Source organism: Lupinus angustifolius, chromosome LG07 (assembly GCF_001865875.1).
Source record: "Lupinus angustifolius cultivar Tanjil chromosome LG07, LupAngTanjil_v1.0, whole genome shotgun sequence".
NCBI classification, from domain to species: domain Eukaryota; kingdom Viridiplantae; phylum Streptophyta; class Magnoliopsida; order Fabales; family Fabaceae; genus Lupinus; species Lupinus angustifolius.
The window spans coordinates 5,013,368-5,077,207 of NC_032015.1; the positions used below are offsets into that span (position 1 = coordinate 5,013,368).

The following is a 63,840-nucleotide window of genomic DNA, read 5'->3' on the forward strand; positions in this document are numbered from 1 at the left end:
TAGATAATCGTTTATGAGAACAATTGATGAGTTTGGTTATATTACTCATGTGGATTGGATAATTGTTTATGAGAACAATTAATGAGTTTGGTTATATTACTCATGTGGATTAGATAATTGCTTATGAGAACAATTGATGAGTTTGGTTATATTACTCATGTGGATTGGATAATTGTTTACGAGAACAACTGATGAGTTATAATGTGAATATATATATATATATGAACTGCTTTTCATATCTGAGTGTAATATCCTGAGTAAGTCCACGTTGTCAATGAAGTATATTCATTAGATGTCTTACTCTCTCTATTTCTCTTCTTTTCTATTGCTTGCTTTTCGGACTTATGCTCGTCCGATGGACAACTTTACTCGGATTTGGAGCTACCCGTCCATGATGTTCCAAGAGGGGGCATGCAGAATTGAGGAGAGATAGTATCCTAGCTTTGGAGTTAGCCACTAGGAGTTTGCTTATCTTTTTGTGACTTTTGAAACACTGACGACTTCAGCTTGTTCATGTCTTTGTTTAGTGTCTGTTGATGATGATTAATATTTCCGCTCTTTCTTGTGGGATATGTATACTAAGTACTTGTGATCTTTTATATCTATGAAGATGTATATTCAAGAAATGTTACATTTCAGTAACCGTTAGGTAACCGGTTTTGATTTCCGCGTTATATGTTACTTAAAGTGATGTCCCGGAAAAGAATTTTTTTTTAAAAGGAAACAATTTTATATCACCAATTCAAAAAACAATTTACTCACTTTTCCACGTAATAAATAAAGAGTATTTTTCGGGGCGTTACATCTTCATCCATACAATTTTTAAACAAGAATATTTTAATGACGTGCCTAAATGATACTAATTAAGATCGTTTTAAGATTTATTTAAATATGTAATTACTACATATTCTTATTTTTTATATTCCATAATTACTAATAATATGGAAAACGTTCAAAGCATGTAATAATTACATATTTAAAGTATTCCTCAAATGTGTAATTGATAATGATTTATTTAAATGTGTAATTACTATATAATCTTAAATAATATTAGTTAAGAAGTTTAAAGTTTTAAAAGATATCCATATTATTAAATTATATTAATTGAGAATGATGTATTTAAATGTGTAATTACAATGTATTCAAAATTTTAAGGGATAATAGACATTGATATAATAAGGAATAATATGTTGTGTAATTACTACATATCCTTATATATTCATTAATTATTGTTACGAATATTCCTTATATATTCCATAATTATTCCGATAATTTTTTATATTCCTAATAAAAAGATTCCTTATATATTTCTTATCTTAAGATTTGATAACATATGAAGAAATAAAATAGGTATATCTGTCAAATTATGTTAATTATAAATTTGTTTTTATATTTAACGCATGATTTATGTTATATTACATTATAATTTATAATTTAGTTGTTCTTTCATGTAAGTTTTGATTTATATTGTTAATTGATTCTTTCCAATTTGTAATTGATCCACAATTTATATTATATTTATGTAACTCATACAAAAAATTCAAATTATTCTATTTTTTCATTAGTTTTAAATTAAATGTTATATTATTTATGGTGTTCAAACAAAATAAAATATAAATGAAATTAATTATTAATATTCCACAAATTTATTAGTTATAATTCTACAAATTTATCTTCATAATGAACATTGCCTAAAATTTGAAAATCGTAAATAATTTAAACAAAATATAAATGAAATCAATTGGTTATCACACTCAAAATTTATTAGTTATAATTTTGCAAATTTATATCTAGGAGGATTGCCTAAAATTTGGAGATAGTAAATAATTTAAACAAAATATAAATCAAATAAAAATAAAGACATTATTCTTCTCTATATGAGAATTCTAAAAATCCAGAAACAACGAATAAATACGTTATATTATGTTGTTGACTACCCAAACAATACAAATATCTAAGCAAACAATAAATTAAGGTAATAAAGTTTAAATAAAATTTCCAAAAGAACATAGCCAAAATGAGTGTGTTAAATAACATATATATTAAAATCAACGAATAGAGAAAATAAAATATAAAACTCATAAATGAGTGAGTAACTAAACATAAAACAAAAAATAAAGGTACCAATAACTAACCATGGTCTTTTCCTTATTTCAAAGGAAAATACAACGTCTATCATTTTTTAAGATATATTTAAATAATTAATATTAAAAATTGTTATTTTTATGAATAATTCAGTGTTTATCATTTTAAGCTAGACAGATTAACAACATATTTCCTTGTTAATGATAATATGATAGCTCATTCTTTCTATTAATAATAATAAGATTAGATTCATACTATTTAAGATTTAAAAATGATTAAATGATATTAATTGAGAATATTTTAAGAACGATTTAAATATGTAATTACTGCATATTTTATTTACTATTTTTAAAATATTTTTTCGTATTTCCTTGTTAATGGTAATATGATAGCTCATTCTTTCTATTAATAATAATAAGATTATATTCATACTATTTAAGATTTAAAAAACGATTAAATAATATTAATTGAGAATATTTAAGATCGATTTAAATTTTTAATTACTGCATATTTTATTTATTATTTTTAAAATATTTTTTCAAAGTTTAATAACAACTTTAGAAATAAGTTTAAAGTAGAAACAAAATCATCCTTATTAATGCTCCAAATTCTGTAAGCACTTGAGAACTATCTACCTTTCTTGTATTTAGTATTAAAAATTGTTATTTTTATGAAATAAATTCATTGTCTATCATTTTTAAGTCACACATAATACCAACAAATTTCTTTATTAATTGCAATATCATAGCTCATTCTTTCTATTAATAATAAGTTATTCTTCTATTTAAGTTTTAAAAATAATTAAATAATATTAATTGAGAATATTTTAAGATATAGTAATATTTTATTATTCATTAATATTTTTGGTTTATCTCTCTTTTAACAAATAAATATGTTAACCTACAATTAATTTATTTCATTTTTTATTTTTGGATAAAGGTTAAGTTCTACCCACAACATGATAAACAATAACTAATATATATTCAAAACTTGTTATGGTTTTTAATCTTCTTAATCTATTATTTTTAATATGTTGTTTATGTTATATTTCCTATTGTTATTATTTTAATATTACAATAATAAAATATAATTATAACTTCCTTATATGTTCATTAATTATTTTATATATTCCATAATTGTTATGGAAATTCCTTATATGTTTCGTAATTGTTCTGTTAATTTATTGTTATTATTTTTAATCATATTAATCTACTATATTTAATATTTTGTTTATTTTATATTTCCTCTTTTTACTTTAATATTGTAACAGTAAAATATAATTATAAATTACTTATATATTCATTAATTACGTTATATTTATATATTTCATAATTGTTACGAAGATTTCTTATATATTGCATAATTGTTCTGATAATTTATTGTTATGGTTTTTAATCTTCTTAATCTATTATCTTTAATATTTTGTTTATTTTATATTGTTACTATTTTTATATTGCAACAATAAAATATAATTATTAATTCCTTATATATTCCTTAATTATGTTATAATACGAAGATTCCTTATATATTCGATAGTTGTTCTTATGATTTAAGTTCCTCCCACTACATGATAAATAATAACAAACACGTATTCAAAAACTGTTATGATTTTTAATCTTCTTAATCTACTATCTTTAATATTTTGTTTATGCTATATTTCATATGGTTACCATTTTAATATTGCAATAGTAAAATATATTATAAATTCCTTATATATTCCTTGATTATGTTATATATACCATAATTGTAATGAAGATTCTTTAGATATTCCATAATTGTTCTGGTATTTTTTATATTCCGAATAAAAGGTTTCCTTGTATATTCCTTATCTTAAGATTTGACAATGCTTGGAGAAACAAAATAGGGATACTCGTCAAATTATATTAATTATACATTTGTTTTTATATTTAATGCATAACGCATGATTTACGTTATATTACATTATGATTTATAATTTAGTTGTTCTTTATGGTAGATTTTTGTTTATGTTGTTAATTGATTCTTTCCGTGTTGTAATTGATCCACAAAATTATGTTATAGTTGTGTAAATGATACAAAAAAATTCAATTATTCTATTTCTTTATGAGTTTTAAATCATAAGTTATATTATTTATGGTATTCAAACAAAATAAAATATAAATGAGATTAATTATTAATATTCCACAAATTTATTAGTTATAATTCTACAAATTTATCTTCATAATGAGCCTTGCCTAAAATTCGAAAATCGTAAATAATTTAAAGAAAATATAAATCAAATCAATTGGTTATCACAAACAAAATTTATTAGTTATAATTTTGCAAATTAATATTCATAACGATGACTGCCTAAAATTTTGAAATCATAAACAATTTAAACAAAATATAAATCAAATAAAAATAAAGACATTATTATTTTCAATGTATGAGAATGACAAAAATCAAGAAACAAAGAAAAAAGACGTTATATTGTGTTGTTGACAATTCAAACAATAAAAATTTATAAGCAAACAATAATATAAGATATTGAGTTTAAGTAAAATTTCTAATAGGACAAATATTGAGTATATATTAAAATCAACAAATATAGAAAATAAAATACAAAACTCATAAGTGAGTGAATAACTAACTATAAGGGCAAAAAAGAAGTTACCAATAACTAACCATGATCCAAATGAGGATACACTCTAGGTCTTTATGAAACATGCAAAACAAGAAAATTAAAATAGTGGTTCTTTAAATAAAAAAGTATAAAGTAAAATAAAAGATGTCAGAAAGAGAAAATTAACCTAGAGAGATGCTTTAAGGAATAACCAAACTACAAATGAAGAGAGAAATAGAGAAAATGATAAGAACAAGATAAGATAAGGAGATAAACATATTAATAACAAAAATAAATAGACAAATAATGTAATATTGTAAGTGAATGTATATATAAATGGAGATTATGTACATCACATGGTTTTGAAGGTTTGATCTTCCTTTAGGAAGATACATTTGCTTATCAGACGTTAAAAAAGATAACTATTGGAAGAACAAATCTAAAAACAATGAAATCACTGGGAATATATTTACAAAATAAACAAAAAAATCAATGAAAAAATAAACAAAAAAATCAATGATAAAATAAGAACATATCTACAAAATAAACAAAAAAATCAATGGAAAGTGTACTTTAAATATCAGATCTAAAAAATAAGAATATATCTACGAAATAAATAAATACACTTTAAAGATGATGATTGGAAGAGAAAGAAAAAAATAATAATGAAAAGACATAATGAAATAAAATGAAACTGAAGAAAAAGAAGATTGGTGGGAGAGAAAGATTGTTGAAAGTGAAAGTCGACCTCAATAACAATTCAAATATAATTTAAGGTGTAGCCATGAGAAATACAATAATTTTTTATTAATTAAATTATTACTATAATCAAGAAATGACAAATATAGTGTGAGAATATACATATGATTACCATGAAACTATTTAGGAGGGAAAAAATGAAGGATTAAGTGATATGTGACAAGTAATAATGTGAAATGAGTTTATTTTGTGAAATAATTAATAAATTATGAGTCTAATATTAATATAAATAGATGTTAATATTATGTTTTTTGTATCAAAATAAAACACAATATCATCACATCATTATTCATACTTCTAAAATACAATTTACTATTTTATCGATCTTTTTTCTCCTTCCATATATGATCTCTATAATTTTAACAATAATCAATTGAGTGTAATGTAGCATTAGGCATTTATTTATTTGTATTACACTCATTTTAGAATCAATGTTGATTAAAGATTAATGATGCATTAGTAGTATAATATTTTTTTGTTATAGTGTTAGTGCTATATTTTTTCCTTTGATCAATTTTGGTTGGGATTTTCATTATCTATGTTTTAATACCTGCTCTTATCAATAATAAAATATTTTGTTGTGTATAAATAATATAATAATCAAATTTGTACGACATCATTTTTTAAAGGAAGAAAAAAAAGAGTCTCGTGCTCTCCTCTTCTCTCTAGAAAGATATTATTATACAAAATTGGTTTGACGGTAGAAAATAATATCTGTTGAGAAAAATAATATAGTTATCATTATTGAAGAAGTTTTCATATAAATTATTACTTTATATTTTCAATGACATGACATAATCCAAAGTAGACACACCCCACCCTACCCCACACGGTATTAGTTGTACATAATTTGATTGTCATTGATTTCATACTCATCTGACAAAACAACTTCACTTGGTTCCTCTTTAATTTTCAGTTTCAACCAAGGACTATAATTTGAAGGAGCTAACTTTTAAGAGCATTATAATTATTTTTTAATTATTTTTTTGTATAATTAATATTTAAAGTAAACTATGCCTAGTTATAGCAAAATTATTGACAACTTGTTATAGAAAAATATACAAGTACACTTTTATTAAAATTTATTTTTCTCATGGTCTTTTAGGTGAATAAGGCAACCAACTAAGGCTCCGAACTCGTCTAAGGTCCCTAATTGTTCTATATACTTCAATGAATTTATCTTTTATCAATTAAAAGTAATAGAATTTAAGTCTTAGTGTAATAGTTGCTTGCGTATTGCGTACTTATTTATCTAAAATGCTTTTTTATATCTTATATTATGTGATTAGTTTGTTTGTGTTTGCTTGCATCTTTATCATCTCATTCCACATTTTATAGGTGTAGGAGTTTGTGAGAAAATTTACTAGGTAGCTTAAATTTTATAACTTGTAAGCAAATCCATTGCTCCTATATTATTTTATTTATCATAATTAGTAATTATAAATTCTAACAATTTCATATATGAATATCCTCTAAGAAATGCGTGAGGGATATGCCATTTTGAAATTTAGAATATATAAGATAATTTTTGAATAAAATGTTGTAAATGAAATAAAATGACTCTTTGGAAAATAATCTATATATAAAGTGTTCAACAAAAACATTATAATCATTATTAGAAAATAAAGTAAAACGTTATATTATTATACACATATGATGATTATAATACTATCATCAAACATTATATATACACTTTTTTTCCAAAGTCATTATCTCATTCACAACCCTCACATCCTCTAAATTTCAAAGTGACATTTATTTACACATATATCCTTCTCCCTCATTATTTTAATTCCATTGCTAATAGTCGTAGCAACATATTAAAAAAGGTGTACATTTTATTTAGTGTAGATTGATCTAAACAATCAAATATGACGTATACTGAGATTATTATATTCAACCAACAAATTAATATTATAATTTGGTCCAATATATATTAAAAAGTACAAGTTGTGCATAAGCTTTATCCCATTAAAAAAAAGACCAAACAGCTCGACTCACGTAGCAATGAATCCATGCACCAGTCACGTTCAATGGTGTAATTTTCATATGATCTGTAATGTGAACAGAGAGATAATTACCATAAAACTTTAAATAGAAACCACTCATGGGGCTTTAAATATTGTTAAGAAAATGCCAAAGAGAAATATTTCTAAGAAGATATATTTATATATATATCCAATCACAAAAGAAGGCAAACCAGGATATGGAGGTATAAAATGAATTTTGAAATGAAACCTTTTATAATTAATCAAAATTAAGAATATTAATAATTTGTTCAATATAATGCATTCAAATAATAGCCTCTTAGGTAGGGAAGAACCATCTTCATATCTAATATACTATACAACTAATAATAGCATGCATTCATTTACTCGCATTTTCTACTACAAGTGGTGCATGCAAGTTCAATAAAATTAAAGAAATTGTCAAAAATACATAAGGGAGAAAATCGGATGCCTATCTTTAGGTACAAAATTGTATAAAGTCTTCAAGCCTGACATTTTTAATTGAGGTCTATTATATTCTCAAGTAGTAAAATAAAATAACATAAATTACACACTAAAGACTGTGGACTGCACATGCAGCCACCCGATTTCTAAAATTTTCTATCAGCTGAATATTTTTTATAGGGTGAGCATGGGGGAAGTGTCCTTACCCAGTCATGAATATAATTGAGTTAATTTTTTAATGTATATAATATTTATGTACTTTTAGTGTAAATATTTACATATAATTATTATATTATCTATAATTTATTTATATAATTTTTTCTTTTTTAAAGAGTCAATAATGACTGAATATAAATGATGAATGATACAATTATAATGTATAAAAAACTCATATACTTAGTGCACATATTTTTTCTTTTTTAAATTTGTATCTACCATTAAATTTAAAACTTATATGATCCTAAATATCAGTTGGACCAAATTTTGAATTTGACCTAAATTCGATTAAAAACAATGTATTTTATTTCTCTTTTTAGACAAAGTCTTATTTATATTATTTATTCTCATATATTTATAGTTTGATATATGAAATGATACATTTATAAATATTCGATAAAACTTTTAAATATGTGTTTATATGATGAAAAATTAGAAAATTAACAAAATAATATAAATATTATAGCTTTGAATCAGTTGCATAATAATATTCTAAATTATTAAGAAAAAACAATTAAAAACATTGTCAAAAATTAACATTTTATTGGTAGATAAGTTGCTGAAACCTAATACACTATTGCTAAAGTAATATCATTACTCCTTACAATTAAATAAATATTAATAAGCAAAAGTTAAGGGTTAGCAAAAAGTTGGGTTGAGAAAAATAAAAATTTTCCAGACCCTGAATATCGGTAAGTCTAATTTTTATTGGGCTGATACCCTCATCATTAATATTAATAGAGAGACAAACACCATAAAAAAGAGAATAACATTTTTCATATAATGGAAAAATATTTTTGTGTTACTTCTTCTAATTTTTAAACCCAACAACCATGAAAATATGCAAGACAGGAACAAAACGTCTTCTGTGCTTGTTGTTTCCATTATGAAGTATATTGAGTCACTTCCATGGTATTAATTAAATTTCCTCCATGTGAAGAGAGAGAAATCAACTTAACCAATCAGTAAAATCTCAAATTCCTCATACCCACTTCAGCAAAATCCATCTCCTGAAAAATGTTTCCATATTGCCATTATTGCACTATCTAATCTTCTTAAGTCCAACCTATAAAATATGACATTCTTCTCTCATCTCTTCTTCCTTTTGCTCTTCCATCCATTCTTGTTTGCATCTTTTTCCTATGGAGCCACTCTGCAAGACAATGAAGGTATTATTAATATGTAGTACTATATATGACAAGATCTTGTCTCCAATATTATTGTTTTGTTTCTAACATGTTGTTGTTAGCTTATGTTAATAGTAATAATAACTCAACATATGTTTTTTTTGTGCATATGTAATCAGTGGAAGCTTTAAAGGACATAGGTAAGACACTTGGGAAGAAGGAGTGGGACTTCAATGTAGATCCATGTAATTGGAGAACAAGTATTGAAGTAGGAGGGGCTCAAAATGCTGTAACTTGTAATTGCTCCTTTCAAGATAACACTGTCTGCCATGTTGTTAGCGTGTGAGTACATCTCTTTTTTTGTCTGCCTTTTCTAAACTGCCAAAGGAGAGAAAAAGTTTAGTCGACATTAAATGTATTTATGTTTTTTATTATACTAATATTTTATTAGTTGTTTTTAGTTTTTATATAGATATGTTTCTATAAAAGTCTTTTCTATAGGATAAGATAGTGATAATTAATTGGCCCATTAAGTAAGGTAGTTTTTTTTGTTGAAAAAATATATTAGAATTTAATGCAATGCATTAATTTTAATCAACTTTGCTGTTAATTTGCTAAAAATATAACTACTTAAATAATGTTCTCAACTCCCATTAATTTCCCCCATTACCCAAATCTTTCACCATTTTAACTGTGAACTTTTCTAAGACTCTCTTAACCTAGCCATGAGTATATGATAAACAATTAAAAGTGGTATTCTTGTGAATGGATTTGGTTTTTGAAGAATTGAAAATTCCAAATATTCCTCAAAGATTAAAAAAAAAAGGTAGTGGGATGCACAAGACTATCATCTAGTGTTGTCTTATGAGGTAGATGTCATTAACTTTTAGGTCACAAGTCAAGAAAGATACTATTTTCAAGACTTGGTCCATAACTTTTAGGTCACAAGTCAAGAAAGATTATGGTTATGCTGGGCTCACCCTCAAAGATTCTATATTAGGGTTAAATTAGTACCTTTCTTCGTCATTTTATGACAAATTAATCTGAAAAAACGACTAATTTGACAAGATATTTGATGCACCAAAATATTCACATCATTCATGACTATTTTCTTTGAAGTTTTAACAAGTTTCACTGTTCAATGGCCATAAAGTGTTTTAAAAGCACAAAATCTTTCAGGCACCCCTCCTCCTGAGTTTGTGAAGTTGCCTTTTCTCCAAGAAATGTATGTTAAACTCTTTTACTTACACTTTCATTGATTTATGGTTTCATTCACTTATGTCTCATTGATTCTCTCTCTTTAATTTGTTACAGTGACCTTACCCTCAACTACCTTAATGGTACAATCCCTAAAGAATGGGCCACCTTAAATCTTGTCAACATGTAATAGATATCTATCTCTCTATTCCTTTGGTTAACTTGCTAATCTTTCTTAATCATGCTTTCTGTTAAATTACAAAAGACATGATTCTGATAAATGAGAGTTCATTTTGTTATGTTTCTTGAAGTGTCTGTTTTCTATATGAGAATGACTTGGTCCGTTTGCGAGTTGAATTTTAGAGGGGAAATAAGGGAACTGAAAGACTTTGGAGCCATGAAATACACTTATCATATAGCTCTGAAGTCTTTCATTTCTTTCCATACCCCTGGAAAATCAAATTTGCAAATGGACTCTTAGGTTCTGTTTAATCAAAAAAGGAGTTATTGTACATAGAGAAATAATGAGTTTAATACATCTAGAACTGGGAACTTAGTTTACCAACATTAACTTATCCCCTTTATATTCCTTAACAAGTGCCAGTGTTAGCAACAACGCCCTTAGGTATGTTGAAAAGAGTGTGCCCATAGCATTGCTCATTTTCTTTTGTCATTTTACATTTTATCTTGTAATAATTTGTGAAACATGAATAAAATTGTACAAAATTTCTTTTGGTTAGTTCCTTTTATGGAAACCGTCTAACGGGACCAATCCCAAAGGAGCTTGGGAGCATCACCACTCTCAAAAGTTTGTAAGTTTCTGGTTTTATTCATTACAATTTGTACCATGCCAATTCTTGTGTCGATATTTTTAGAGGAATTTAGTTCTAAATGGAGCAGGGTGTTGGAGTTCAACCAACTCTCTGGGAGTCTTCCTCCAGAACTTGGAAATCTTCCCCAGATTGAAAGACTGTAAGCCCTTTATAACGCGACTTTGGAATTTACAGAGAATAGTCACTGTCTAATTTATGTTTTTTTCCTTTGGATTGGCATACTGATTTTTTAGGCTGAAACACTAATCTTTAGTGTTATTTGATTAAGGGTTTCTTAATGTGTGCCATGAATACATGTTTAAGAATCTGGAAAACACAAGTTTTAATAAATATAAAACTTTCTTCTTGAGGGTTCCTTAACATGTGCCAATGGGCACATAAAAGACAATCCCATTGATTAATTATTTCTGTCTTCCATTGATTATTGACTGTTATTTTAGGCTTCTTACATCCAACAATTTTACTGGAGAGCTACCTGCTACATTTGCTAGTCTCACTACTTTGAAGCATTTGTAAGCGTCATGCTTTTTATTTTTATTTTTATATTTTTTAAATTATAGTCTGCATTGTTGTTTAACTTCGAAATTGGTATTAACTTCTACTTTTTGCTTACCATCATATAATGCAGTCGGATTGGCAGCAATCAATTCTCCGGAACAATACCTAATTTTATACAAAGATGGACAAATCTTGAGATGCTGTTTGAATGTTTTCCCTTTTCTTTTGTAAATTTTAGTTTTTCTATTCACATATTGTCTGAAACAACTTTTTTAATAATAACTTCAATTTTCCCAGCGTGATGCAAGGGAGTGGTTTGAGTGGGCCTGTTCCTTCTGGAATTTCACTTCTGGAAAACCTCACTGACTTGTAAGTATGGTGTTTTCTTAATGCAACCAAGGTTTTAAAATTAACTTTCTTTTTTGTTTCATTTAGCCATGTTTAAAATATGATTTGCAGGACAATTAGTGATTTGAATGGATCTGATTCACCTTTTCCGCTACTTAATAATTTGACAAATTTGAAGAAACTGTGAGTTAAATGCCCCTATTAGATTTAATGCCTGAATAAAGCAATGGCTTATGGATAGAAAATAAAGAAGGGATTACTGCCACATATTTATACATGTCTGAAATGTTCCAGAGTATTGAGGAGTTGCAATATTGTTGGAGCAGTACCTGAGTATCTTGGGAATTTCACTAATCTGACAGTGATGTAAGTTCCTTTTCCTATTTTGTTTGGCTGATGCTAACTTTTAAACTATTCTGCTATCTATATAATCCATGCATTTATACTCATTGGTTTTGTTAAGTGTTTCAATAGGCTTATTTTGTTTCCCACATTACAGGGAACTATATTTTTTGTTGCATTTGTTAATAGTTTTTCTAATGTGTACCCAATGGCACATTTTAAGTTAACGAGAAAAGTGAGTTTATATTGGAACTGGATGCATTTATAAAATTTATATGCATAAGTAAATGTGTATTTACAATTCCCAATATAAACTTATTAAACTCTTTCTCTAACAATGAAATATTCTGGATATAATTTCTTTTTCAGAGACCTTAGCTACAACAAATTAACTGGACAAATCCCGATGAGCTTTGATGGTCTGAATAACTTGTACATGCTGTAAGAAAATTTCTGTATTTTCTGATTGGATTACATCAATTAATGACATAATTTCTTTGTACTGGATGTTACTATTCTAATTCATGAACAATCCAAATTATTTTGGATAGGGTTGACTAGCATTTTTCTGGTTCTTCTTTAATTCAAGTTCTATAATTGATTTCTTGATATTGACTTCACCAGAGTTTTATCTCGGAATCTTTTGTCTGGACCTTTGCCTAGCTGGATAGATAAACCAGACTTCGTGTAAGTCTTTCAATTGCTGCTTATATGATTTCTTGAATTAATTAAATGTGCAAGTTTTGTTTTTCACTCATTTATGAACTGTAGTTTTAGCTTCATATGTGTATCAGCTTATATCTCATTATATATACAACAATAAATACAATAAAGTAATTTCCAACTAGGTGGCTTGTCTATATTGATCAAACGACATCATTGTATTCTGTTAAAAATCGGGTCTCGTAAAAGTCATTTAAATATACATGTAGTTATTTTGTGCTTCTCCCTCTAATTATTGTTATATCGTCTCCATGACCTACTCTTTTTGCTAAGGCTTCTAATGGTCTTCTCCTCACATGGTCAAATCACCCAGGGTGAAATCCTATCATCCTTTTCTGAACATGTGGTATCCTTACATTCTCCCTAATGGATTCATTCTTAATCCTATTTTATTTTGCATGTCTACTCGTCCAATGCAACATCCTCATATTTGCAATGCTTAACTTATGCTTTGGAATTTTACAGCCAACATTCAGTATCATGAAACATCATGGTCTTGTAGTTCTGTTGTAACTTTTTCATATTAGTTTGATAGGCACTTTTCTATGACAAATAATGCATGAACACTTCTCTCTTTACCCACCTAGCTTTAATCTTATGATTTACACCTTTATCTATTTCTCCAACATCATGTTGTATGATAAAGCCCTGATACACGCATATGCTTGACTTTAGAAGGAGCTTAAAATTTTCTTATCTTTTCATTGAAATTTTTTCCACTTCTGTGTTAGAACCAAATAAACCTGTGGCTGTAAGTGTATTTTGATATTTTTACAAGCAAAAGGTTTTTAGAAACTTCAACAGTCAATGTGGTTTTATCTTTGCACAGTTATACTGCAGAGAAAGGAAAGTTAGCAAATAGAAACTTCTATTTCTTATGTGTTTACTGGAAATTATAATGTACAGCTCGGAATACATGATAAGAAATTACCTTATTCTAATCCTATTTTATTTATCTCAATATTCTCATTGTTGAGAATTGTTCATTTACTTCAACAATCCCATTATTTGAACACTGGGCATGACACTCAGTTTACACCTCTTTTACATCAATCGGCATAAGGTGCCCCTATATAGGTGTCATATTTAGGGTACAAAAATTATTTTGTATTTATAGTAAGAAAAGAGTTAAACAATAGGACACTGCAGCACAGCTACATAATTTAGCTGCTATTAATTATAATTTAGAATTCTCCACTTTTTGCTAACAATATCTTAGAATTCTCCCCAGCAGTCAAGTTGATTTGTTGCATTCAATGGCTGAGCAAGACATTTATATCAAGTGGGGCCATGCCACCATTAAAATATATAAAGAAATTAATTTACAGGTGTTAAACCAAACTGAGGGTGAGTCTCGGCGCAACGGTAAGGTTGCTTGCCTTTTGAACTGGACTACTGGAGGTCATGTATGCAAATCTTGAGAACAACTTCATTTGGGAGGGTAAGATTGTGTATATCTACCCTCCATACCCATTAGGTGGGAGTCTCGTGCATTGAACCTCCCTTTTAGATGTTAAACCAAACCAAGCATAAAGATATGCAATCAAATAATAATATAATTGGGGGAGAGCATACACCAATCCTGCTGCCATCTGCCCCTGGTTGAATCACCTCAGATTCTGAATAGGATTCTATGAACTTTATGCAGAGATCTCTCATATAACAACTTCAGCATAAAAAACATTGAGCAACAGCAGACTTGTCAACAAGGAAGCGTGTAAGAATCCTGCATATTTTACTGTTTCATTTTTTTTGTAAGTTTAAGACGCTATCCGAGCCTTAACCATTTCTCATATGGCGCAGGAACTTGTTTGCATCCTCTATGGATGGCAATAGCTTGTAAGTTTTTCTCTCAAGCTAAATTATTGAAGTACATATTTACATGTATTTAGGTTATTGTGTGTTAACTTGTTGTTTCCCTCTTTTTTATTTTCTCAGAGGAAACATTTCATGTTTGGCAAATTATCACTGTCCTAAAAGTAAGTTGAGTTATCATGGATTTCTTATAGACTTACTGTAACATTTGAACCTCTTGTTTTTTAATGTATTTATTGTATATTTTGAGTTTGAAATACAAGGAAAACGTAAGTTATATTTTTATAACATATTTTATAACAATTATTGATTCTTTTAGTTACTCACATAATCTATTTTTCCAGCCTTGTACTCTCTCTATATAAATTGTGGTGGAAAGCTTGTAATTTCTAATGGGAGCAAGACATATGATGATGATTCGAGTGAAATGGGACCAGCAAGATTTCGTCAAACCGGAATGAACTGGGCAGTTATCACTGCTGGTCACTTCTTCGATAGTGGTCGCTCAGACTACTATACATGGTCTAATACAACTAAGCTTCTTATGGACAATGCTGAACTGTACATGGATGCACGTGTTTCTCCCAATACTTTGACTTATTATGGATTTTGCCTGGGAAATGGAAACTACACAGTGAATCTCCATTTTGCAGAAATAATGTTCACTAATGATGAAACATATTATAGCCTGGGAAGGCGTGTGTTTGACATCTACATTCAGGTTCACGATTTTATCATATTCCCACCTTTGTCAACCACATGTTAAATATTTAGCAAATGCCTTTTGGCAAAGTGGCCACTAGTCTCTTTGGGGACATCGTGTTAGCAGATTCAAATCCTAGAGCAGATTGTTTGATGTAAACCAAAATATGTCCTAATCCAATGAAATAATGAACTTAATAATGCAAAACTGTGCGATACAATATTCTCATTTCTTCCTATACTTCGAAAGTTATAACTATCATGAACGATCTGTATCTGGATTTTAATATTGCAGAGAAAGTTGGTGGTAAAGGATTTCAACATTGCAAAGGAAGCAGGGGGTGTTGGTAAGCCAGTCATTAAGAAGTTCACTGTTGCTGTGACTAGTAATGCCTTGGAAATTCGTTTATATTGGGCTGGGAAAGGAACAACTACTATCCCATTTGGATCAGTATATGGTCCTCTTATATCAGCTATATCTGTTGATTCTGGTGGGTTGTACTTCTCTGTAGTTTCTTATTCTCTGCTATCACCATTATCATTTAATAATGTAAAACTCATAATAACACGCAGACTTTACACCCCAATCGGAAAGTGGTAGTAGCATATCGGCAGGGGTTGTGGTTGCAATTGTGGCTGCAGGAGCAATTTTTATCATCTTTGTATTTGGTATGCTGTGGTGGAAAGGTTGTCTAGGACTTAAAAGTTCAGTGGCAAAAGGTAAACACTGAGAAATTACTCCAATTATCCTGAATACCAATTTTTGATAAAAATTCAGAAATTTTTATGCACCAAAACCAGATTTTGCATGTCTTGTACATGAATTTGATTGTTGAGCTATCTAATTGCTTGGCCTTTCATCGTACTTAATCTTTTTGCTAACTTCTCGTGATGAAACTAACAACACAGGTGATGAATTGAATGATGCCATTTGTTTCCAAATGGATATATAGTTATCCTAATATTAGAGATCTCTGATTTTTGCTGGCTTCTACTGACAGATCTAAAGGGTTTAAGTTCACAAAGTGGCGTATTTACATTACGGCAAATCAAAGCTGCAACAAACAACTTTGATGAATCCTTTAAGATTGGAAAAGGAGGGTTTGGCCCTGTTTACAAGGTATGTTCTGAAAAACCCAACATGTTTGATCGACCATCATGACTTGTATGTTCTATCGTGGCAATCAAAAGCTGTATAACATCACCAAAATGCAGGGTATTCTGTCAGATGGCACAGTAGTAGCTGTTAAGCAGCTTTCATCAAAATCAAGGCAAGGAAACCGTGAATTTGTAAATGAGATAGGCATGATTTCTGCTTTGAAACACCCTAATCTTGTTAAACTCCACGGCTTTTGTGTGGAGGAGGATCAGTTGTTGCTGATATATGAATACATGGAAAACAATAGCCTTGCTCATACTTTATTTGGTAATTATTTCTGTGTTCAAGTTTATTGTTGCATCTTTATTATAGTTTACAAGTTTAAAAATGCAACATGTATTCTTGACTATGTGGTACTGTGTCCAATTTATATCAGTCACGAAAGAAGACCCAGGGAATCGTCATTTGAGATTAGATTGGAAAACAAGGCAGAGGATTTGTGTTGGTATTGCTAAAGGCTTGGCTTACCTTCATGAAGAGTCAAGACTGAAGATTGTTCATAGGGACATCAAGGCCACTAATGTATTGCTAGATCAAGATCTCAACCCAAAGATATCTGATTTTGGTTTGGCCAAGCTCAAAGAAGAGGACAGTACCCACATAGACACCAGAATAGCTGGCACTTAGTGAGTTCCCATATTTTGTATTATTCTGCATTGATTAATTTTTTAGAAGGTTCTGCATTGATTTTTTTGGTCTTTATATTTTGTTTAAATGATCACACCATGAAGAAAAAAATAATAAAGGTTATATAATGAAATATATTATCAAACTTTAAACTAGAAGGTGAGCTTCGGTGCAACAGTAAGGTTGGTTGTCTCATCACCTTGAGGTCATGAGTACAAATATTGGAAACAACCTCTTTGCTTGCAAGGATCAGGGCGTAGGGCTGAATACATCTACCATCTCTAGATTCCACTAGGTGGAAGTCTCATGATTTGGGCCGCCCTTTTTTACCTTATCAAACTTTAATTCTTCAACTTATGGATTTTAAAAAGGTTATATATGACTTAAATTCTTCAAGTTACTGTAATTGATTAATTTTCAACACTACACCTTTATCTATTTCTCCAACATCATGTTGTATGATAAAGCCCTGATACACGCATATGCTTGACTTTAGAAGGAGCTTAAAATTTTCTTATCTTTTCATTGAAATTTTTTCCACTTCTGTGTTAGAACCAAATAAACCTGTGGCTGTAAGTGTATTTTGATATTTTTACAAGCAAAAGGTTTTTAGAAACTTCAACAGTCAATGTGGTTTTATCTTTGCACAGTTATACTGCAGAGAAAGGAAAGTTAGCAAATAGAAACTTCTATTTCTTATGTGTTTACTGGAAATTATAATGTACAGCTCGGAATACATGATAAGAAATTACCTTATTCTAATCCTATTTTATTTATCTCAATATTCTCATTGTTGAGAATTGTTCATTTACTTCAACAATCCCATTATTTGAACACTGGGCATGACACTCAGTTTACACCTCTTTTACATCAATCGGCATAAGGTGCCCCTATATAGGTGTCATATTTAGGGTACAAAAATTATTTTGTATTTATAGTAAGAAAAGAGTTAAACAATAGGACACTGCAGCACAGCTACATAATTTAGCTGCTATTAATTATAATTTAGAATTCTCCACTTTTTGCTAACAATATCTTAGAATTCTCCCCAGCAGTCAAGTTGATTTGTTGCATTCAATGGCTGAGCAAGACATTTATATCAAGTGGGGCCATGCCACCATTAAAATATATAAAGAAATTAATTTACAGGTGTTAAACCAAACTGAGGGTGAGTCTCGGCGCAACGGTAAGGTTGCTTGCCTTTTGAACTGGACTACTGGAGGTCATGTATGCAAATCTTGAGAACAACTTCATTTGGGAGGGTAAGATTGTGTATATCTACCCTCCATACCCATTAGGTGGGAGTCTCGTGCATTGAACCTCCCTTTTAGATGTTAAACCAAACCAAGCATAAAGATATGCAATCAAATAATAATATAATTGGGGGAGAGCATACACCAATCCTGCTGCCATCTGCCCCTGGTTGAATCACCTCAGATTCTGAATAGGATTCTATGAACTTTATGCAGAGATCTCTCATATAACAACTTCAGCATAAAAAACATTGAGCAACAGCAGACTTGTCAACAAGGAAGCGTGTAAGAATCCTGCATATTTTACTGTTTCATTTTTTTTGTAAGTTTAAGACGCTATCCGAGCCTTAACCATTTCTCATATGGCGCAGGAACTTGTTTGCATCCTCTATGGATGGCAATAGCTTGTAAGTTTTTCTCTCAAGCTAAATTATTGAAGTACATATTTACATGTATTTAGGTTATTGTGTGTTAACTTGTTGTTTCCCTCTTTTTTATTTTCTCAGAGGAAACATTTCATGTTTGGCAAATTATCACTGTCCTAAAAGTAAGTTGAGTTATCATGGATTTCTTATAGACTTACTGTAACATTTGAACCTCTTGTTTTTTAATGTATTTATTGTATATTTTGAGTTTGAAATACAAGGAAAACGTAAGTTATATTTTTATAACATATTTTATAACAATTATTGATTCTTTTAGTTACTCACATAATCTATTTTTCCAGCCTTGTACTCTCTCTATATAAATTGTGGTGGAAAGCTTGTAATTTCTAATGGGAGCAAGACATATGATGATGATTCGAGTGAAATGGGACCAGCAAGATTTCGTCAAACCGGAATGAACTGGGCAGTTATCACTGCTGGTCACTTCTTCGATAGTGGTCGCTCAGACTACTATACATGGTCTAATACAACTAAGCTTCTTATGGACAATGCTGAACTGTACATGGATGCACGTGTTTCTCCCAATACTTTGACTTATTATGGATTTTGCCTGGGAAATGGAAACTACACAGTGAATCTCCATTTTGCAGAAATAATGTTCACTAATGATGAAACATATTATAGCCTGGGAAGGCGTGTGTTTGACATCTACATTCAGGTTCACGATTTTATCATATTCCCACCTTTGTCAACCACATGTTAAATATTTAGCAAATGCCTTTTGGCAAAGTGGCCACTAGTCTCTTTGGGGACATCGTGTTAGCAGATTCAAATCCTAGAGCAGATTGTTTGATGTAAACCAAAATATGTCCTAATCCAATGAAATAATGAACTTAATAATGCAAAACTGTGCGATACAATATTCTCATTTCTTCCTATACTTCGAAAGTTATAACTATCATGAACGATCTGTATCTGGATTTTAATATTGCAGAGAAAGTTGGTGGTAAAGGATTTCAACATTGCAAAGGAAGCAGGGGGTGTTGGTAAGCCAGTCATTAAGAAGTTCACTGTTGCTGTGACTAGTAATGCCTTGGAAATTCGTTTATATTGGGCTGGGAAAGGAACAACTACTATCCCATTTGGATCAGTATATGGTCCTCTTATATCAGCTATATCTGTTGATTCTGGTGGGTTGTACTTCTCTGTAGTTTCTTATTCTCTGCTATCACCATTATCATTTAATAATGTAAAACTCATAATAACACGCAGACTTTACACCCCAATCGGAAAGTGGTAGTAGCATATCGGCAGGGGTTGTGGTTGCAATTGTGGCTGCAGGAGCAATTTTTATCATCTTTGTATTTGGTATGCTGTGGTGGAAAGGTTGTCTAGGACTTAAAAGTTCAGTGGCAAAAGGTAAACACTGAGAAATTACTCCAATTATCCTGAATACCAATTTTTGATAAAAATTCAGAAATTTTTATGCACCAAAACCAGATTTTGCATGTCTTGTACATGAATTTGATTGTTGAGCTATCTAATTGCTTGGCCTTTCATCGTACTTAATCTTTTTGCTAACTTCTCGTGATGAAACTAACAACACAGGTGATGAATTGAATGATGCCATTTGTTTCCAAATGGATATATAGTTATCCTAATATTAGAGATCTCTGATTTTTGCTGGCTTCTACTGACAGATCTAAAGGGTTTAAGTTCACAAAGTGGCGTATTTACATTACGGCAAATCAAAGCTGCAACAAACAACTTTGATGAATCCTTTAAGATTGGAAAAGGAGGGTTTGGCCCTGTTTACAAGGTATGTTCTGAAAAACCCAACATGTTTGATCGACCATCATGACTTGTATGTTCTATCGTGGCAATCAAAAGCTGTATAACATCACCAAAATGCAGGGTATTCTGTCAGATGGCACAGTAGTAGCTGTTAAGCAGCTTTCATCAAAATCAAGGCAAGGAAACCGTGAATTTGTAAATGAGATAGGCATGATTTCTGCTTTGAAACACCCTAATCTTGTTAAACTCCACGGCTTTTGTGTGGAGGAGGATCAGTTGTTGCTGATATATGAATACATGGAAAACAATAGCCTTGCTCATACTTTATTTGGTAATTATTTCTGTGTTCAAGTTTATTGTTGCATCTTTATTATAGTTTACAAGTTTAAAAATGCAACATGTATTCTTGACTATGTGGTACTGTGTCCAATTTATATCAGTCACGAAAGAAGACCCAGGGAATCGTCATTTGAGATTAGATTGGAAAACAAGGCAGAGGATTTGTGTTGGTATTGCTAAAGGCTTGGCTTACCTTCATGAAGAGTCAAGACTGAAGATTGTTCATAGGGACATCAAGGCCACTAATGTATTGCTAGATCAAGATCTCAACCCAAAGATATCTGATTTTGGTTTGGCCAAGCTCAAAGAAGAGGACAGTACCCACATAGACACCAGAATAGCTGGCACTTAGTGAGTTCCCATATTTTGTATTATTCTGCATTGATTAATTTTTTAGAAGGTTCTGCATTGATTTTTTTGGTCTTTATATTTTGTTTAAATGATCACACCATGAAGAAAAAAATAATAAAGGTTATATAATGAAATATATTATCAAACTTTAAACTAGAAGGTGAGCTTCGGTGCAACAGTAAGGTTGGTTGTCTCATCACCTTGAGGTCATGAGTACAAATATTGGAAACAACCTCTTTGCTTGCAAGGATCAGGGCGTAGGGCTGAATACATCTACCATCTCTAGATTCCACTAGGTGGAAGTCTCATGATTTGGGCCGCCCTTTTTTACCTTATCAAACTTTAATTCTTCAACTTATGGATTTTAAAAAGGTTATATATGACTTAAATTCTTCAAGTTACTGTAATTGATTAATTTTCAACACTTGCAGTGGGTACATGGCTCCTGAGTATGCAATGCATGGTTATTTGACTGACAAAGCAGATGTTTATAGTTTTGGAATTGTTGCGTTGGAAATTGTTAGCGGAGCGAACAGTGCTGTTAGCCATCCTCAAGAAGAATGTTTCTCTCTTCTTGATTGGGTATCTTTCGCTCTCATGCTCTTCTTCATTCATGTGAATCTCATTGCCTTATATATAATTTCGTTCTATTTTCATATTTTGAAACAATTGAAGGGAGATGCAGTTTAAAGCTACCATTCAATTTATGTGTTTTGTGAAACTCTGTTGTTTTTCAGGCAAATATGAACTTCTTATTTGAAATTCTGCAAACTACAAGCATATATTGTTTTGAATTACTTCTTCCAAATATATCTGAACCTTAGATTTAATGCCTTGCTTGTTCATACTTTGAATCAATATTGGAATCAAATTGTTGTTTACATTTTACACTACCAGGCACTTGTTTTGAAAGAAAGAGATAATGTAATGGAGCTTGTTGATAAGAGGTTAGGTGAAGACTTCAATGAAAGGGAGGTGGTAGTGATGATCAAAGTGGCTCTTTTATGCACCAAATTCTCTCCGGCGCTCCGGCCTACAATGTCTTCAGTTGTAAGCATGCTTGAAGGAAGAAGGGTTCTTGAAGAGATAGTGTCAGACAGAAGTATGGTATTGGATGATAAGAAGTTCGAGGTGATGAAAAATTACTACCAACATAAAAGAGAGACTGATATAACTGGGGATCAGAGCCAAAATATCCCAACTGATGAATCTAATGCATTTATATCAACTGATATAGATTCTTCTTACCTTGAAACCAGAAATTAGGGAACATGTGTGTGTGGTTAATTGAGCTGTAAATCAAACTGAACAAAATTGGTTCTTTTTTCGTTTTACACTGTCAATAGTAATTAACAAATCAATGATGGATAATTGTTGTCAGTGTAAAAAACTATTATACTGTGTATACATATTAAATCCTTATTTTAAAGATGGAATGAGTTTTTGAAGTTGAGTAAAATTATCAATTGCAATTTGTTTTGATCACCCTTTAAATGAGGCTTATGATTGCTACAATCACTTCCAAAAAATTGTAATAAACAATTGATGGCCAAGGAAACTTTTCCAATGCTGATGGTGGAAACATAATGGATTAATAATTGGATCAGTGGGTTAGATGTTGACTAGGTTTCGGGTCCTAGCACTATGAATTTTGATTATTTGAATAGTGTAGAATGGCTTAATTTAAAGTTGTTCCAAAACCATATAAGATACAAAGAAATACTTCAGAATAAAATAAAAGAAGATAAACCTCAACATGACGGGAAGGTTGTTTCAGAAGCAGTAACAGTAGTTGAAAATGAAATACCTTCCTTTTCCATTCAAAGCAATCAAGAATAGCTGATATTACAGATGAATTAGTTTCTTTTATGTTTTGTAATTTTAAGAAGCTGCATGAGCCTTGATCGATTCTCATATACCACAGGAACTTGTTTGAATCCTCTTGGAATGGCTCTCATGGCCAATTATCTAAATACATATTTACATGTACATAACTTAGAATATATAGGTTAGCTGTTTTTTTGGGTACTACATTCATTAGACAATCAATTTCTATTTGAATGCATGACTATTTCTACTAATAAGTGTCAATCCGAGGTTAATTGAATTGTTCTTTCTCCTCTTCATTTTTTTTTTCTTAGCGGAAATGTATCATGTTTGTCAAACTATCAGTGTCCGGATTTTAGGAACAATTTTATCATCTTGATATTAGGTAAAAATTGAAACCTAAGCAACCCTTAAACTATATTTTTAAATGGAAGATGAACCAAACAAAAGATAGAGATAAAGATATAGCAGGCTAAAAAATTGAAGGTATTTACGGTAAACAAAAAGAATGATGAACCAACACATGCAGTGTGTGGGTATCTAGTTGACCAAAATTTGATTCGCTATTAAATGTGAGTCAACCTAATTCACTAAGCTCATTTTAGTGCTAATCCATGATTAGCCAAGCTAAGTAGCTCTACTTATAAAAATTCAATTTCTTAGGAGATGCAAAATGGGAAGATTTTAAGACAACATTTTTGTAATGAAAGAATAAGGAATTATTATTCAAACCATGTCTCACACTAGTCAAAATATGTCATCAATTCAAAAATTAAACATTTATAATTTTTTTATTTTTGCTTTTAACGCAGAACATACTTTAAACCAAGATATAATAATAAAGGAAAATGTTGAGGTTTCAACCAAAATCACTTCCATGTCATTAACTTTCCCCTGTTTTGGACTATTTTGGATAAGTGTGAATGAGAAGATAACTTTAATTTATTGGAAATGTGTAAAAAATTCATATACGAGTTACCTTTATCATGTTAAATGAAAGTAGCCCCTATTTTCACAAGGTTCTTTCTTTATAGTTTCCTCAATCTTACGTATTGAAATCATCTTACAAGCTAAAGTAATATTTACACCTAACACCTCCGTCTTTCTGATGTGATATTATTTGACCCCTTTTTATACTATATAATAATAATAAATACCAACCATAGAAAATTCTAAAGTAAGCACCACCCTCCTCTTGTGTACAAATTAGTCTCAATGATTTTCCATTTTCATATCATTTAGCCATAAAAGATAAATGGGTACCTTCTTCCCTTCATTTCCCTTTCTTTTGCTCCTCCTTCTTTGCCTCACATCATTCTCTTTTGGAGCCACTCTTCAACAAGATGAAGGTATATAGCTTATTCCCATCCTTGCTTTATTTATTCCATGTTATAATACTTTGGTTATTATTTCATGCAGTTCATTAATATTGAACAATGAACATATACATATATTAATTATTTGACTATAGTCTCTTATATATGTATGTGAATATATATAAAATGCAGTGGAAGCTTTGAAAGACATAGGTAACACACTTGGGAAGAAGGATTGGGACTTCAGTGTAGATCCATGTAGTGGACAGAGTAACTGGAAATCGGTTAATCAATCAAAAGGGTCAGAAAATAGTGTCACATGCAATTGCTCCTTTGCCAATAACACTGCTTGCCATGTAATTAGCATGTATGTGTAGTTATTCTCTCTTTAATCATTTGGTACTTTTTTTGAGAAGAAAGCTTTTTTTTAACATTAAAATGCATAGGATATTACGTTGTGTGTTTTAATTTATTTTCATTTATCTTTTTTACTACTTTAGTGTTTTTTTGTTTGGGTTTTGTTTATGTCTATTTCTAGAGCACATTGTGTGAGTTTTGTAGAGGAGGTTTAAAGGTTTATCCCTTCCTATCTGATGTATCATTTTAATTCTGGTCATTATTAAAATTTTACTTATAAAAAGTATAATACTAAATAAGCAAATGTCCAAGAAACAAAAAAGAAAAAAAATATATACTAATAATATAAGAGTTTTTACATTATCATTACATTATCTACTAATTATATTTAATTATTATTTATTTTTCAAAAAGTAATATAAATAAATAATAGATAATATATTGATTATGTATAAATCTTTATAATGCAAATATTACACTCAAAAAATAATATAATACTTTAGTTAGTTGAATATATGTCGGTAGAGAGTTACGGTCTTAGTTGGTTGAATATATGTAGGTAGAGAGGTCCGGTCAACAATGCTAAAAATATTATAAAAGCTATGTCAATAACATTCAAAGGTCTTGCCAAAAATATGTTCAGATTAAGGTAACTAGTAGATCATAGAATTTTCAAAGAGCAGTTTCATTCTAGTACATCTTCACATATTTAATTATATAAAAAAAAATCATTATTTTAAAACAATTTCTTGCCAAAAAATTCAAACAATGCATAGTTTTTTTCTGTCCAGAAGGAGATCCACAGGATGTCTTGCAGGAAGGGGATGAAAGAAAAGAATAGCAAAGAATTGAAGCCTATTGTGATGTTTTTAGTACATTTATAAGAAAGTGTGGAATATGTTGTATATTAAAAATAAAGAATTATAATATCATGTATCCTCAATATAAAAATTGTGATGTAATTCTCCAAAATGAAATACATAAAAATCAAGTACTCCATATATCATAAAATAAGAAAGTGGGTTGACATGTATGCTGTGATTTACCATAATATTACATAACATTACCTATTTTGCATTAAGCCATTAACAACTTTGATGGTTTTGAATTACCATACAGTGTTTTGAAATCACAAAATCTTTCTGGTACTCTGCCACCAGAGCTTGTGAGGTTGCCTTATCTACAAGAAATGTATGTAACACTCTAATTTACACTATCATTCCTATATTACTTTGTTTAATTCACTCATATGTGATTGAATTTTTGGTTTTGTTACAGTGACCTCACCCTCAACTACCTTAATGGTACAATTCCTATACAATGGGGTACCTTAAATCTTGTCAACATGTAATCTCTCTCTTTTGCCTAGTTTGTTATTTTGATACTTGTTGTACTCTACTCATTTATGAAAGATGAAGAATGAATCTAATTGTACAATGTTCTTTTATGTTAAGTTCATTTTTGGGAAACCGTGTAACTGGTCCTATCCCAAAGGAGCTTGGAAATATCACCACTCTCAAAAGTTTGTAAGTTTCTGGTTTTCCCATTACAACTTGTCTATTTTCTTTTGTGTTTTTTAGTATAATCAAGGGTATCTCATCACCCTTTGGATAATAAATTATTTCCTTTCGAGGATTGAGTGATGCTTTACACCACTAGACAACGTCTTGTTAGTTCTTTTCTCTTGTGTGAGTGTATGTGGATGTTTTTAGAGAAACCTAATTTTTAAATTGTTAGGGTATTGGAGTTCAATCAATTATATGGAGATCTTCCTCCAGAACTTGGGAATCTTACCCAGATTGAAAGACTGTAAGCCCTTCACTTGACTCTGACATTTTCAGATTAGTAGTTGTTTTGTATTACTTCTAATTTTGGATGATTGATACTAGCTTCTGAAATATTATTTGTTGCACATTCTATTCTATCAATTTCATTTGATTATTTAACTTCTCTGTAGGCTACTTACCTCCAACAATTTCACTGGAGAAATACCTGCAACATTTGCTAAGCTCACTACATTGAAGCATGTGTAAGCTTCTTGGTTGTATTTTTCTTTTATTAATCCAGACTATCATTATTATTTGTCAAGAAGCAAATTTCCTAAAAGCTTAAGCTGTTAGGTGAAGGCTTATGACTGGTTTTATGTCTCTTAACTTTGTTTAAAATTCATACTGAATATATACCCTCCTATCATGCAGAAGAATTGGTGACAATCAATTCTCTGGAGCAATACCAAATTTTATACAGAGCTGGATAAATCTTGAGATACTGTATGATTTCCCCACTTTTATTTCATGCACTTTAGTTGTTGTTTTACACAATGTCATTTCTCTGAAGCATTTTGTTTCTGTAAATATTTTCAGTGTGATCCAAGGGAGTGGTTTCAGTGGGCCAATTCCTTCTGGAATTTCACTTCTGAAAAACCTCACTGACTTGTAAGTATGGTGGTTTTTTAATGGTAAATAAAGTTTCAAAATTAACTTGTTCTTTTATTGTGTGAACCAAAGCTTAAAGTATTAGGGTATGCAGGAGAATTACTGACTTGAATGGATCTGATTCACCTTTTCCTCAACTTAATAATATGACAAATTTGGAAACACTGTGAGTTAGATAATTTGATTATGTTTATTATTTTCACTCTTAATTAATGCCTCAATAAGAAACTTTTTAGGGTAGAAATTGAAAGATGCTTATGTCTTATCACAAACTGATGTTATTGCCTGAATGGTTGCCAGAATATTGAGGAGTTGCAATATTACTGGAGCATTGCCTGAACATCTTGGAAACTTGATTAGTTTGCAACTATTGTAAGTTCTTTCTTCTCGTTTTTGCTTTTGTTTTGTTGATGATGATAACTTTTGAATTTTCTTGCAGTATTTTGTTATATTTAGAAATGTTTGTAGTTACACTCATTAGTTGGATTGAAGGAATTCAACATGCTTATTCTGTTCACCACATTATAGGAACTATATTTTTATGTTCCTTTTATATAATTTTCGTCTCAGACAGAACATATTCTGGTTATATTTTATTTTTCAGAGACCTAAGCTACAACAAATTAAGTGGGCAAATCCCAAGCAGTTTTGATAGTCTACAGAACATGAACATGCTGTAAGAACTTTTATACACTATTCATTTTCCTTTGATAGCTTCAATTTTTAGTTTGGAAATTGGAAAAATGTCAAACTAGCTGCTTCCCCTGGACATATAGTATTGTCATGTTGAAAATGGAAACTACCAATCTGTTTGTTCAATTCAACTCCTCTGGTTGGTCTTTATGTAAATTATATATATTATTTCATTTGAAACCTACAGTTATATCCATCATTTGGTTTTCCTTTAATGTTCAGACCATAAAGTTTATTCTTTTGAAGAAACATTTTCTCTACCAGAGAATTATCTTCCTATTTCTTTTTTAGGGGAAAATAGAAAATAAAGAAAAATGAAGAGGAAAGGTTATAAGAGTAGTTAAGGGGAGCAGACAGAAATATGGGGGACTTGAATTGTTGTCACTGATTTATGTTAGTGACTGAATCAAAGCATATTCGGTGTGGTCAAACCAGTTAATTAATAGAATATTCCTTTAAGAGTCTAGATCATTTGGATAGAGTTCACTAGCCTATTTACCATTTTGTTGGTTAATCAATAGTTTGATCTTATGAATTGACTTTTTGATATTGGTTTTACTAGATTTTTAGCTGGGAATAATCTCACTGGACCTCTGCCTCATTGGATTGATAAACCAGACTTTGTGTGAGTTACCTTTCAAATACTGCCTATGTGATCTGTTGATTTATATAATTTAGTGATGTGTTTGTATCTCTATAGAAAAATGCTAACCTCATCCATTATTGGTTCCTTTTCCGGTATTCATTTATGTCCTGACTCCTGACGCATTTAGTGATGTGTGTGTATATACATATAGAAATGCTAGCCTCCTCGTCCATACGAGGAGGTGAGAATCCTCAAATCTCTTCATTGGATAACATCACTTTCGTATGTATTAACCAAAAATTTTTTTTGAGTGTGTTCTGGCAAATTTTATAGAAAAAGAAATTCCGAGAAATGTGGATCGTTCATTATGGTTTGAGCTAGATAACCAAGCTGCAAAGGATCCATATTTTCATATCTAATATTCTTAGAACTCTCCTGAGAAATCAAGTTCTGTGAAGTCAATACTTTGGATTGTCACAGTTTCTGAATCACATTCTATGAACCTTACACAGAGATCTCTCATACAACAACTTCAGCATAGGAAACATAGAGCAGCAGACTTGTCAACAGGGAAGCGCGTAAGACTCTTTAACTATTGTGCTGTTCTTTCATTCTTCATTTTCATTTTTTTCTTCATTTGTTATTTTAAGAAGCTACCTGATCTTTGGCCATTTACCATATGCCATAGGAACTTCTTCTCATCCTCTTCAAATGGAAACAGCTTGTAAGTTTGATGTACATAGTGCTAAATTATTGGATTATATATTTACAAATATAGTACTGGTTATAATGTGTGCTGACTCCCCACTCCTTTTATTTTCTCAGAGGAAATGTTTCATGTTTGGCAAATGTTCAGTGTCCTAAAAGTAAGTTGAATTATCGTAGATTTTCTTATGGATTGTTAAGCATCATCTTAACATTTGAAACTGATGAGTTTTTATTTATTCATATATTTCACACACACATATATAGATGAGTTAAAATGATTTTATAGAAGTCAAGAAACGGAATATTGTCTTATTGAAGTGTCCAATGAAATGTCCCTGGCCAGGTTTCCAATAATCTCTATCATAAATCGCTCATGACCAAAAATCATACTTCATGGGATAGATGAGAATGTAAAAATTTAATTTAGTGAATATCTTTTCCTAATGGGTAATAATTCCTTAAATATTTGCAAACCAATTCCTTCTTGTTCCAGCAATGTACTCTCTGTATATAAATTGTGGTGGAAAGCTCATAACTTCTAATGGGAGTAAGTCATATGATGATGATTCCAGTGACATGGGAGCAGCTAGATTTCGTCAAACTGGAACAAACTGGGCAGTTATGACTGGTGGTCACTTCTTGGATAGTGGTCGCTCAGACTACTATAAATGGTCTAATACAACTAAGCTTGCTATGGACAATGCTGAACTATACATGGATGCACGTGTTTCTCCAAATTCTCTGACTTATTATGGATTTTGCATGGGAAATGGAAACTACACAGTGAATCTCCATTTTGCAGAAATAATGTTCACCGATGATAAAACATATAGCAGTCTCGGAAGGCGAGTATTTGACATCTACATTCAGGTATATGTTTTATATTTTCCTCCCTTGATTATTACATCAGTGTTTTAAATTTTGGTAGTGGTCATGGTCGTGGTTACATTTTGTCCAGCCAATACAGTTGCAACTGCCGTGGGACTCCCGAAACCACAATATTGTGGTTACAGTTGTAGTTTCAGAATGCAATTTAAAACATTGATTCACATGTTAAATACTGAACAAGTTGGGTGCTAGTATTTTGGGGCATCAGGATACTTAATTCAAATCCTTTAGAAGACTGTGTAATATAAATTAAATTCTATCATTAAGTCATAACTCATAACCAAAATTTATAATGAAATAATAGTGTAAAATTGTGTTCTAAATATTTTGAACATTTGTAGACTAAAAATTTATTAACTTGCAACCATTACAAGGATTTTTATGTGGATTTAAATTTTGCAGAGAAAGTTGGTAGTGAAGGATTTCAATATTGCAGAGGAAGCAGGGGGTTTTGATAAGGCAGTCATAAAAAAATTCACTGCTGCTGTCACTAGTAATGCCTTGGAGATCCGCTTATATTGGGCTGGCAAAGGGACATCTTCTATCCCATTTAGATCAGTATATGGCCCTCTTATATCAGCTATATCTGTTCATTCTGGTAGGTTGTACTTCTCTAAAGTTTCTTATTTTCCGCCATCACCTTTATTGTCTAATCTAATGTAAAACTCTTTCACAATAATCATGCAGACTTTACACCCCCATCGGAAAACAGTACTAGCATATCTGCAAGGGCTGTGGTTGCAATAGTGGCTGCAGGAGTAATTATAATCATCTTGGTATTTGGCATACTTTGGTGGAAGGGCTGTTTAGGACAGAAAAGATCAGTGGAAAGAGGTAATCAATGAGAACTTGCTTCTGTCATCCTGATGACCAACCTTTTGAATGAAACTCTTCAGTGGAAAATTGGGATTTTGCATGTGTGGGTTATTAATCTGTGTGTGTAACTTGTTGTTTAAGTATCTATTTAGTTGACTTTTCATTCTACTTATGAATTTTGCTAACTCCTCTTGAAGAAAGTAACAGCACTGAGATGGCGGATCCAGTGAGGCCATTGGTTTCAAATAATGACTATTATGCCAAAAGTGTTAATGATGTATAGTTTTCCTAATATATAAGAGATATCTGATTTTTGTTTGCTTTTGTTAACAGCTCTGGAGGGTTTAGATTCCAATAATGGCTTATTTTCCTTACGACAAATCAAAGCAGCAACAAATAACTTTGACAGAGCCTTCAAGATTGGAGAAGGGGGGTTTGGTCCTGTTTATAAGGTATACTCTGCACAACCAAACACTTCTACTTGATCATAAAAAATTATATTGTTGTTATTATGTTAAAGTTTATTGAATCTTCGCCGACCATTCAAAAACTATATTCCATTCCCTGAAATCCAGGGCATTCTTTCAGATGGTAGAATAGTAGCAGTTAAGCAGCTTTCTGCTAAATCAAGGCAAGGGAATCGTGAATTCATTAACGAGATAGGGCTGATTTCCGCTTTGCAACACCCCTGTCTAGTTAAGCTACATGGCTTCTGTATGGAGGAGGATCAATTGTTGCTGATATATGAATACATGGAAAATAATAGCCTAGCTCGTGCATTATTTGGTAATTGTTTTTCAAGTTTCATTGTTGTATCTATAATAAACTAATGATATACAATTTTGTACATCTAATTATACTCATATATATTACTTTTTTCTAATTTGCGTTACAGTCAGAAATGATGACCCAGAAAAATCTCCATTGAGATTGGACTGGGAAACAAGGCAGAGGATTTGTGTTGGTATTGCTAAAGGCCTGGCTTACCTTCATGAAGAGTCAAGACTGAAGATTGTTCATAGGGACATCAAGGCTACTAATGTATTGCTGGATAAAGATCTCAACCCAAAGATATCTGATTTTGGTTTAGCCAAGCTCAATGAAGAGGACAATACCCACATAAGCACCAGAATAGCCGGAACTTAGTAAGTTCCAATGTTTTATAGTTTTGCACTGATCTTTGCTGAGCAATATTTTGGATATGTTATCACACTCTAAAGAAAGAAGTCAATAGTAGAGTTCATATATTAAGATATATTATCCAATTTAATTCTTAAACTTATATTGAAATGTTACATGTCTCCATTCTCCACTTAATGTAACGATGAATTCTGAATACTGCAGTGGGTACATGGCTCCTGAGTATGCAATGCATGGTTATTTGACTGACAAAGCAGATGTTTATAGTTTTGGAATTGTCGCATTGGAAATTGTTAGTGGGATGAGCAACACCATTAGCCAGCTCACACAAGAGTGCTTCTCGTTTCTTGATTGGGTAAATAATCCTCTCATCTTCTCATGCATTCAAGCCAAACTGATTTCGAGAATATCTTGCATTGTTGTTTACACTGTAGAAACTAATACAAAAGTTTCATTCAATTTTCATCTCTTGACACCATTGAAGGGTAATTTATGTTGCTGTTAGTAACTTAATGTCCCAAATTTAAGATTACCAAGTATGCATAATAAATTTCGTCAATTCTGTGAAATTCTGGAGGCAAATATGATGATTTCTTTCTTTGCATAGAGACTATTGTTTTTATTTACTTATACCCTATTGTTTTTTAATTCTGGAGGCTTTAAATTGCAGTTAATCAATTTCTTATAGTTTTAAAATGCGGTCCATAACCAAAATTTTGTCTGCAATCTTTTTATGTCATGAGAGTCTCCCCAACGCCTTCAGTTAACCACAATTGCAATAAATACAACTTAACCACAGCTGCAATTTAATGTGAATATTTGAATTGAGTGTGGAATCAAAGGGATGCTTACACTTTACTATACCAGGTGCACGTGTTAAAAGAAAAAGGTAACCTAATGGAGCTTGTAGATAAAAGGTTGGGTGGAGAATTCAACAAAGAGGAGGCAATGTTGATCATAAAAGTGTCTCTTTTATGCACAAATTTTTCTCCAACGCTTAGGCCTGCCATGTCTTCAGTGGTAAACATGCTTGAAGGAAGAAGTGTTGTGCATGAGGTGTCAGACACAAGTGAGGCATTGGATGATGAGAAATTTGAGAAGATGAAACAATATTACCAATAGATGGGGAAGTAAGACAGGTGAGAGTCACAGCCAGCTTATACCAGTATTTTTCTCTCTACTCACCTTTTGGTAAAGAAATAATCCGTTTTGAACACCGACCTTTTCGTTATCCCGAGATCTAGTGGAAATTTATACTATTAGACCAACACCTTGTTGGTAGAAATTTAAATATTTAAATCTGATGAGTTTTTCTTATAGGGGAAATAGAAAATTAGAGAAACTGTAGAAATTTCATATGATATATTTGAATAATACATCTTCCAATGGTTTTATGCAGACTTATTGTTACGTCAGGAAAAGGTTAGAGTATCATAAGTTAGTTAGATTAGAGTACACTGAATATTCTTTTAGACTCTTCAGGTTCATTACACAACCATCATTCAAAATGTCAAAGTACACGCTCCTCATCAAGGATGAAGATCACCTATCTCAAACGGTGTCATATCTCATGTCCCAAATCAAAGAGAGTGCTCCATTCTTTTAAAATTTTATTCACGTGTTAATATATGATTGACTTGGAACAGGAAATGAGACACCATTGGAGACAGATGATCCACATCCCCTCATCAAGACATGTAAATTGAGTGTATAGTACTCACCAAAATGATTATCTCAGTGGGAGCTCCACACTAGTTAAATGAATTTGTGGAAAGTTGTTTCTGTGATAGACATTGTAGTTAATAAAGAACCACAATTGGAATGAATAATACAGGATGGATGAAGATTACAAGAAATTAAAGTAAATATTGTGGGATGAGGATTACAATAAAAATAATTTGCTCACCCGAGATTACAACATGAAAGATAATTTAAACAGGGTTTGGAGGAGATTTACAATGTAATAACTGAAATTTTGAAACTAGAGGTTATGATAATTCATAGAAAATCAATTCATAGGCATTAGGTTGATGTTCTTATATCATTGTAATCAGAATCCATGCATACTATGACTAGTGTCTTTTCACTCTTTATCTTTGCTTTATGATTCAAATTTTGTTATTTAGATCCTCCCACAACTAATCTCATCACTTCCTTTGACATATAGATGAGAAATATTCATCTACTTAAAAAAAAAAATAAAGTAACTAGTATTTCTTCGAAATTCGACTCGTTATTTAACTCGATAAACTTGGTTCATGAATCAAATTAGTCAAACTTAAGCTAGAAATTAAGTTCGTTAAATAAATAAACCGAACATGAACTGAATACAGTTCGACTCGTTAGGTTCATATATTGGTTAGATATATTTTATATATATATATATATATATAACTTTTTATGTTTATTGTTATCATATATATATATAAACAATGTTATATTTATATATGTAACCTTGTGTAGTTTTTAAAAAAATGAATTAAATATTTGAGTTATCCAAATGAACCATTCAAACTAAACTCGAGTTAAAAAATAATTTGTATTGAACTCAAGTCAAGTTTCGAGCTAAACTAAGCTGAGTTCTAATTCTACTCAATTAAACTTGTTTTCGGGTCATATTAACAACAATACTTGATAATGAAAAGCCTTCCTTTTTCCATATTACAGGTAGAATTAGTTTTTTTTAATATGTTGCTTTTATATTTTGTAATTTTAAGAAGTTGCGTGAGCGTTGACCATATAATTTGTAATTTCAAACAAAATCCCTTCCATGTCATTAACTTTCCCCTGTTTTGGACTATTTTGGATAGGTGTCGGTGAGAAGATAACTCATTGGAAATGTGTCAAAAAATGGAATCAGACGGTTCTTAGGTACTAGAGAATGATATTTTTTCTTTTAGTTTAGAGAGAAATATGTATACATTAGTAGTATAAGATTTTCTACATTATCATATTAGTATTCATCCTTTATTTTCAATCATTGATTCTTATATAAAAATACAAATGAATAATAAATGATATACAAATTATATATTAATATTTACATTATTAATGCATAAATATTATACTCTAAGTTTGAAGGATAAAGATGTATTCTCAGTAAATAAGGGATGCAAGTATTATTTCCTGTAGTTTTTTCTTTGTTATTTCATAGCATAAAAGGATTTACCAACAAAGCGTTGATCTAGTAGTATAAGGTCATACTAAATTATAGAATAACCATAAAGTTAATAATTCAATTCTTGTAAGTAACACTTTTTGAAAAAACAATCATATATCTGATTAATTCCTTATCTAAAATGTAAGAGAAAATTCTGGGCAGGACAAAAAAATAGCAGTTGATTTTAATTCCAAAATTTGATATCTGAGTTACCTCTATCTGGTTAAATGAAAGCAGACCCCATTTCCACAAGGTATTGTCTTATTGCATATTCAAATAGTCTTAAAAGCTATATTAATAATTATTCCTAACTCCTGTGTTTCTGATGTATTATTTGCCACGTACTACTTTTATACCATATGATAAATGATTATAATATTTATGCAAGTGTAAAAGTTTATATAGTTATTGATCTAGAATCTTTTTCATTACCGGAGAGAGAAATGTTATGTAAAATAAAGTAAAAATTAAAATGAAATGACAATTATGTTATTCTATTTACACTTGAAATGTTATTTTTATTCTTAAATTAAGTGTAAAAATAATATTTCTCTCTCCATTAAGGGAGAGCATCTCTACTCACAATTACTATATCATTTACTATTTCATTTGTATTATTTTCTTTAAAAAATCAATGACAATTAGATTAAATATCAATAATAGATAATACAATAATAATGCATAAAACTCATATACTATACATCTATTTTTCTCATGATAAATACGGATCAAAGAAAATTCTAATAATGTAAGCACCGCCCTCCTCATGAGTACGAACTAGTGTCAATGATTTTCCATTTTCATATCATTGAGCCATAAAAAAGATAGATGGGTACCTTCTCCCTTCCATTCCCCTTTCTTTTGCTCCTCCTTCTTTGCTTCGCATCATTCTCTTTTGGAGCCACTCTTCAACAAGATGAAGGTATAGCTTATTCCCATCCTTGCTTTATTTATTCCATGTTATAATACTTTGGTTATTATTTCATGCAGTTCATTAATATTGAACAATGAACATATATATTAATTATTTGACTATAGTCTCTTATATATGTATGTGAATATATATAATTTCAGTGGAAGCTCTTAAAGACATAGGTAACACACTTGGGAAGAAGGATTGGGACTTCAGTGTAGATCCATGTAGTGAACAGAGTAACTGGAAATCGGTTAATCAATCAAAAGGGTCAGAAAATAGTGTCACGTGCAATTGCTCTTTTGCCAATAACACTGCCTGCCATGTAATTAGCATGTATGTGTAATTATTTTCTCTTTAATTATTTTCTACTTTTTATAGAAAAGGAAAACCTTTTTTTAACATTAAAATAATATGATATTACATTCTGTTTTTTAATTTATTTTCATTTATCTTTAATAAGCAAATTTTTAAAAAGTAACTATAATATTAAATAAGCATCTGTCCCAAAAGAAATATTATGATACTTTGGTCGGTTGAATATATGTCGGTAGAGGATGAGATCCTCTTTAATATTAGATTGTCCAATATTAGATGAAGATTATGACACATGACACTTTTTTCAATGGGTATAATTTAAATTATTTTTCAATTCAAAAAATTAAATAAATTGTGTTTCTCCTCTTAATTCACAGGAGATGAGTTGTAGACTAGGCAGAGTTCTAATCAAATAATTAGGTTTTTATTGAAAAGTAAGAGGGAAAATGATTTTTATAATTTTCAATTTTGTTGTTGAAAATAGGTCAAAATCTTGACCCATAAATATTTATTTATATCATATGTCAAGATATCTACCGGTAGTTGTATCCTATGTTGAAAATGATCTAAGACCCAGGTCAACAATGATAAAAACATTATTGATAAAATATGACAATATTCTTAAAAATATTTTGAAGAATATTGTCATATTCCATCAATTATAAAACCAATGTGAATAACATTCAAAGGTGTTGCCAAAACTTGGTCCAGAGTAAGGTGACGAGTAGATCATAGAATATACAAAGGAGCAGTTTCATTCTTATACATCTTCACATATTTAATCATATAAAACAAAACCAACGTTTTTTAGGGACAAAAGACCATTATTTTAGAACAATTTCTTGCAAAATTCAAACAATGGATAGTTTTTTCACTCATAGAGATGCAAGGTCACTTATTCGACCAGATTGTAACTGGGGAACTTCTAATTACCAGAGAGTTTTATTGTACTGAGAGATGAGAAGAGTGAACAGCCACAAGTGAGATGTCACATTTTGAACCAAAATCTTACTATGAGTCTTTTTCCACTTATAAACTATTTCACTCATCCTCTCATATCCAATGTGAGACTTCACACTTGAATAAGCCTAACAAGGCAACAACCCCCTCAAGTGTGAATACTACACACTTACTGGTCCGCTCCCCCTTAAGTCCATAATGTCTCAATCGAACCTTCAGCTCTAATACTACTTGTTGGATCAGGCTCCGACCAGGGAGCCTCCAACCACCGGGAGTTCTATTGTTACTGAGATATGAGAAGAGTAGAGAGACACAAGTGAGACGCCACGTCTTAAATCAAAACCTTAAGGTATTAGTTCCATTACCATTTTCCACTTCTAAACTCTTTCACTTCTCACCTCATATCCAATGTGAGACAACTCAATAATTTAGTGGTGTAGTGGAAGCAATCATTGTGCAACATTGGTCACAAACAATCAAATAAAGTGTATAGAATAAATAGAAGAAAATAAATAACAGAATTTGGTAACAGAGTTCAGCCAATTACGCCTACATCCCTGGGAGCACTATATGACTACCAATATATTATTAGAGAATAAAAATTACAAGTTGTACCACACTCGTGGGCGTAAGTGTCCATGATGTGTTTCTATTTGGTATTTTTATCTGGTACACATAATAACAAGGAACTTGAGTCCAACATATAACATTGCTAATCTAGACAATGTGAGACTTCATATAATAACATATTTCAAATATCGCCAACAATCTCACCTTGATTGAAATAAATAAATATCTCACTCATTTGGAAATTTACACAAGAATCTTCACCTTAGCGAATATCCCGCTTTACCTTGCATAATACCTTATTCTCTTTAACAACTCCTCCATATGAGAGTCTACTCCCCTACAACGTAAACCTTCCAATTATCCTTGACGATGTTACCAAGAGCCTAGCTCTCTAAACTTGTAGTGCAGCTTCCCATACGACCAACTAATGTAACACGTCACCTATCCATATATTACTAGGAAGTCTTTTGATATATGAGACCTCTACACAAAAGTTCACCAACAACTGTCATCTTCAATACTTAGTCAAACTGAACCTTAGAGCTTCATTGAAAAGCCTCAACCATGATCACCATTGTCTAGTCTGATAATCATAGTTCAAAAGAACTATCTTACTCCATCATAAGGAGTATACCCATAGCACACACATTGTGTTAATGCTAACAATGCTCGTGCCACATCCTTGCATCCAAGTCAATATACATGTCGCATCCTGCATCTGTACCAATGTATGTGTTACGCCTTGCATCAAAATCAATGCTCATGTTACACCCTACATCAAAGTCAATCAACACTTATGTGATTTTGTGGATATGTTAATAATTAATATCCTTCACTATGACGCACAAACAAGTCATTAAGATATTTCATTTCTCATATCAAATGAAGTAATTCTCTAAACATCGAGAAATATATTGTCAGCATCTAACTCAACTGCCTCTATATCCATCTTGTTCTCAATCCAATACATGAATTTTTAGGGTTTTGGATCCAACACAACTCTGCTCCCCACAATGTTCATGCCATGTTCCCTTCTCTTTCATATCATATACTTTTCTTCCTCTTAACTTTGATAGACCTTGTCCAGCCAACATGCATTCATCATCTTTAGCCATAATTTGGCATCTGGCTTTGATACCAATTGCTGGTGCAGCGTAGTGATTGTTGCGCAACGTTGACCACAAACAATCAAATAAAGTGCATGAAATAAATAAAAGAGAATAAACAAAAGAACTTGGTACGGGGTTCGAACAATTGTATATACGTCACTCGGGAGCGTTGTGTAGCTACCAATATATTATTAATCATTGAAGTGTAGGAAGTGTAAGAGCTTGTTCCTTGTGGTTTGTGGTTTGAAAATGGTGGTGGTGGTGTGCCGCCACCCACGGTGGCTGTTTGGCCATGGGAGTCACCCACACCTCCTCACTTTTGTGCCCATTTACTTATAGTATTGGTGGCAGCCTCCATGTGCTCAGCCACGTCCATAGGGGACAGTGGCTTCGCCGCCGCGTTCTGTGGCAGCGCCGCCATCGCCGCCGCCGGCGCAGTTCCGGCCATGAAAGGGGTTGCCATGGTGGTCACCCCTAAACCCCAAATTGATTTTAACCTAAACCCCAAATTGATTTTTACTTAAACCCCAAATTGATTTTAACCTAAACCCTGAATTGATTTTAACCCTAACCCCCTAATTTCTTCTCATTTCTTCTTCCGTCGCCACTCTACGTATATGTTTTGCTATTTTATTAATTATTTGTTTTATAAGTATTTGTTTATTCAATAGTAAAGCATATACATATATATAAAATACAAAGGAAACTTATATAAATCAATAAGAGATAGTGCACTATGACACCAGTTCTCTGTCGCATATTTTCTAAACTAAATCAATAAGGGATAGTGCACTATGGGACTAGTTCCGTTGGAAACAAAGCCATAAAAGTGACATAAAATGCCCTTAAAGAGAATCATAAAATAGTCATAAAATTCTTTTAAGGCATAGTAATGAAAGACATCTAACATTAGATAATAAGTATTACAAGCTCTATCACACTTTTAGGTTTAAGTGCCCATAGAGTATTTCTATTTGACACTTCTATTCTAATAACAAGATACTTGAACCCCTATATAATATTAATACTCTATTCTATTCTAATAACAGAGAATGTAACACTTCATATGATACCTATTTTAATCATCCCCATGATGCGTGATGAAAGAAAAGAATAGCAAATAATTGAAATGTATTTTGAGAGACACTATTTTATATCACATAACTTACCAACCAAATTGACTCTAAGGAGATGTTGCATTAATCTTATTTATATCATTCTTGTTGTGAATCTTTTTTATGTATAAGTATAATGTGATTTTTAGTATTTTTATGCCAACCTGTCTCATAAAAGTATTGGTTAGATAATCTTGAAATATGTTGTATATATTAAAAAATAAAGATTATACTATAATGGACAATAATAAAAAATATATGATATAATTCTTCAAGACAAAATATATAAAAATTAAATATTTAATATCAGAAAATAAACTTGTGTTGTTGCCTCTGCACATATGTTAGTAATAAACTAATAAATAAAGTAAATATGTTAATATGGAAGAATATTTACATAACATTAACAACCCCTCTTCGTGATTTTGCATTAAGCCATTAACAACTTTGATGGTTTTGAATTACCATACAGTGTTTTGAAATCACAAAATCTTTCTGGTACTCTGCCACCAGAGCTTGTGAGGTTGCCTTATCTACAAGAAATGTATGTAACACTCTAATTTACACTATCATTCTTATATTACTTTGTTTAATTCACTCATGTGTGATTGAATTTTTGGTTTTGTTACAGTGACCTCACCCGCAACTACCTTAATGGTACAATTCCTAGACAATGGGGTACCTTAAATCTTGTCAACATGTAATCTCTCTCTTTTGCCTAGTTTGCACTTTCAATTTTTCTACATCATGCATGCATTGACCCATGCAAAAAAATTGACGAATAAATCATATTATTAGTTTGGTATGACAAAAGGTTTTTTATTCATGTATGTTTCTTTTTTTTGGTTCATATTTTTTAAGGCTATAATATTATGTATTGTCAATATTTTTTGGTTCATCTGAATTATTATTTTTGAATAGTTATCAAAGAAAACTCATACAATGTCTGAAGATACATTTTTTTTTCCTCATTTTTAATTGTTATTTTGATACTTCCGGTCTTCTTACTCATTTATGGAAGATGAAGAGTGAATCTAATTGTACAATGTTCTTTTATGTTAAGTTCACTTTTGGGAAACCGTGTAACTGGTCCTATCCCAAAGGAGCTTGGAAATATCACCACTCTCAAAAGTTTGTAAGTTTCTGGTTTTCCTCATTACAACTTGCCTCTTTTCTTTTGTGTGAGTGTATGTGATGATGTTTATAGAGAAACATAATTTTTAAATTGTCAGGGTATTGGAGTGCAATCAATTATATGGAAATCTTCCTCCAGAACTTGGGAATCTTACCCAAATTGAAAGACTGTAACCCCTTTACCTTACTCTTAACATTTTCAGATTAGTCATTGTATTGTATTACCTCTAATTTTGGATGATTGATACTAGCTTCTGAAATATTATTTGTTGTGTTGATTGATTATTTGTTGCACATTCTGTTCTATCAATTTCATTTGATTATTTAACTTCTCTGTAGGCTACTTACCTCCAACAATTTCACTGGAGAAATACCTGCAACATTTGCTAAGCTCACTACATTGAAGCATGTGTAAGCTTCTTGGTTGCGTTTATGCAGACTATTATTATTTGTCAAGATTCAAGCTGAATGTATACTATCATGCAGAAGAGTTGGTGACAATCAATTCTCTGGAGCAATACCAAGTTTTATACAGAGCTGGATAAATCTCGAGATACTGTATGATTTCCCCACTTTTATTTCAAGCACTTTAGTTGTTGTTTTACACAGTCATTTATCTAGAGCATTTTGATTTTGTAAATATTTTCAGTGTGATCCAAGGGAGTGGTTTCATTGGGCCAATTCCTTCAGGAATTTCACTTCTGAAAAAACTCACAGACTTGTAAGTATGGTGGTTTTTTAATGGTAACTAAAGATTCAAAATTAACTTGTTTTTTAATTGAGTGAACCAATGCTTGAAGTATTATGATATGCAGGAGAATTACTGACTTGAGTGGATCTGATTCACCTTTTCCACAACTTAATAATATGATAAATTTGACAACACTGTGAGTTCAATAATTTGATTATGTTTATTATTTTCACCCTTAATTAATGCCTCAATAAGAAACTTTTTAGGGTAGAAATTGAAAAGATGCTTATGTCTTATCACAAACTGATGTTATTGCCTGAATGGTTGCCAGAATATTGAGGAGTTGCAATATTACTGGAGCATTGCCTGAACATCTTGGAAACTTGATTAGTTTGCAACTATTGTAAGTTCTTTCTTCTCGTTTTTGCTTTTGTTTTGTTGATGATGTTAACTTTTGAATTTTCTTGCAGTATTTTATTATATTTAGAAATGTTTATAGTTACACTCATTAGTTGGATTGAAGGAATTCAGCATGCTTATTTTGTTCACCACATTATAGGAACTATATTTTTATGTTCCTTTTATACAATTTTCATCTCAAACAGAACATATTCTGGTTATACTTTATTTTTCAGAGACCTAAGCTACAACAAATTAAGTGGGCCAATCCCAAGCAGTTTTGATAGTCTACAGAACATGAACATGCTGTAAGAACTTTTTTACAGTTTCCTATATATGATTACACCATAATAAACTCAGACATTACTTATTAACTAGATGGTACTATTCTTTTTCCTTTGGTAGCTTCAGTTTTTAGTTTGGAAATTGGAAAATGTCAAAATGGCTGCTTCCCCTGGACATACTTTGTCAGGTTGAAAATGGAAGCTACCAATCTGTTTGTTCAATTCAACTCTTCTGGTTGGTCTTTATGTAAATTATATATATGATTTCATTTGAAACCTACAATTGTATCCATCATTTGGTTTTCTTGTAATGGGAAGACCAGAAAGTTTATTCCTTTTGAAGAAACATTTTCTCTGCCAGAGAATTATGTTCCCTGTTACTTTGTGAGGGGGAAAATAGAAAAGAAAGAAAAATGAAGAGGAAAGGTTATAAGAGGAGTTAAGGAGAGCATACAGAAATATTGGGGACGTGAATTGTTGTCACTGATTTATGTTAGTGACTGAATCAAAACATATTTGGTGTGGTCAAACCAGTTAATTAATAGAATATTCCTTCAGGAGTCTAGATCATTTGGATAGAGTTCACTAGCCTATTTACCATTTTGTTGGTTAATCAATAATTTGATTTTATGAGTTGACTTTTTGACGTTGATTTTACTAGATTTTTAGCTGGGAATAATCTCACTGGACCACTGCTTGATTGGATTTATAAACCAAACTTTGCGTGAGTTACCTTTCAAATTCTGCCTATGTGATATGTTGATTTATATTATTTAGTGATGTGTTTGTATTTATATAGAAAGATGGTAACCTCCTCATCCATTATTTGTTCCTTTTCTGGTATTCATTTACGTTCCTATTCCTGACGCAATTTAGTGATGTGTGTATATACATATAGAAATGATATCCTCCTTGTCCATATGAGGAGGTGAGAATCCTCAAATCTCTTCATTGGATAAGATCACTTTCGTATGTAATAGCCAAAAAACTTTTTGAGTGTGTTCGGACGATTTTTATAGAAAAAGAAATTCCACGAAATGTGGGTCATTCATTATGGTTTGAGCAAGATAACCAAGTTGAAAAGGTTCCATATTTTCATATTTAATATTCTTAGAACTCTCCTGAGCAATCAAGTTCTGTTAAGTCAATACTTTGGATTGTCACAGTTTCTGAATCACATTCTATGAACCTTACACAGAGATCTCTCATACAACAACTTCAGCATAGGAAACTTAGAGCAGCAATCTTGTCAACAGGGAAGCGCGTAAGACTCTTCAACTATTGTGCTGTTCTTTCTTCATTTGTTATTTTAAGAAGCTACCTGAGCTTTGGCCATTTACCATATGCTATAGGAACTTGTTTGCATCCTCTTCAAATGGAAACAGCCTGTGAGTTTTATGTACATAGTGCTAAATTGTTGGATTACATATTTACAAACAACGTACAGGTTATAATGTGTGCTGACTCCCCACTCCTTTTATTTTCTCAGAGGAAATGTTTCATGTTTGGCAAATGTTCATTGTCCTAAGAGTAAGTTGAGTAATCTTGGGATTTTCCTATGGATTGTTAAGTATTACCTTAACGTTTGAAACTTATGGCTTTTTATCTATTCATATATTCCACACACACATATATATATATATATATATATAGATGAGTAAAATGATGTTAGAAAAGTCAAGAAACTGAATATTATCTTACTGAAGTGTCCAATGAAATGTCCCTGACCAAGTTTCCAAAATCTCTATTATAAGTCATTCATGTAAATACCTCATTTTGACCAAGGTATTTTTTTATTTTTTTAAAATGCAAAAATCAGATTTTGAGGGGTTGTGGTAAATATTTTTTTTCCCTAGCCCAACCAAGTTAGGGTAACTTAACCCTAATTTTCATTACCCTTACAAGTCAAAAATAGTAAAAAAGAGAAGGCAACCAGAAAGAAAAGAGAGAAGAGGCAAAGAGACATACACAAAAAGAGACCAAGTAGAAGAAGAAGGAAACAAGAAGAAGCAACTTGAACCATCATCTTTTTCACCCACACATAAAGTTGATAAAAAAGGTTTGTGCTATACTTTTATGTATTTGTTTTTGCTGTCATTTACATCATTGAAGTGTAGGAAGTGTAAGAGCTTGTTCCTTGTGGTTTGTGGTTTGAAAATGGTGGTGGTGGTGTGCCGCCACCCACGGTGGCTGTTTGGCCATGGGAGTCACCCACACCTCCTCACTTTTGTGCCCATTTACTTATAGTATTGGTGGCAGCCTCCATGTGCTCAGCCACGTCCATAGGGGACAGTGGCTTCGCCGCCGCGTTCTGTGGCAGCGCCGCCATCGCCGCCGCCGGCGCAGTTCCGGCCATGAAAGGGGTTGCCATGGTGGTCACCCCTAAACCCCAAATTGATTTTAACCTAAACCCCAAATTGATTTTTACTTAAACCCCAAATTGATTTTAACCTAAACCCTGAATTGATTTTAACCCTAACCCCCTAATTTCTTCTCATTTCTTCTTCCGTCGCCACTCTACGTATATGTTTTGCTATTTTATTAATTATTTGTTTTATAAGTATTTGTTTATTCAATAGTAAAGCATATACATATATATAAAATACAAAGGAAACTTATATAAATCAATAAGAGATAGTGCACTATGACACCAGTTCTCTGTCGCATATTTTCTAAACTAAATCAATAAGGGATAGTGCACTATGGGACTAGTTCCGTGTCGCATTATCTTAAATTGACATTTTCTAAATTAAATCAATAAGAAAAAAAATATAATTTAGTCAAATCAAACTTAATTTTAGAAAGAACTACGTAATTATTTTAGAAAGAACTACGTAATTATTTTAGAAAGAACTACGTAGTCTTATCTCTATATTGCTTGCAGCTAGAGATACGTAGGAGCATGTCATTCCCTGTCAGGCACAAAAATATTAAAAAACGTTTTTTTTTTGTCTTTCTTTATTGTGATTTAATAAAACGAAGATAAAATTAATATTTTAAATGAATATCCACATTATTAATCTAGGTACCGTCTTTTTTAACGGACGGTGGTATGAGGTGTTTAACACCTTCCTCATCCGTAACCGACTCCCGAACTCATTTATTTGCGCATTTCCCGTCGCCATCCGTCGCGCCTGCATAAGAACCTTACACAGAGATCTCTCATACAACAACTTCAGCATAGGAAACTTAGAGCAGCAATCTTGTCAACAGGGAAGCGCGTAAGACTCTTCAACTATTGTGCTGTTCTTTCTTCATTTGTTATTTTAAGAAGCTACCTGAGCTTTGGCCATTTACCATATGCTATAGGAACTTGTTTGCATCCTCTTCAAATGGAAACAGCCTGTGAGTTTTATGTACATAGTGCTAAATTGTTGGATTACATATTTACAAACAACGTACAGGTTATAATGTGTGCTGACTCCCCACTCCTTTTATTTTCTCAGAGGAAATGTTTCATGTTTGGCAAATGTTCATTGTCCTAAGAGTAAGTTGAGTAATCTTGGGATTTTCCTATGGATTGTTAAGTATTACCTTAACGTTTGAAACTTATGGCTTTTTATCTATTCATATATTCCACACACACATATATATATATATATATATATAGATGAGTAAAATGATGTTAGAAAAGTCAAGAAACTGAATATTATCTTACTGAAGTGTCCAATGAAATGTCCCTGACCAAGTTTCCAAAATCTCTATTATAAGTCATTCATGTAAATACCTCATTTTGACCAAGGTATTTTTTTATTTTTTTAAAATGCAAAAATCAGATTTTGAGGGGTTGTGGTAAATATTTTTTTTCCCTAGCCCAACCAAGTTAGGGTAACTTAACCCTAATTTTCATTACCCTTACAAGTCAAAAATAGTAAAAAAGAGAAGGCAACCAGAAAGAAAAGAGAGAAGAGGCAAAGAGACATACACAAAAAGAGACCAAGTAGAAGAAGAAGGAAACAAGAAGAAGCAACTTGAACCATCATCTTTTTCACCCACACATAAAGTTGATAAAAAAGGTTTGTGCTATACTTTTATGTATTTGTTTTTGCTGTCATTTACATCATTGAAGTGTAGGAAGTGTAAGAGCTTGTTCCTTGTGGTTTGTGGTTTGAAAATGGTGGTGGTGGTGTGCCGCCACCCACGGTGGCTGTTTGGCCATGGGAGTCACCCACACCTCCTCACTTTTGTGCCCATTTACTTATAGTATTGGTGGCAGCCTCCATGTGCTCAGCCACGTCCATAGGGGACAGTGGCTTCGCCGCCGCGTTCTGTGGCAGCGCCGCCATCGCCGCCGCCGGCGCAGTTCCGGCCATGAAAGGGGTTGCCATGGTGGTCACCCCTAAACCCCAAATTGATTTTAACCTAAACCCCAAATTGATTTTTACTTAAACCCCAAATTGATTTTAACCTAAACCCTGAATTGATTTTAACCCTAACCCCCTAATTTCTTCTCATTTCTTCTTCCGTCGCCACTCTACGTATATGTTTTGCTATTTTATTAATTATTTGTTTTATAAGTATTTGTTTATTCAATAGTAAAGCATATACATATATATAAAATACAAAGGAAACTTATATAAATCAATAAGAGATAGTGCACTATGACACCAGTTCTCTGTCGCATATTTTCTAAACTAAATCAATAAGGGATAGTGCACTATGGGACTAGTTCCGTGTCGCATTATCTTAAATTGACATTTTCTAAATTAAATCAATAAGAAAAAAAATATAATTTAGTCAAATCAAACTTAATTTTAGAAAGAACTACGTAATTATTTTAGAAAGAACTACGTAATTATTTTAGAAAGAACTACGTAATTATTTTAGAAAGAACTACGTAGTCTTATCTCTATATTGCTTGCAGCTAGAGATACGTAGGAGCATGTCATTCCCTGTCAGGCACAAAAATATTAAAAAACGTTTTTTTTTTGTCTTTCTTTATTGTGATTTAATAAAACGAAGATAAAATTAATATTTTAAATGAATATCCACATTATTAATCTAGGTACCGTCTTTTTTAACGGACGGTGGTATGAGGTGTTTAACACCTTCCTCATCCGTAACCGACTCCCGAACTCATTTATTTGCGCATTTCCCGTCGCCATCCGTCGCGCCTGCATAAGGGGGGCAGCCACCAATCCCCTCTGGACGTGGCTGAGCACATGGAGGCTCCATAAGGGGGCAGCCACCAATACTATAAGGAGATGGGCACAAAAGTGAGGAGGTGTGGGTGGCTCCCATGGCCAAACAGCCACCGTAGGTGGCGGCACACCACCACCACCCTTTTCAAACTACAATGAACAAGCTCTTACACTTCAATGATATAAATGGCAGCAAAAACAAATACAACGTACAGGTTATAATGTGTGCTGACTCCCCACTCCTTTTATTTTCTCAGAGGAAATGTTTCATGTTTGGCAAATGTTCATTGTCCTAAGAGTAAGTTGAGTAATCTTGGGATTTTCCTATGGATTGTTAAGTATTACCTTAACGTTTGAAACTTATGGCTTTTTATCTATTCATATATTCCACACACACATATATATATATATATATATATAGATGAGTAAAATGATGTTAGAAAAGTCAAGAAACTGAATATTATCTTACTGAAGTGTCCAATGAAATGTCCCTGACCAAGTTTCCAAAATCTCTATTATAAGTCATTCATGTAAATACCTCATTTTGACCAAGGTATTTTTTTATTTTTTTAAAATGCAAAAATCAGATTTTGAGGGGTTGTGGTAAATATTTTTTTTCCCTAGCCCAACCAAGTTAGGGTAACTTAACCCTAATTTTCATTACCCTTACAAGTCAAAAATAGTAAAAAAGAGAAGGCAACCAGAAAGAAAAGAGAGAAGAGGCAAAGAGACATACACAAAAAGAGACCAAGTAGAAGAAGAAGGAAACAAGAAGAAGCAACTTGAACCATCATCTTTTTCACCCACACATAAAGTTGATAAAAAAGGTTTGTGCTATACTTTTATGTATTTGTTTTTGCTGTCATTTACATCATTGAAGTGTAGGAAGTGTAAGAGCTTGTTCCTTGTGGTTTGTGGTTTGAAAATGGTGGTGGTGGTGTGCCGCCACCCACGGTGGCTGTTTGGCCATGGGAGTCACCCACACCTCCTCACTTTTGTGCCCATTTACTTATAGTATTGGTGGCAGCCTCCATGTGCTCAGCCACGTCCATAGGGGACAGTGGCTTCGCCGCCGCGTTCTGTGGCAGCGCCGCCATCGCCGCCGCCGGCGCAGTTCCGGCCATGAAAGGGGTTGCCATGGTGGTCACCCCTAAACCCCAAATTGATTTTAACCTAAACCCCAAATTGATTTTTACTTAAACCCCAAATTGATTTTAACCTAAACCCTGAATTGATTTTAACCCTAACCCCCTAATTTCTTCTCATTTCTTCTTCCGTCGCCACTCTACGTATATGTTTTGCTATTTTATTAATTATTTGTTTTATAAGTATTTGTTTATTCAATAGTAAAGCATATACATATATATAAAATACAAAGGAAACTTATATAAATCAATAAGAGATAGTGCACTATGACACCAGTTCTCTGTCGCATATTTTCTAAACTAAATCAATAAGGGATAGTGCACTATGGGACTAGTTCCGTGTCGCATTATCTTAAATTGACATTTTCTAAATTAAATCAATAAGAAAAAAAATATAATTTAGTCAAATCAAACTTAATTTTAGAAAGAACTACGTAATTATTTTAGAAAGAACTACGTAATTATTTTAGAAAGAACTACGTAATTATTTTAGAAAGAACTACGTAATTATTTTAGAAAGAACTACGTAATTATTTTAGAAAGAACTACGTAATTATTTTAGAAAGAACTACGTAATTATTTTAGAAAGAACTACGTAATTATTTTAGAAAGAACTACGTAATTATTTTAGAAAGAACTACGTAGTCTTATCTCTATATTGCTTGCAGCTAGAGATACGTAGGAGCATGTCATTCCCTGTCAGGCACAAAAATATTAAAAAACGTTTTTTTTTTGTCTTTCTTTATTGTGATTTAATAAAACGAAGATAAAATTAATATTTTAAATGAATATCCACATTATTAATCTAGGTACCGTCTTTTTTAACGGACGGTGGTATGAGGTGTTTAACACCTTCCTCATCCGTAACCGACTCCCGAACTCATTTATTTGCGCATTTCCCGTCGCCATCCGTCGCGCCTGCATAAGGGGGGCAGCCACCAATACTATAAGGAGATGGGCACAAAAGTGAGGAGGTGTGGGTGGCTCCCATGGCCAAACAGCCACCGTAGGTGGCGGCACACCACCACCACCCTTTTCAAACTACAATGAACAAGCTCTTACACTTCAATGATATAAATGGCAGCAAAAACAAATACATAAAAGTAGAGCACAAACCTTTTTTATCAACTTTATGTGTGGGTGAAGAAGATGACGGTTCAAGTTGCTTCTCCTTGCTTCCTTCTTCTTCTACTTGGCCTCTTTTGTGTATGTCTCTTTGCCTCTTCTCTCTGGTTGCCTTCTCTTTTTTACTATTTTTGGCTTGTAAGGGTAGTGAAAATTAGGTTAAGTTACCTAACTTGGTTGGGCTAGGGAAAAAAAAAACCCCATTTACCGCAACCCTTCAAGATCTGATTAAAAAAAAAAATACCCTGATCAAAATGAGGTATTTACAATTCATGACCCAAAATCTTACTTGATGGGATGACTTGACCAAGGTATTTTTTTATTTTTTTAAAATGCAAAAATCAGATTTTGAGGGGTTGTGGTAAATATTTTTTTTCCCTAGCCCAACCAAGTTAGGGTAACTTAACCCTAATTTTCATTACCCTTACAAGTCAAAAATAGTAAAAAAGAGAAGGCAACCAGAAAGAAAAGAGAGAAGAGGCAAAGAGACATACACAAAAAGAGACCAAGTAGAAGAAGAAGGAAACAAGAAGAAGCAACTTGAACCATCATCTTTTTCACCCACACATAAAGTTGATAAAAAAGGTTTGTGCTATACTTTTATGTATTTGTTTTTGCTGTCATTTACATCATTGAAGTGTAGGAAGTGTAAGAGCTTGTTCCTTGTGGTTTGTGGTTTGAAAATGGTGGTGGTGGTGTGCCGCCACCCACGGTGGCTGTTTGGCCATGGGAGTCACCCACACCTCCTCACTTTTGTGCCCATTTACTTATAGTATTGGTGGCAGCCTCCATGTGCTCAGCCACGTCCATAGGGGACAGTGGCTTCGCCGCCGCGTTCTGTGGCAGCGCCGCCATCGCCGCCGCCGGCGCAGTTCCGGCCATGAAAGGGGTTGCCATGGTGGTCACCCCTAAACCCCAAATTGATTTTAACCTAAACCCCAAATTGATTTTTACTTAAACCCCAAATTGATTTTAACCTAAACCCTGAATTGATTTTAACCCTAACCCCCTAATTTCTTCTCATTTCTTCTTCCGTCGCCACTCTACGTATATGTTTTGCTATTTTATTAATTATTTGTTTTATAAGTATTTGTTTATTCAATAGTAAAGCATATACATATATATAAAATACAAAGGAAACTTATATAAATCAATAAGAGATAGTGCACTATGACACCAGTTCTCTGTCGCATATTTTCTAAACTAAATCAATAAGGGATAGTGCACTATGGGACTAGTTCCGTGTCGCATTATCTTAAATTGACATTTTCTAAATTAAATCAATAAGAAAAAAAATATAATTTAGTCAAATCAAACTTAATTTTAGAAAGAACTACGTAATTATTTTAGAAAGAACTACGTAATTATTTTAGAAAGAACTACGTAATTATTTTAGAAAGAACTACGTAATTATTTTAGAAAGAACTACGTAATTATTTTAGAAAGAACTACGTAATTATTTTAGAAAGAACTACGTAATTATTTTAGAAAGAACTACGTAATTATTTTAGAAAGAACTACGTAATTATTTTAGAAAGAACTACGTAGTCTTATCTCTATATTGCTTGCAGCTAGAGATACGTAGGAGCATGTCATTCCCTGTCAGGCACAAAAATATTAAAAAACGTTTTTTTTTTGTCTTTCTTTATTGTGATTTAATAAAACGAAGATAAAATTAATATTTTAAATGAATATCCACATTATTAATCTAGGTACCGTCTTTTTTAACGGACGGTGGTATGAGGTGTTTAACACCTTCCTCATCCGTAACCGACTCCCGAACTCATTTATTTGCGCATTTCCCGTCGCCATCCGTCGCGCCTGCATAAGGGGGGCAGCCACCAATACTATAAGGAGATGGGCACAAAAGTGAGGAGGTGTGGGTGGCTCCCATGGCCAAACAGCCACCGTAGGTGGCGGCACACCACCACCACCCTTTTCAAACTACAATGAACAAGCTCTTACACTTCAATGATATAAATGGCAGCAAAAACAAATACATAAAAGTAGAGCACAAACCTTTTTTATCAACTTTATGTGTGGGTGAAGAAGATGACGGTTCAAGTTGCTTCTCCTTGCTTCCTTCTTCTTCTACTTGGCCTCTTTTGTGTATGTCTCTTTGCCTCTTCTCTCTGGTTGCCTTCTCTTTTTTACTATTTTTGGCTTGTAAGGGTAGTGAAAATTAGGTTAAGTTACCTAACTTGGTTGGGCTAGGGAAAAAAAAAACCCCATTTACCGCAACCCTTCAAGATCTGATTAAAAAAAAAAATACCCTGATCAAAATGAGGTATTTACAATTCATGACCCAAAATCTTACTTGATGGGATGACGAGAATGTAAAAATTTAATTTAGTGAATATCTTTTCCTAATGGGTAATAATTCCTTAAATATTTGCAAACCAATTCTTTCTTGTTCCAGCATTGTACTCTCTGTATATAAATTGTGGTGGAAAGCTCATAACTTCTAATGGGAGTAAGTCATATGATGATGATTCGAGCGACATGGGAGCAGCTAAATTCCATCGAAGTCCAACAAATTGGGCAGTTATGACTGGTGGTCAATTTTTGGATTTTAATCACCCAGACTACTATAAATGGTCTAATACAACTAAACTTGCTGTGGACAATGCTGAACTATACATGGATGCACGTGTTTCTCCCAATTCTCTGACTTACTATGGATTTTGCATGGGAAATGGAAACTACACAGTCAATCTTCATTTTGCAGAAATCATGTTCACAGCTGATAAAACATATAGCAGTCTTGGAAGGCGTGTATTTGACATCTACATTCAGGTACATGGTTTTATCATTTTCATACCTTGATTGTTTACATCAGTGTTTTACATTGTGGTCGCGGTCACGATTGTTGTTACATTGCTTTTACCACAATTGCAGAAAATTGTAGCCGATACAGTCACAACCATTTTAGACACCCCTGAAACAGCAATATTGCGGATGCAATTGTAGTTTCAGAGTGCAACTTAAAACACTGATTCACATGTTAAATACTGAACAAAATGGTGCTAGTACTTTGGGACATCAAGATACTTAAATTCAAATCCTGTAGAAGACTGTAATATAAATTAAATTTTAAGTCATAACCAAATTTTAAAATGAAGTAATTGTATTCTAAATATTTTCAACATTTGTAGACTGAAAATTTACTAAGTTGTAACCATCACAAGGGTTTTTATGTGGATTTTAATTTTGCAGAGAAAGTTGGCAGTGAAGGATTTCAATATTGCAAAGGAAGCAGGGGGTTTTGGTAAGGCAATCATAAAAAAATTCACTGCTGTTGTCACTAGTAATGCCTTGGAGATTCGCTTATATTGGGCTGGCAAAGGGACATCTTCTATCCCATTTAGATCAGTATATGGCCCTCTTATATCAGCTATATCTGTTCATTCTGGTAGGTTGTACTTCTCTAAAGTTTCTTATTTTCCGCCATCACCTTTATTGTCTAATCTAATGTAAAACTCTTTCACAATAATCATGCAGACTTTACACCCCCATCGGAAAACAGTACTAGCATATCTGCAAGGGTTGTGGTTGCAATAGTGGCTGCAGGAGTAATTATCATCATATTGGTATTTGGCATACTTTGGTGGAAGGGCTGTTTAGGACAGAAAAGATCAGTGGAAAGAGGTAATCAATGAGAACTTGCTTCTGTCATCCTGATGACCAACCTTTTGAATGAAACTCTTCAGTGGAAAATTGGGATTTTGCATGTGTGGGTTATTAATCTGTGTGTGTAACTTGTTGTTTAAGTATCTATTTAGTTGACTTTTCATTCTACTTATGAATTTTGCTAACTCCTCTTGAAGAAAGTAACAGCACTGAGATGGCGGATCCAGTGAGGCCATTGGTTTCAAATAATGACTATTATGCCAAAAGTGTTAATGATGTATAGTTTTCCTAATATAAGAGATATCTGATTTTTGTTTGCTTTTTTTAACAGCTCTGGAGGGTTTAGATTCCAATAATGGCTTATTTTCCTTACGACAAATCAAAGCAGCAACAAATAACTTTGACAGAGCCTTCAAGATTGGAGAAGGGGGGTTTGGTCCTGTTTATAAGGTATACTCTGCACAACCAAACACTTCTACTTGATCATAAAAAATTATATTGTTGTTATTATGTTAAAGTTTATTGAATCTTCGCCGACCATTCAAAAACTATATTCCATTCCCTGAAATCCAGGGCATTCTTTCAGATGGTAGAATAGTAGCAGTTAAGCAGCTTTCTGCTAAATCAAGGCAAGGGAATCGTGAATTCATTAACGAGATAGGGCTGATTTCCGCTTTGCAACACCCCTGTCTAGTTAAGCTATATGGCTTCTGTATGGAGGAGGATCAATTGTTGCTGATATATGAATACATGGAAAATAATAACCTTGCTCATGCTTTATTTGGTAATTGTTTTTCAAGTTTCATTGTTGTATCCATAATAAACTAATGATATACAATTTTGTACATCTAATTATACTCATATATGTTACTTTTTTTCTAATTTCCGTTACAGTCAGAAATGATGACACAGAAAAATCTCCGTTGAGATTGGACTGGGAAACAAGGCAGAGGATTTGTGTTGGTATTGCTAAAGGCCTGGCTTACCTTCATGAAGAGTCAAGACTGAAGATTGTTCATAGGGACATCAAGGCTACTAATGTATTGCTGGATAAAGATCTCAACCCAAAGATATCTGATTTTGGTTTAGCCAAGCTCAATGAAGAGGAAAACACCCACATAAGCACCAGAATAGCCGGCACTTAGTGAGTTCCAATGTTTTATATTGTTTTGCATTGATCTTTGCTGAGGGATATTTTGGAATTAATATTTGGTGAGCGATATTTTGGATATATTATCACACTCTAAAGAAAGCAGAAAATAGTAGAGTTCATATATTAAGATATATTATCAAATTTAAATTCTTAAACTTATTATGGAATATTACATGTCTCCACTCTCCACTTAATGTAACGATGAATTCTGAATACTGCAGTGGGTACATGGCTCCTGAGTATGCAATGCATGGTTATTTGACTGACAAAGCAGATGTGTATAGTTTTGGAATTGTCGCATTGGAAATTGTTAGTGGGAGGAGCAACACCATTAGCCAGCTCACACAAGAGTGCTTCTCGCTTCTTGATTGGGTAAATAATCCTCTCGTTTTCTCATGCATTCAAGCCAATCCGATTTTGAGAATATCTTGCATTGTTGTTTACACTTTGTAGAAACTAATACAAAGGTTTCATTCAATTTTCATCTCTGGACACCACTGAAGGATAATTTATGTTAATGTTCATAACTAAATGTCCCAAACATAAGATGCCCAAGTATGCATCATCAATTTCTTCAATTCTGTGGAATTCTGGAAGCAAATATGATGATTTATTTTTTGCACAATCTTCAAACTTGAGACTATTGTTTTTAATTACTTGTACGCTCCCCATACCCCATTAGTTTGAAGCCTTGTGTACTGTGCCACCCATTTTGTATGTACTATTTACTATATACTTATAAATATATGTACTGTAAATCTAAAGCCTGGTTTGTTTTATAGTTTTAAAATGTGATCCATAACCAAAACTTCGGCTGCAATATCTTTATGTTGCGAGAGTCTCGGCAAAGTCATCGGCTTCATTTTTCCACAATTGCAATAAATACAACTTAACAGCAGCTGCAATTTAAAGCCATTATTTGAACTGACTAAGGAATCAAACTGACAGGTGCATGTGTTGAAAGCAAAAGGTAACCTAATGGAGGTTGTTGATAAAAGGTTGGGTGAAGAATTCAACGAAGAGGAAGCAATGTTGATCATCAAAGTGTCTCTTTTATGCACAAATTTTTCTCCAACGCTCAGGCCTGCCATGTCTTCAGTAGTAAACATGCTTGAAGGAAAAAGTATTGTGCAAGAGGTGTCAGACACAAGTGAGGCATTGGATGATAAGAAATTTGAGATGATGAAACAGTATTACCAATAGATGGGGGCAAGTAAGACAGGTGAGAGTCACAACCAGATTATACCATCATATGAAACTTCAGTATTTAAATCTGATGAGTTCTTCTTATAGGGGAAATAGAAAATTAGAGAAACTGTAGAAATTTCATATAATATATTTGAATTATACATCTTCCAATGGTTTTATGCATACTTATTGTTATATCTGGAATTAGTTAGATTATAGTCCACGAAATATTCTTTCAGACTCTTTGAGGTTCAGTACACAACATTAATTCAAAATGTCAAAGTACATAGTCCTCATCAAGACATGTAAATTGAGTGTATAGCCCTCACCAAAATGATTATCTGGTGGGAGCTCCCATACTAGTTGAATGAATTTGTGCAAAGTTGTTTCTGTGATAGACATTGTAGTTGATGAAAGAACCACAATAAAAATGTTCCTCTAAATGAATAATATATGATGATGATTAAATAGAAATTAAAGTAAATTTTGTGGGATGAAGATTACAATAAAAATAATTTGCTCATCCGATATCACAATATGAAAGATAGTTTAAATAGTTTTTGGTAGAGATTTACAATGTAATAACTTCAATTTCTAACTAGATTATGATAATTCATAGAAAATAAATTCTTAGGCATTAGGTTGATGTTCTTATATCATTGTAATCCGAATCCATGCAAACTATGACTAGTGTCTTTTCACTCTTTATCTTTGCTTTATGATTCAAAATTTGTTATTTAGTTCCTCCCACAACTAATCTCATCACTTCCTTTGACACAAATTATAAATATTCACCTAGCTAGTTAAAAAAATAAAGGAACTACCATTAAAAAATAAATTATCAGAATTTTATTTTTCATCAATAACAAAAGAAATTACATAAAATAGTGGGTTATAAAAGATTTCTTTTAAATTCAATGATAAAGATCCATTCAACCATCATGCTTACACAACCAACACACAAATAGAAGCAGATAAAAGGAACCAACCTTGTTCATGTCGATGGCTCAAGCATTTTATCATGCATGAGCCAATAACATCATATGATTGACCTGTGAAATGAACCTCGTTGGTTGTATTCTAGGGCCGAATTTGAGAAGGAACAAAATAATTTAGGTTATGATTAATATCATTTACCTCTTATATGATAAATTTATAAAATGAAGAAAATATGTGTTGGAGATGGTATATATGTGTTGAAAATTTAAGGTAATTTAGTTTGAGGAATTTTATAAAAGAAAGAGAAATGTTATTTAAAATACTACTATTTAAAATACTAAAGACATTTATAATAAATATCTACTATCTTCTATATAAGAAAAAGAAATTTCTATTTAAAATACTAAAGTAGATATTCTACATTTGTGATAAGTGTACACATAAAATGTTATTTTTATGACAAAATTATAAACTAGAATTTTCTTTTGTAAAATTGATGGGTTGTTGATATTCTTAAACTAGAGACTCTTCATTTGGATATCTTTCACAAATGATTTTAAAATTCAGAAAATATCTTCTTCTTCGCACACTCTCTACTCAACTTACATATTATTTCTCATTTTTTTCAAATTTTGTTCAACAAATCTTTTTCTTCACCTAAACCAACTTAAATGTATCATTTTTTATTCTTTTCATTTTTTGTTTCTTCCTTTTCAAATGTCAAAGTAACAAACAAATATGATTTTCTATTCTTTTCATTTTTATTTCATCATTCTCATAAATAAGGGTATATGTAAATATATTGGTAGTTACTATTTTTTTCATTTTTTCTTCATCATTCTCCTAACCATTTTTTCTTTCATTTTTTGTTCCACAAATCTATCATCTTCGTTAACTCGGGTATGATTTTTTTTCATTTTTACTACATCACTCTCAAAACTAAATTTGTGCATTCTATTGGTATATGTCAATATATTGATACTTACTACTTAGTAGTATTTGTAATAGTTGTAATAATATATTTGTCTTAACTACATTTATCATAACTATTTCTCTTTTTTTCTTTCTTTCAATTTATCTATGATATGATTTTTTGCCATTTTTTCTTTGTTGGTAGATATATTGATTTATTATATGAATTTATACATGTACATTATTTTACTCACACAATATCCTTTATCATAGGAGGTAAAAAAGTTTTAACTTCTTCAACCTTCCACTCATTTACATGAACAAGGTATCACAAGATAAAAACTTTTTTGCCTTCTATAAAAAAAACTTTATTTTTCTCGGCATTCTATAACAAAAACTCCATTTTCTCACATGATATTTGTTAAAATAGTTTTTCCCTATGTGGTTATTTTTCTAAAGCAGGAAATACGAATTGGTTATTTCTTTGTTTCGCCATTTTTAGAAGAGAAATATCACATCCTGGAATACAACGATTGGATGTTACATTCACTATCTGAGTATAGAAGAATAATGTCTTTAATTTTATTATGTGGTTGTCATTTTTTATTCAAAGTTAATTTTTTCACTATTTGAATATGTCAACCTTATATTAGTAAAAATAATCTTTAATATTTTTCCTCTCGTCATAAATAATTTGGCATGTTTAATTATTAAACAAGTATATTTTATCTAATTAATCATAGTAAATGTGATCATCATATTAGTCATAATAAGTGAAAACAATTTATTTCATTTATATTATATTTTATAACTAATAAATTTGCGGAATATTAATTGAGTAATATTCAATCATTAATGTTTTATATCATTCCCGATAATTTGTTTATATTTGAAACTATTAACCTATAATTTGTCTCGATTCATTGAATTTCATAGCATGTGTGATTAATTGAGTATATTACACGGTTAATTTAATAATGGAAACATAATGCACAATTATAATTATCTATACTACTTAGTAAAAGGAAAACATAAAATAATTATTCATGGTGTAATTTGTGTTTCCCTATTTTACTCTTTATAAATTCTAATTTCATGTTTATATAAATTATATATATAATCTATATTTCTAAACTATATACCTATATCTATACTATATATTTATATTTATACTTTTATATTTATATCTATATCTCTATACTATATATAAAGGGAAAACTTCTTATAACTACATATATGGTGTAATTATCACTTACTTATTTTTCCCTATTAATTAACTAAAATTACAATATTTTCTCACATTATAAAAGTATTAATGAAAACTAGAGTAACTTAAATACACCAAAAAATATTAAATCTCCAATATAATTTTTCATAATATCACAATCCATTTTCATATTTTCTACTACAAAATATAATAAAATTAAATATTTAAAACTACAAAATAAGAATACGAGTCGACACACAAAGAATGTATATTCGACACACTAGTATTAATAAAGAAATAATTAAATAATTCTATTTTTAATGTCATAAACAAAGTGAAAAGTTCAAATTTCTTCGATCAGTTAAAAATGATATTATACACAATTAATCAATAGGTAGTTACACTTTTGAAGCCGAAATTATTAGGCATGATTACCTTTGAATGTATTTTACTCTATTATATAAAAACTAAATAATTGTTCTATACAATTAATTTTATGATTTGATTTTTTATTGTATTTTCAGATTGAATTTCTCTTTAATCTTTAGTAGAATGTAATAACAATCAAGATATTAAAGAAATTTGATTTGATTTATAAATTATTTATGATTTTATAATTTTAAGCAATGTTCATTATCGATATAAACTTGCAGAATTGTAAATAACAAATTTGCGGAATATATTTATATTTCATTCCCTTTATATTCTAATTAGTTTTAATTTATGGAGCAATTACAAAAATGTAATATAAATTTGTAGACTTGAACTAATAAATTTGCGGAATATTAATTGAGTAAAAGTTACTCATTAATATTTTAAATCATTTCTGATAATTTGTTTAAATTTGGAACTACTGACATATAATTTGTCTTCATTAATTGAATTTGATATCGTGTGTGGTTTATTGAGCATATGATAAAGAAATAATTAAATAATTCTATTTTTAATGTCATAAACAAACAGAAAGTTCAATTTTTTCAATTAGTTCAAATTGATAATTACATTTTTTGAAGTTGAAATTATTAGGTATGATTGCCTTTGAATGCCTTTTACTCCATTATCTAAAAACTAAATAATCGTTCTCCACAATTAATTTTGTGATTTGATTTTTGATTGTGTTTTTGGATTGAATTTCTCTTTAATCTTTAATAGGATATAATAATCAAAATATTAAAGCAATTTGATTTGATTGTGATAATCAATTGATTTATATTTTGATTAAATTATTTTTAAGCAATGCTCATTATGTATATAAATTTGCAAAATTATAAATAATAAATTTGCGGAATATTTTTTTATTTAATTTCATTTATAATCTATTTTGATTGAATATATGGATCAGTTTTAAAAATAAAATATAATTTGGTAGAATTCTAACTATTAAATTTGCGGAATATTAATTGAGTAACATCCACTCATTAATTTTTTACATTATTCCGATAATTTGTTTAAATTTGGAACTGTTAACACATAATTTGTCTTGATTCATTGAATTCCATAAAATGTATGATTAATTGATCATATTACACAGTTAATTTTCAATTGGAAACTTAATACATAATTATAATTATATTGATAAAAATAATTAAATATTTCTACTTTTAATGTCATTAACAAACATAAAAGTTCAAACTTTTTCGATCAGTTATAAAAATGATATTATACACAATTAATCAATTGATAGTTACACTTTAGAAGCCAAAATTATTAGCTATAATTGTCTTTGAATGTCTTTTATTCCGTTATCTAAAAATAAACAATTGTGCCCCACACTAAATTTTGTGATTTGATTTTTTTTATTTAATTTCAATTTAATATTTAATATGAAGTAGACATCAAAATATTATAGCAATTTGATTTTATTGTGATAATTAATTAATTTGATTTATATCTTGATTAACTTATTTCCGATTTCCTAATTTTAAGCAACACTCGTTATGGATATAAATCTTCAGAATTGTAAATAATAAATTTACGGAATATTAATATTTAATTCAATTTACATTTCTATTTTGTTTGAATTTATGGATCAATTACAAAAATGAAATATAAATTTTCCGAATTATAATTAATAAATTTCTGGAATATTAATTGAGTAATATCTATTTATTAATGTTTTACATCATTTTCAATAATTTGTTAATATTTGAAACCATTAAGTTATACTTTTTCTCGATTCATTGAATTACATAACATGATGTTGTAATAATTCAGTTTCTTAATATGCAAACTTACTAAAATTAGAAAGTTTGGTTAGTTAATTCTGTTGGTAGTTAATTCTGTTTTGCTATTTTTAGTAATGTGTATAAATTGCTTTGCCTTGCTTGTACAAATCATTCAATAAGATTCAGATGTTATTCATTGAATTCCCTTCTTCACAAACACTCCAATTCTTCTGCTTTCTTTCTTTTCTTTCTGCAATACACAGAACCGTGTTCTGTTTCTTCTTTCTTTCTTCTGTTTTCCAATTTCCAGTTGCAACAGTGGTATCTAGAGCTGTGTTCTTCAATCCTAAAAGCTGTGCAGAAGGCATCATGACCAACAATAGCGGATTCAACATGTCTCTACCAGTTCTTGATGGAAAGAACTATGAAAGATGGCAAATCCAGATTAGGGTACTATTTGGTTACCAGGAGGTGCTTGAGGTAGTTGAACATGGGTATCAAATTGTTGAAGAGGTAGCTACAGAAGCTCAGAGGTCTCTTAATAGAGATTCCAAGAAGAAAGATTGCAAGGCACTGTTTATGATTCATCAGTGCGTGGATGAATCAAATTTTGAAAAAATTTCCAGTGCCAAAACTGCTAAGGAAGCCTGGGATGCTTTAGAGAAAAGCTATGCAGGTGCTGAGAAGGTGAAGAAGGTGAGATTACAAACTCTTAGAAGGGAGTACGAATTGCTACAAATGAAGGAGGGTGAATCTATAGCAGAACTGGAGGCACATGAGCAGAGGATAAAGGAAAGGAATCAAGAGAGAATCCCTGACCAAGCCCTTCAAGCTCAATCAAGCAGAAGGTATCCTGGACAAGGCTCAGGCCACAAGAAATCAAGAGGGAGTTGGAAGAATGACAGAGGCAGGTATGAAACTCCTTCTCATAAACCAGTTGGCCAAGATCAACCCTTCAGAAAAATCAAGAAGAAAGTTGACAAAAGGAAGATCCAATGCTACAATTGCAAGAATCTTGGACACTATGCCTCTGAGTGTAGATTTAAGCAGTCTCTTGGATCAGAAAATGAAGCTGGTATGGCTCATAGAGAAGACCCAGACAATGAACAAGTCCTTCTTATGGTTACCACAGATAAAGAGAGTGTCAAGAATGAGCATTGGTATCTTGACACTGGTTGCTCCAACCATATGACAGGCCACAAAGAGTGGTTTGTCAAGCTTGATGAATCTACTAAAAGCAAGGTCAAATTTGCTGATCATAGTGCTATTGATGCTGAAGGAATTGGTGACATATCAATACAAAGAAAGAATGGGAAGCTAGCCTACATCAACAATGTTCTGTATGTTCCTAAGATGAAGAGCAACTTGCTTAGTCTTGGACAGCTACTTGAGAAAGACTATACAATGACTATGAAGGATAAGGTGCTGAGGATCTATGATGTTCACAAGAAACTGATCTTGAAAGCTCCTCTGTCAAGAAATAGAACCTTCAAGATTGGTATTCAAGTGAGTGACCAAAATTGTCTCAATGCTACTGCAGTACAAGAAAATTGGATTTGGCATCAAAGATATGGTCACTTAAACTTTAAGAGTTTGGAAAAATTGAGCAGAGATGGTTTGGTTGCTGGGTTGCCTTCAATTGTTGCTCCTAGTGAACTATGTGGTGACTGTCTCACAAGTAAGCAAGCAAGGAACACTTTCACTACACATATACCAACCAAGTCAACAAAACCTCTTGAATTGGTATACTCTGATGTGTGTGGACCTTTTGAGGAGAATTCATTGGGGGAAAACAGATACTTTGTAACCTTCATTGATGACTACACAAGAAAGATCTCATTAGGAGGAAAAGTGAGGTGTTTGCAACATTTCTCAAATTCAAGGCTCAAGTAGAAAGGCAAGGGGAGCTGAAACTGAAATCTCTAAGATCTGATGGTGGTGGAGAGTACACTTCAGATGAATGGAAGATTTTCTGTGACTCAGAAGGGCTCATACATGAAGTTGTGGCACCATATACCCCTCAACACAATGGCACTGCTGAGAGACTCAATAGAACAATCCTAGATATGACCAGAAGTATGTTGAAGACAAAGAAACTACCAAAACAGTTCTGGGGGGAAGCAGTCTCCACCTCTGCATATATTCTCAATAGATGTCCCTCAAGCAGACTTGAAGGCATCACTCCTGAAGAAGCATGGTCAGGCAAGAAACCAAACATTAACCACCTT

The 63,840-nt window shown here is 31.5% G+C and overlaps 3 protein-coding genes and 1 long non-coding RNA gene across 5 annotated transcripts; 3 read left to right on the forward strand and 1 right to left on the reverse strand.

Annotated features, from left to right (window-relative positions):
• On the forward strand, nucleotides 8,946-22,879 carry LOC109352857 (probable leucine-rich repeat receptor-like serine/threonine-protein kinase At3g14840). Its single transcript, XM_019595037.1, has 34 exons — nucleotides 8,946-9,263; nucleotides 9,401-9,563; nucleotides 10,375-10,446; nucleotides 10,536-10,604; nucleotides 11,159-11,230; nucleotides 11,319-11,390; nucleotides 11,692-11,763; nucleotides 11,880-11,951; nucleotides 12,047-12,118; nucleotides 12,209-12,280; nucleotides 12,392-12,463; nucleotides 12,809-12,880; nucleotides 13,064-13,126; nucleotides 14,811-14,879; nucleotides 14,966-15,001; nucleotides 15,101-15,141; nucleotides 15,322-15,698; nucleotides 15,975-16,170; nucleotides 16,253-16,401; nucleotides 16,680-16,799; nucleotides 16,895-17,105; nucleotides 17,215-17,464; nucleotides 18,518-18,692; nucleotides 18,930-19,003; nucleotides 19,090-19,125; nucleotides 19,225-19,265; nucleotides 19,446-19,822; nucleotides 20,099-20,294; nucleotides 20,377-20,523; nucleotides 20,805-20,923; nucleotides 21,019-21,229; nucleotides 21,339-21,588; nucleotides 22,020-22,170; nucleotides 22,486-22,879. Exons 1-34 carry the CDS (start codon nucleotides 9,170-9,172, stop codon nucleotides 22,852-22,854), a joined length of 4,632 nt encoding a protein of 1,543 aa, XP_019450582.1. The 5' UTR covers nucleotides 8,946-9,169; the 3' UTR covers nucleotides 22,855-22,879.
• Nucleotides 24,433-33,570, forward strand: LOC109351950 (probable leucine-rich repeat receptor-like serine/threonine-protein kinase At3g14840). Of its 2 annotated transcripts, XM_019593677.1 has the most exons (24): nucleotides 24,435-24,764; nucleotides 24,924-25,098; nucleotides 26,208-26,279; nucleotides 26,367-26,435; nucleotides 26,543-26,614; nucleotides 26,826-26,897; nucleotides 27,046-27,117; nucleotides 27,287-27,358; nucleotides 27,452-27,523; nucleotides 27,618-27,689; nucleotides 27,824-27,895; nucleotides 28,128-28,199; nucleotides 28,779-28,841; nucleotides 29,315-29,380; nucleotides 29,491-29,526; nucleotides 29,628-29,668; nucleotides 30,004-30,380; nucleotides 30,801-30,996; nucleotides 31,086-31,232; nucleotides 31,548-31,666; nucleotides 31,790-32,000; nucleotides 32,110-32,359; nucleotides 32,559-32,709; nucleotides 33,222-33,570. In XM_019593677.1, exons 1-24 carry the CDS (start codon nucleotides 24,671-24,673, stop codon nucleotides 33,474-33,476), a joined length of 2,898 nt encoding a protein of 965 aa, XP_019449222.1. In that variant the 5' UTR covers nucleotides 24,435-24,670; the 3' UTR covers nucleotides 33,477-33,570. The 2 variants fall into 2 exon arrangements, with proteins under 2 accessions (XP_019449221.1, XP_019449222.1); XM_019593676.1 differs by having other exon boundaries at nucleotides 24,433-24,764; nucleotides 27,287-27,523.
• Nucleotides 33,540-34,109, reverse strand: LOC109351952. Its single transcript, XR_002108307.1, has 2 exons — nucleotides 34,034-34,109; nucleotides 33,540-33,811 (listed from the first exon to the last, which is right to left on the reverse strand). It is a non-coding gene; the product is annotated as an uncharacterized LOC109351952 (long non-coding RNA).
• Nucleotides 36,303-56,593, forward strand: LOC109351951 (probable leucine-rich repeat receptor-like serine/threonine-protein kinase At3g14840). Its single transcript, XM_019593678.1, has 24 exons — nucleotides 36,303-36,436; nucleotides 36,589-36,763; nucleotides 40,972-41,043; nucleotides 41,131-41,199; nucleotides 41,563-41,634; nucleotides 41,732-41,803; nucleotides 41,973-42,044; nucleotides 42,120-42,191; nucleotides 42,283-42,354; nucleotides 42,449-42,520; nucleotides 42,656-42,727; nucleotides 42,960-43,031; nucleotides 43,669-43,731; nucleotides 44,206-44,271; nucleotides 44,360-44,395; nucleotides 44,497-44,537; nucleotides 52,838-53,214; nucleotides 53,635-53,830; nucleotides 53,920-54,066; nucleotides 54,380-54,498; nucleotides 54,622-54,832; nucleotides 54,943-55,192; nucleotides 55,423-55,573; nucleotides 56,150-56,593. Exons 1-24 carry the CDS (start codon nucleotides 36,343-36,345, stop codon nucleotides 56,402-56,404), a joined length of 2,898 nt encoding a protein of 965 aa, XP_019449223.1. The 5' UTR covers nucleotides 36,303-36,342; the 3' UTR covers nucleotides 56,405-56,593.

Bases quoted from the DNA above. Each gene is read 5' to 3' on its own strand.
- LOC109352857 (XM_019595037.1), top strand. From the start codon at position 9,170: ATGACATTCTTCTCTCATCTCTTCTTCCTTTTGCTCTTCCATCCATTC. The intron at 12,881-13,063 runs GTAAGAAAATTT...TGACTTCACCAG, and splicing joins CTGAATAACTTGTACATGCT to AGTTTTATCTCGGAATCTTT. The intron at 19,823-20,098 runs GTTCACGATTTT...TTAATATTGCAG, and splicing joins TGTTTGACATCTACATTCAG to AGAAAGTTGGTGGTAAAGGA.
- LOC109351950 (XM_019593676.1), top strand. From the start codon at position 24,671: ATGGGTACCTTCTTCCCTTCATTTCCCTTTCTTTTGCTCCTCCTTCTT. The intron at 26,898-27,045 runs GTAAGCCCTTCA...ACTTCTCTGTAG, and splicing joins CTTACCCAGATTGAAAGACT to GCTACTTACCTCCAACAATT. The intron at 29,381-29,490 runs GTAAGACTCTTT...CATATGCCATAG, and splicing joins ACTTGTCAACAGGGAAGCGC to GAACTTCTTCTCATCCTCTT.
- LOC109351951 (XM_019593678.1), top strand. From the start codon at position 36,343: ATGGGTACCTTCTCCCTTCCATTCCCCTTTCTTTTGCTCCTCCTTCTT. The intron at 41,804-41,972 runs GTAACCCCTTTA...ACTTCTCTGTAG, and splicing joins CTTACCCAAATTGAAAGACT to GCTACTTACCTCCAACAATT. The intron at 42,045-42,119 runs GTAAGCTTCTTG...ACTATCATGCAG, and splicing joins CTCACTACATTGAAGCATGT to AAGAGTTGGTGACAATCAAT.